The sequence below is a fragment of the Macrobrachium nipponense genome, chromosome 26, assembly GCF_015104395.2.
Source record: "Macrobrachium nipponense isolate FS-2020 chromosome 26, ASM1510439v2, whole genome shotgun sequence".
Classification (NCBI taxonomy): Eukaryota; Metazoa; Arthropoda; class Malacostraca; order Decapoda; family Palaemonidae; genus Macrobrachium; species Macrobrachium nipponense.
In genome coordinates this window covers 36452245-36524333 of record NC_087215.1, presented here as the reverse complement: position 1 = coordinate 36524333, position 72089 = coordinate 36452245, and positions in this window count along the sequence as shown.

Sequence of the window (72089 nt, the reverse complement as noted above, 5' to 3'; positions counted from 1 at the left end):
AACACCAAATATCTTACACATTTTGATGTTATGTTCCCAGGAAAAATTTAAGCCTAAAAATAGGATGAATAATTGTATTCTGTGAATCCCTCTTTCTCTCTTAATATCAAGATTGTCGGTGTCCTATAAAAAAAAACCTATAAAGAAATTAATTAGTAACATCTTTTGTTTCATATCAAACGAGCCTTTCCGACAAGTAAACATTTGATTAGAAACAAATATGAATATTTTTACTGTGGAGTTACATTCTGTAATCCCATTTTAATTTTACCCTTCACCACATATTACACTTGTGGTATTTCATCAATCTTTTTCTCGAGTATGTTTTCGTCATTACTCCTACTTCAGTCTCTTATTAGGTAGACGCGCGCACACGCGCACACACACACACACACACACACACCACACACATATATATATATATATATATATATATATATATATTATATATATATATATATATATACTCAAATTAAATTGAAAACCTTTTCAAGGTGAGAGGGTAAGTGGGCCGCCAAATAACATTTTTCCGTTAGCACAGCAGAACCTTTCCCCTGAGCAGTGAAGAGGAGGCGAAAGACGAATGATTATCATCAGTGCCCTGACAATGCCCAGGGTACCGGGGAGAGATCACTTCCCACGGTCAGTTCTCACTCAACCCGACGATCATTAGATATTTGTCCGAAATCACCTGTCCCGGCGAATCGTCCGACCGATAATCATATCAGTGTCTTTTTCTTGCGTTTTTTATTCCTTATCGTTTCCTTCTATCGCAGGATCTCTTATCTTTCATCTAAAAGACCTCGAGCAGAAAAATACCCCGAAATCGCTCCTATCAGACTCAAGATCTCGATACAATCATTCAGGCACCCGAATTTTGTCTTTTTATTGCTGCACTTAAACGTGTTGCTGTAGCTGCAAAGGGCAGACTATAGTAACCTTGAGGGCAGTGTTCTAGACATTACTATCATTATTAATAATGCCAAAAGAAATAAAAGGAATCAAAAGAATATGCGACAAAAAGCACGGAAAAATGGCTATGACGAACGTTACAAACATTCTTGTGAATGATAAAACTAGCATAAAAAACTTTATCATGTGATTACTAAATGTAAGGGTCACAATATTTGTTATTCCCATGCAAACCTGGAGTAGCTGCTCAGAATTTCGAAGCTTAGCCGGAAAAACCGCAGGTACGGAGTACTCGGTTTTCAACTTCCCTTATGACCTCGGCCTGTCACTTTGGAGACCGAGGTTTCTTCTCAGTGTTCTGTGGAACAAGTGCTCATGGGTTCATTATATATGTGTGTATACTTGCAGCATACATATACTACAAGTTAGATAGGATCCTTAATATATATTGTATTTTTAGCTCCAAATAACAAATATGAATAAATAAATAAGCAAGGCATATATATATATATATATATATATATATATATATATATATATATATATATATATATATATATATATATATATATATTTCTTCAAGAGCCAGAGAGATTTGATGAAACGCATCATTACCAACCGTTTTCATATATTTGCAATACACCTTCATGGTACATACAGCACAGTGTGACAGAGGCTAAGGGATACCACACAGTAAATATGAATATATAAATGAAAATGTAAAAAAAATGGGAATAAGAAATAGCCAAGCAACATAGCATACACTAACAATCCGAAGCAGAAAATTTGCACATACATGAAAATTGGTCCTAAAACAAAATAGCTGAAAGAGTAATCGCCCTTCATAATCCACTTATCCAGTTTGTACTGACCCTTCATGATACTAAAAATACATTCCAACTTTAATTTTATTATACTCCCTATAATATTTCTTTTAACAATACTTTACCTAACATCTCTCTGCAAATTTTCCAATCAACAGACCGGTTGCATATACAAACATGTATTATATTTATAAATAATATACATATATAGTATATATATAATATATATTATATATATAATATATATATATAAATATACAGGATATATATATATGTATATATTAAACTAACAAGCTACCTAATAACTTTCCACACAATAATGTCACATATGGGGTATGGGGAATCACACAAAACAAATAACAGATCCCAATTACCATGAAGGTTTTATCCTTTCTTCGTTAGGAACAAAGATTGCGTACCTAATTACTATAAACAAGACTTTCACATATCGTCTATCTCTCTATAATACTTATCTTATATATCTTAACCGTATACCCCCGGATGTAAAAATAAAAATAAATGGGCAGAGAAATAAAAAAATGTAGCCGAGCGCTTTCGTCCTTTGATGAGACATTGTGCCTCGACAATGCATTATTAAAAAACGAAAGCGCTCGGCTAAGAATTTCTGCCTATCATTTTTCCTGTGGTATTAGTTTATATGATGAAGTCACGTGCATCTACTGTGATTTTTATGCATATAAATAATATATTAATATATATATATATATTATATAATATATATAGATATATATATATATATATATATATATTATGATATATATATAAATATATATACATATATGTTTCATATATCGATCTATCTATCTATCTATATATATATATATATATGTATATATAGATATATTATATATATAATATATATATACGTATCTATATATATATATATATATATATAGTATATATATATATATATAGATATATATAGATATATATAGATATCTATCTATACATCTATCTATCTATCTTTATAGTATATAGATTATATACTATATATGAGTATATATATATATATATATATGATATAATATATATATATATATATATACGTATATCTATATACATTAGGACTTCGCCGGGTATATTAATATTTGCGTTAGATTTCGTAATTTTACATTAAAACACCAATTAACAATGTTACAACTGTAATTTTACCATATACATAAGGGCGAACATTGAAGGAATTTGAAAGGACTCTGGTCTCGTTATTTGCAGATCCTCAGTGGCCTCATTTGAAGTAAGTTCTGTACTGTCTTCCCAGTAGTTCTCTAACACAAAAGCAATTCAGGTACGCCATTCATCCCTCCTATCATGTCATGTGATCGAAGGTCCTATGTTTACCATTGTTTTTTCCACGTAAGAGAATTGGAAGTTGATGTAGTACAAGTGAGGAGGCTGAGCAACACAAAGGATGAACATAAAAGGCGATGGGGCGAATTAGCTACACATAACTATACAACTATGTGAGGATCCCAGTTTGTTTTCCATCAGTGACATGCCAAACACTACTCTGAGATTCAGGGCCTCTGTAACACGGTTTTTTCGCAATAACTTTTTATCTATGCATTTCATAAATATAACGCTTATTCAGAATACACATTATATCCACACATAAATTTTTACTGTATTCTGCATTACGTAGGTTGAATAAATTTGGTACTTATATTGTAAAAGTGACTTTTTTTGAAGACAGGCCAACTGACTCAGAGAAAAGGTTTCGAACGCACTCGTTACGTAACTTATGACAGCATTTCTTCCCTCTTTCTCGATGGCTATACGTAACGAAGGCTAGACCTCTAGCAACAATGACAAAAATTTAAATACAAGCAAAGCAGTACACCTTTCTGAACTCTGAAACCTCTCCACTGATAATTGTCATAATACAACATAAACTAACAAAATATGTTAATAAATACAAAAACACTTCGATTATTAGTCTAACTCCCAAAATAAATTTCCTAAGAAATTACAGTCTACTTTATAGGTCACAATCAGATTGACAAGATGTAGGGAACAGTTGGTAATTTTCAAAAACATAGTACAAGCTTGATTTGATAACTGCTATATCCAATGTCGAGCAATTTTCACATATTGGCTATCTACCTATTTACTGAAAAAAAAGGTAGCCGGTACCATATTTTGGCTTTAAACCTTCACCAATAATTATCGTCAGAATGATGACTTCATGAGGCTCCACCCACTTTGGCCTCGTTATAATTCAGGATAACACTGAAGGTTATCATGGGCATTGTTGTATTAGAAAATTTAACTTCTGGCTATAAAAACTCATTTCTCGAGTAGTTGTAAGAAGTGCTAAATGATCCTCAAGGATCCCAGCAGTTGGCCTAAACGTTTAATTCCTGTATATTACTGCTATTACTACTGTTGCGGCACTACTGCTACAGTAGTATTACTACGCTAGCACAGATACCCCACCCACTTCTATGTATCGTTCCGCCATTCATAAAGTCTTTGTTATGTTTTTTCACTGTGCAATAAGCCATGGCCTCCTCAGAAATTACGTTGAACATTAGATGATAGGTTATTTCATTAAGTCGTAAGACAAATGCAGTTTTGCAACCATGGGGACAATTCCAAATCCTGTTAGCCATTCTTGACTGCTATGGGTTTCAGAACCGATGGAATAAGGTGAATGAATTTCTGTCTGGTGGATGGGAGAGGCAACATTTCGACAAAAGTCGTTTACCTTGCCTACGTAATAAATGTTTTTCGACTCTTGGCTCGTAATCATTGGCAATGGCGTCGCCTAGATAATTTTTACTCTATAAAAATTAAAACTATCGGGTTTAGGTTATTGAAAATGCTGACAAAATTTGTGTAGTTGTAAAATATATGTATGTCAACTTTCAGCTACACCCGATGCTTTGATAAGGAGCAAAATCCAAAAACCATGTTACAGAGGCCCTGAATCTCATAGTAATTCATTCAACCTTTGACAGTGAAGTCACAAACCCCTATGACTTCTCAACGCATCAACTAGCCAAATACAGGATAACAAAACTTCTGGAACTGCCTGATGTGACTGTCTGTCTCCACTTGAGGGTTTGAGAGTTTCTGCCTCAGAAGTGCAGTACAGACCTTCGGTCGAGTGTTTAGTATAAATGATACAACATCCTGTTACATCCTCCTGTATAAAGTGGCCACATGATTTTACAATCTGATTACGTCTTGAAGATGACCTTATAGACAGGACCTATTATGTTTAATTCTCACCTCTGAAAGAGCTCCTCAGAGAATGGTAGCCAAGGAATGGCTATGTATGACAAAATTAGTGCATTAAAAGTTCTTGGACGAATTTTAATTGATTTAAATTTACCGCATTTTAACTGCAATGATTGTCAAGCTATACTATATTATTTCTTTAAATACGGAATTTTGCTCAAACATAGGAGCTTCACATTTGCTATTTAAAAGGGTGCCTCAATGTGCTAAAAGTGGTTTGTGCACCTGGGACTGATGCAGCTGCTTTGCCTGACCATTAACTGTGCACTGGAAAATGTGTCAATTTATGGGGGTAACTGCTCCATCAGCAGCAACAAGAGTCACTATCACACTCTAAATATATTATTCAATTCAAAGCACAAATGCAGGCACAGATGCTTTTGGAGCGATTGATTTCATCAAGACACTTGTTGAGGGCCTCAGTCACTCAAAGAGGATAAAGATATATCCTACATAAACCTGTAAAAAGATATAAAGATATATTCTACATGAGATTGAAAGCCTTTAACTCCAAAAGACAGGATCAGAGCATTTGCACATCACAATGCCGTTCCTAGAACGAAGTAAGGCAGTCGGTTTCCGAATTTTCCCGAATTGTTTGAGCACATATCCTAGACTATCATAAAAATTGTGTAATTTAAGTTTATGCCTTGATAAGATAGGTCATCATCCAGATCCAATACTGGAGAGAGTTTATGATTTCAATTAATTTTCCCTAATATAAGAGATAGGGTAGCTGATGATAACATTCCCACATCATCAACTACCATAATTCAGGAGAGGAAGGCTCCCTTTGGAGTAGGCATATTTTGTCCAGTCCAAATTGACGATCCCCTTGATTTTTATAACAAATGGGCTGCTCAGGTGAACAAGTGACAATAAAAATAAACAATGCACCCTTGAATTGAAATATTTCCAGGCCCTCAAAATACACTAAGATGAACCATGCAAACTTTTTATAGTTACAATCCTATTCACAGATACCTATGCTAGTCTTTGGAGATGTTGAACACTACTGCTTATTGGCCAGTTTCAATTTACAAAAATGTATCACACATGTAGGACAAGCTGGGTCCAGTATAAAACTAGTCATTAAGTGATAAGCTTATCTTGTCTTCACAGCTGCTGCCATTGAAGACAATGCAAATAAGAATCATTAAATAATGGTTGGCGAGGCAATCTGTTTATCTGTAACTCCTCAAACAAATGGAAAGCAAGTATAGCAAAGCTTCTAGCATAAGTTACAGTCTACCGATATCTGGCAGGCCCGCGCTGGTTTCCATTCAGAACGGGGATGCCCATGCGGTTTTTATTTTCCTTCTTTAATCACATAATGTTTAAAAGCTCCATCCCTTTTTGTCCACACAAGAGTGCCAATCTGGGCCAATATTTATCATGTGCATGGTGCACTACCTAGACATATTATTGTTCTCAAGGGAATGGACTCTAAGGAGGTCCACTTGGGCATAGCCCAAAGATTAGGATACATGCATTGCTGCTGTATTCTTTATGGTATGGATGAGATCTGTGAAGGGACTTGGGATCTAAAACATTTCTCAGCATGCACACATAACTGACCACTGAAGGCTAATTCGTGTCTGCTTAATTGCACACATATGTGACGAAGTGGTAAGGCCTGAGTGTATTCTTAGGGCATATTCTTATCTTCAAATGTAATGAAAGCCATCTAGTCATCCTCCATGCAGTGTAGTCATTAACTGCTGGAAAAAATTACACAGACAGATGGATGTTCTCTCCAACCCTCTGTCTGGAAGACAAGGTTCTTGTCATTTGCTATTATCTATCAAAATAAATATGGTGATAGGGAGTCATAAGACTATGTTCCTCTACAAGGGAGTTCATGGGGGACCTAAGTTTAAACTAAGTAGGCTGCCAACACAATGGATGCTTATGTAGTGGCATTTTTCTGTTCCCAAGCAGAACTGGTAGCCGTTTATGCTGGTGCCATGGCCATAGGTGTTGAGAATCATCATAATCATGTTGCCTCATGCCCTTAGGGCAGGATAAGGAATGATGTCCCTTACAGAGGCACCAGAAACAAAGCAACAACTGAAGGATCTGGTTTTCCTCGATCCTTTTGAATGCCATATGTTGGCATGCCTAACCCCAATGGGTCCATAGCATAATAAACTTTGTGGGGGCACTTTGAGCTGGTATCTTCCATCTGTAGAATCCATTTTGTAGCAGGCTTATGTAATACAGGCTGCAAAACATTTACATGCAATACTAGGTAAGCATTCTCTTGCCTTCTTGTAGGACATTCATAAAGTAAAGTAGAAGTCACGTACCCTTGTTTCAGGCAGATTACAAGTATGGGAACTCTTGCTTGCAGTAAAAGAGAGATCTACAGAATATGGAGGTAAAACCAAGTGCCAAATAAACAAAGAGGGAGACATGTACCCACCCGAACAAATGGTGGCAAGCACTTCAACGAGGAGAGGATATTTCACATAAAATGATTAAAGAGAAAATATTTAATTTCATGCATGCTTATGAAGGCATCAAAAAGAAAGGAAGAAGAGAAGACCTGAAACATTCATGTGAATGGGTCAGCATAACAGAAAGAGGAAAACAATTGACTTCTCATAAGCAAGGGATCTATAAGAAAATCAGTCGAATCTGGTCAAAGGCTGGTAAGAGGAGGAAAAATAACAGAATTGTGTTGAGAATTCAACTAAGAGAGAAAGTAACTTCCCTTTCTTAGTGCCAGATGAATAAAAAAAGTAAGAAGCAACCAACTCAAGTAAATGAACAAAACAAAATCAACCAAAGTTCTCAGATCAAAAAACAAATGCCTCAAACACTTGTGCTAAAGGCAAGCAAGAAACACAGAAGAGGCTCAACGCATTTCAAATGGAACAACGGTCATTTAATATTAAAAAAAATTACTTGTATATTATACCCGAAACAAAGCACACTCAAAAACACTACAACCAATTTTTCACCTCCAACAACTTATAGACAATATATATCTAGCATTACACGTAAAATAAGCTGAATCCTGACTATTCAAACCATAGAAAATTGTACGACAAAATTACTAAGAACACAATCAAAATCTTGAATCATGAAATATTCAGACTCTACTGTATAAAAAATATAAGGAATCTAACACATTTCACTGGGTTAGGCAATAAATAAACAAATTAGCAATTAATACGAAATTCGACAATTGAAAACTCATAATAACAAAAGAACGCTGACTCGACAGGGTTTACCAGCTTCACTCAGCACAATGAATAATACCTTTATTAATTTGCTCAATGGAGGAACGGGCGGCTTTGGAGGAAAAACAAGAAAGGAGAGTCTCCACAAACCAAAGACGAAGGATAACAGGGGAACGGGGACCAAAGTCTCAAACTGCAAAATCAAGAAAATATGTCACCATTCTAAATGGGAGATCAAGCTCTGAAGAATTGTTTTACAAAGCCACCATATGGATACTTCTTTGAAGAAGCACATAGAAATTATTCAGTTGTATCAAACTATCTGTCTATCCATTCATATATATATATATATATATATATATATATAATATATATATATATATATATATATATATATATATATATATATATATATATACACACACACAGTTGGAAGAATAGATTTGGAGTGGAGTAACAACAGAATCTTGAGCGACATTAAATATTAAGATTGTGCTGTTTTAGCTAGCAGAACAAAACATGATGTACAAAACTTGGTTATTAAGAATGCATCATGTATAAAGAGAGGTGGGACTCCAAATGCATCTAAAAATAACAAAATTAATGGGGAGATTATGCATAGAAGGACGAAATAACATCAGGCCGAGACAGCATTAATTAGTTCAGCCTGAATAAGATTGGAAGTGTAAACGTCTATTACGATCTGTCCTGCTAAGTGTGGGCACCCGAAGACATTTTTACCCTCTGGAGGGGATGGCACCAGAAGGTTCATCCTTTCCGTTAAAGAAGAGAGTGCTAGAACAGTGATTTTTTATTACAAATATATATATATATATATATATATATATATATATATATATATATATATATATATATATATATATATACATACATGCATACTATATATGTTACTGGCAATCGTGAAAAGCAGGTATTCAATAGAATGCCTAGGAAACATATAATATCTGAAGTTTTTATACAAGATTTGAAATATTTGTGGTGTAACATATTTTTCCTGGGGCATTATATAAAATGTCTAGGTATCATAAAGAATAACAAGTACTAATCTGGCAGTGTAAAATGGGAAGGTCTTTTTACATTGAACGTAATGAAACATCAATTAAAAATTAATATGTTTCATAATGAAATAGGAGAGTACAATAATGCATTTCAAAATAGACGGAAAAAGATACGAAATGAAGTATAGGAAATATTTACTGGGATGACAAGAGAATCACAACAACAATTAAAAATTAACATGAATTAGGAAAGTACAATAATGCGTTTGAAGATAGGAAAAAAAATCCGAACGAAGTACAGGATACTCTTACTCAAGAGAACAAGAGAATCACAGTTATGATTTACTTGTTGCGATAAGGAAGGCTGTAATGACATTTTGAATTGCACTTAATTTTCTTCTTTACAAAAAGGCATTTCATACTTTGGCACTTGGTCTTGCACATACACCTCACAAACCCTTGGCCGCTTCCGTGGACTGAGCGGCAGCAACAGATCGGAGAGGCATTTCATGGTCAGGAACATCTTCAACTCAGAGTAAGCTCTTTGGACAAACAGTGAATAGTAATCTTGCATAAAGTATGCTAAAAAAATTCCTTGAGCTGTTCCAAATTGGTAAACGCCGTCTTCTGTCACATTCATAACAACTGTCAACAGAATGGCAAGTCACTGCTTACCTTGTTCAGATCAAGGATAGGAACTCGTAGTGCCTCCAAGCATGCAGGAATTTTTGGTCAGGGTTTATTTTCATTTTTATGACCTGTACTTCCAGACTGGATTTCGTTTGTCTACTACCTTCCACAGCATTCTTAATGCTGAAGCAAATATTGTACAAAATATTAACCCCATACCCTGGTACCACTAAGAAGACTACTGCATTCTATACTCTGCCGGTTTGCCTTTTTGCATTGTATAGAATGCCTAGAAATGTATGAAATATACAGTATTCCATACTTTGACGGCCGATTTTAGGCATTGTATAAATTGCCTAGGCATTCTATAGAATGCCGGTAACTATATATATATATATATATATATATATATATATATATATATATATATATATATATATATATATATATATATATATATATTCATATATATATATTTATATATGATATATATATATATATATAGATATATATATATATATATATAATATATATATATATTATAATAAAAAAATCACGGTTCCAGCGCTCTCTCCTTTAACGAAAAGGATGAACCATCTGGTGCCATCCCCTCCAGAGGGTAAAAATGTCTCCTGGTGCCCACATGCAGCATGACAGATCGTTCTAGACGTTTACAATTTCAATTTTAGTCAGCCTGAACTAACTAATGCTGTCTCGGCCTAATGTTATTTCGTCCCTCTATGCATAATACTTAAAGTCGCTCAAGATTCTGCTGTTACTCCACTCCAAATCTATTCTCCAACTCCAATCACATTTTTCATTATAAAATCAATGACAAAGGCAAACAGTAAGATGAAATGATGCTCCCTTGTAGCACCTGTCTTATCACTGAAATTCACTCTGAAATCACCCATCGACGTCAACTTTGCATCTGCTACGTTTATGGGTAATATCTACTGGCTTGACTTGTTTAAAGGGAATGCCATAATGGCCCAGGTCATACTATAATATTGCTGTGCGCACGCTGTCATTAAAAGCGGATTTCTAAGTTACACGCACATATATGTATGAATATATAATATATTAACAGATACATAAAACCTACATATATGTATGTATATATAAATAAACAATATATATTTAAGAGTATTGGGCAGCAAGACTAAATAAAGGAAGTTGGAATGGAGATACCATAAAAGACTACAAAGTGGGACATAATGGATGCTCCATACAACCTTCAGTTACGCCTACGCTGCACTACGTGAAGTGCAGTAACGGCAATGTTACAGGTGTAATGTAATGATGTCACTGTATTTCTATCGACATTCTTATATTTAAGGGTGTAATTGAAAGTGATTGATTCTAATATATCTCAAGATATTAGTAAATTAATTCCTTTATTTCCTTTCACAAACATTAGTAACTAACTTTGTTATAACTCGATAGAGATATCAGAACTTTATGGTCCAAAATGGCAGTTTGTTACTGTTATTATGAATGGATTTATTATCGACAGACTCTATCATTGGTTTTGCTTTTGCTAAGATCATCAAGATCATCATCATTAGAAATTTTTGTTTCAAATCTCTCCGGTCAAGTTTCTTTATCAGTAGTTACCATTTGTCTATGAATAATGAAGTCTCTGCTATAACGACACAAAATTAGTGATAATGAGAACGGTGAAAGTAAGAATCCCCACCTACAAGCCCAATATCTACCCAGAATATGCATACACAACACATATACACATCTCTCCCGCTGGGAACATGGTTTTTTACGAGTCTTCTTCGGTAACAAATCAGCCGGAAGGTGACATCAACCGGAAGTTCCTTATTATCATTGCAAACATTTTTGCTGGAATAGCAACGTTTCCAGGGACCGAACTCTTGTTTTTATTTCAAATATTGGGGCAGGAGTTTGAAAAAGAAAAGAAAAATAAGCAAATGAAATTGAATTAAAACAGCATTATCTGAAATAACAAGAGCTCAAACCCAAGAACTTCGATTGTTGGGATATTATTGCTTTTGTTCTTGAGCAAGAGCCTTCATTTCTTTCTTTTTTTTTTAGCTCCTCATTTTTCAAATACACACACACACACACACACACACATATATAATATATATATATATATATATATATATATATATATATATATATATATATTGTTAAAGTAACGTCTAACCTGAGACGACGCTTATGATAATACTCTTTATAACGAGATTCAAACTTCTGCGTTTTCCAAAAATGTAAGATTCTCCTTGGTTGCAACATTTGCGATATTTCGCATTTTCCATTATTGATTCTTCCTTCGCTGTCCCATTGCAAGGCGTGAATGACGTATTTTTTGCCCCCCACCCCCCTAAAAAAAATCATATAGTATAAGCTTCATTTTTATCCATAAATTTACCAAATAAACTACTGCATTGATTTCAGAATACTGCATTCAAATTTTGAGTCGATTATGGTAAAGTATACCAGTGTGTCACAAGTATCTCATTTGCAAAATTTACATCTAAATCTGAGTGAATGAATACATTACATTTTACCATTAAATTACAAGGACTTCCTTTCAGCATGACACGCACGTTCTGACAGTGATAAGAATTTTCATTAATTTGATAAACTTTAATTCGCAGCATTCGTAAAGCCATTAAGTACTAATAAGACAAGCGCACGCAGTTCTCCACTCTCATATTTGCTGCGCAGAAGTATGCGCAATGGGTACATAATTTTCAGAATCTGACAGAAGCTGACTTTTTCTACGGTCTCTTTCCAGCAGCAGAGGCCATTGCGACATGCAAGTCAGAATATCAAGGGGGTTGGATCAACTGCCGGCTGAATTCGGAATCACCTGACAACGCCCGAACCGGTACTTCCGTGATGGTTAACTTCTGCGGGCCCCCCTCCCCCCCTTTCTAAAACTCTTCATAGGAAAACTGCCACTCTCTCACTTTGCATTGTAACATCAACACTGATGAAGAACATGTTCAAGTGTTCAAAAGTCTTTGCTTTTGTCTTTTACATAGTAATACAGTTTATATAATTGTGGAATTTTATTAGGCAAAATGAGGACAAAGCTAGTTTTCACAACACGGCCTATTGCACATACGTACAAACTTAACCCGCCAATTCATTTTGAATGACCGCAAATCCCATTATCAATATCTCAAGCCATAGCACATTGGAAATAACGACATTGGTGCCTACTTGATAACCTGGGGATGAGGGTGACTCATTATCTCAATTCAATTAATGACAAAAAATGTGTGATAAGATTCAAGATTTAATTTTCAACTTGGATCTAAATTTTAGTCGTATTTTTCCATTTTTTATATCCTCACTGTATCGCCGTGAACTTACACACACCACTTATTGTATTACTTATAAATATTTCCTGATTTTTCATTATAGCGCTTAAAAGACCACCTGGCAGAAGTGCCTGGGCCTTGGTCATCAGTTTCCCTGCTTCTATTGATCAATCTCAGTTCCTTTACTTTCCCGTAAAGGAATTTCAAAATACTATAGATACACATGACGGTAATTTTTTCATATATGTACGCATTGAGCTACATACGTCCTTTAATATCTAATTCGCTCTACCCCGGAATGAATATATTTTCATATACGTTAACCGAAGGGGAATTTTTTAGTTGATAATAATTGCATCGGCTCATGGGCGCGAACCTCTGAACCAAGAAATCAGGACGTACAATGAAGCGCTTTAACCACACGGTTACCACGACAGATAGCCGACGAAATTATTATCAACTAAAAAACTCCCCTTCGGTTAACATATATGAAAACATATTAATTCGTTTGTTGTTGTTGTTGTTGTTGTATTAAGCCAACACTTCTTGTTGGCACGGGCCGAAAAAACGGCCCGTAATTAATTCGAGGTGGAGCGAATTAGATATTAAAGGACATTTGTAGCTTAGTGCGTACACACACACACACACATATATATCTATGTGTATATATATATATATATATATATATATATATATATATATATATATATATATATATATATATATATATGATGACATTATCGTCCATCTAGTCTTTTCCTCTCTCATGATTGAAGCGCACGACATATCTCGGGTACCGACGGAATAACTTCATCATCACCCTCACCAATAATCGTCGAATTCTATTCGCTGCCAATTTTTATTGTTGCCACTTTAGTTTATTGATGTTTGCCTCTCATGCAACATCTCTTCCTTTTCTACTGCCTCTCCCAGTGCCCGACCCCTCCCCCCGCCCAACCGGCCCCGTGGGACCACTCAAATTGACTCCTTTAACCGTTCCCGCAGGGCGGCCATCGAATCATGGCGGAGAGAAAGATTCCCCCATCAGGTACGTAGCAATTTCGAACGTCAAAGCATTATTGTGGTCGTGCGTGAACTCTGACGGATCACATTCATACAGGCAGGCAGACAAACATGACACACACATGAGAGAGAGAGAGAGAGAGAGAGAGAGAGAGAGAGAGAGAGAGAGAGAGAATAAAATGTTCAGAGCATCACCTCTGGCGGGAGGTAACTGACTACCTCGCGGGTTCTCATTTCACTTCCGAATATTTAGGAACCCATCAGACCTCGCCGGACTGCGTTCCATATTCTCCAACCGATAATGCGCTTTACATTGCTTGGTAAATCTTCAGCAGTCAATAGAGCCGAGGCTCTAATTTCTGCCGTCTTCCATATGCGGTGCGATTTTTGTGGCAAAGTCAATATATGAGACCATGAGAATTTATTCCCTCCCGGTTATTTATTTGTTGGGAAAACACTTTCCCTGCCCTAAGGTCTCTGTATTCTCCGTACAGTTCAACAATGCAAATTTTTCCTCATAAACATCTCACAACGTACAGTTCATACCTAATTATGCCTGGCGAACTACAATGCTACTTCAGAGTTCCAGCAAGCTTATTAACGTCTTTTGACAGAAGAGTTTAACCTCGGGCAAATCAGACAATGCCAGTGACCACTGCTTGTGCAACACTAACAATCTAAATATCCATCGAACACCTTTTAAAACAAGTGAGAAGTAACTTACACCCAAGAGTTTACGCTTGCATTTGGACTGGGAACCTTGAAAACTAAAGTGTGTGCGCGCCCACACACAATACACACACACACACATGCATATATATACATATATATATATATATATATATATATATATATATATATATATATATATATATATACATGAATAATTATCACATCATCGTGATTCATATAAATTATTCGAACTACAAACGTCCTTTTAATATCTAATTCACTCTACCTCGGAATTGATATATTTTCATATATGTAAACCAACTAATATATGTAAATCAACTAAAAAATTCCCCTTCGGTTTACATATATGAAAATATATAAATTCCGAGGTAGAGCAAATTAGATATTAAAGGAAATTTGTAGCTCGAATAATATATATATATGCCTAGGGTTGCTCCCACCATGTAACGGATTCGCAGTTATCACGACAAGATGAAAGTTGAAACAGAAAGGCCGCAATAATGAATCGCATCTTTTTTCCTTTCTGATTTCTGAACAGTATAAGACCAACAGATATAGGAATACATAAGAATAGTTACCAACAATATCATAGCAAAGTGCTATCACAACATACAAACCTTTATATTCCCAAATACAGCATAGTAGGCGGACTTGAAAGGGAATCTATTATTATAAGGTTTGAAAACAATAAGCAAAAATTATGTAGGGGGGAGGAGGAGGACTATACGAGTGATGTCAGTCATATCATGAATAGAGAAAGTCTGCGATTAAATCTCCTGTAATACTCCGTAATCAAAAATATGCTCATGAAGATCTTCGGGTATAGCAATGGTCTTAATTACGCCTCGGGGCGATGCGAACAAGCAACGTAAAAAGAAAGATAAAAAGAACAGTAGCAACCCAATTACTAGCACGGGTCGCGAATCGTTTACTTCGGCTCATAAAACATGTTCTCCCTGACTGCTGGAGATAATAAAAGTTATGCAACGTCGTTACCAAGGAAGACACGTTTTCCCCTCTTTGCAAAAGGGTTTTTCCTCTCTCTCTCTCTCTCTCTCTCTCTCTCTCTCTCTCTCTCTCTCTCTCTCTCTCTGGGAATGATGATCAAATAAAAGGTTTCCAAACTTATAGATCAGATAGAAAAAATAGGAATCAAGGGGGAACCGCAATATATGGGAAAGACAAAAAACAAGGAAAAATATATGAGAAATATAGTAACTCAGAATGTGAACTAATAGCGGTAGAATTTGAATCTGAAAAATTGATGAACATAGTAATATATAGACCTCCTAATACTAAAGAGTTTGACTTAATAATTGAAAAAAATTGGATGATATATGTAGAAATCACAAGGACTGGACTATTCTCCTATCTGGAGACTTCAACTTTCCTTTCGTAGAATGGAAAGAACGAATAGGAGATTGTGGTTGTACTTATACATATAAAAAAGAGAGTAATAGTAGTGCAGAAGATAAGAGGCAATTTGAAAAGCTATTAGATATGCTACTAGAATACAACATTCAACAAATAAATCACCTGCCAACAAGAAAGGAAAATACTTTAGACCTAGTATTTGTGAACGAGATGAATTATGTTAAAGAAATAATAGTTTATAATGCGAGTATTTCAGACCATAATGTCATAGAATTAACAGTTCATTCCAAATCAAGTGAAAATAGAGATAAGCAAGAAATGAAAAAGTGGGAAGGATATGGAAAATACAACTTCTACAGTAAAATATAAAAATGGTCAGAAATTAATGAAGAATTAAACAAAGATTGGGATAACATTTTCGTAAGTGATGACATAAGGGTAAATACGGAGATATTATATAAAATATTGGAGAAAATAGTGGAAAAATATATACCGAAGAAGAAAAGTAAACATCATTCATGCATACCAAGAGACAGAAGGATCTTGTTCCAGAAAATCAGAAAGTGGAAAAAAGGTCTTGCAAAAAAAAGAAAAACAATGCATGGAAAGTTATAGAACTAAAAAGTAAGATAAAAAGAAATGCAGAACAAAAGATTATACAATCAAAAGAAAATGAAAAACGGGACTTGGAAGAAAAAAACCCTATTAAATATCAAGCAAACCCCAAACTATTATACTCATATGCGAAGAAGATGAATAAAAGAAGAATAGAAATAGGCCCTCTGAGAATTGAAGGGAGATTAACGAATGAAAAAAGGGAAATTTTGCAACATACTGGCAGAACGATATAAGAGAGAATTCACCCCTAGAATAGATAATGAAGATAATGATATAGAAGTAAGGGAAGAAAATAGTGAATATTTAGCTGACATAGAAATTAATGAAGCTGATATTGTGCAGGCAATTAATGAAATTAAAAATGGAGCTGCTGCAGGGCCGGATGGAGTCCCTGCTATTTTGTTAAAGAAAGTAGTTCATTCTATCGCAAAGCCACTTGCAATATTATTAAGACAAGTGTAGATACAGGCAAGATTTTATGATGAGCACAAATTAGCAGATATCACCCCTACTTTCAAAAGTGGATCAAGACTAGAGGCAAGTAATTATAGGCCTGTGCAGTCTAACATCACATATTATGAAAGTGTATGAAAGGGTAATGAAGAAAAAATATTATGAAACATTTAATAAAAAAATAATTTGTTTAATATAGGACAACACGGTTTTCGTACCCGAAAAAGTACACAAACCCAACTGTTAGTCCACCGTGAGAACATATTCAAAAATATGAAAAAGCGGAAATGAAACAGATGTGGTTTATCTAGACTTTGCAAAAGCTTTTGACAAAGTAGACCATAATATAGTTAGCAAAGAAAATTAGAAAACACAATATCGTAGATAAAGTAGGAAGATGGTTAAAAGAATTTTTACACAACAGAAAACAGATAGTTATTGCAAACGATGAGAAATCGGATGAAACCAAGGTAATATCCGGTGTGCCACAAGGTACGGTGCTAGCTGCAATATTGTTTGTTATTATGATTGAAGACATAGACAGTAATGTTAAGGATTCGGTAGTGAGTAGTTTCGCTGATGACACAAGAATAAGTAGAGAAATTACTTGTGATGAAGATAGGAACGCTCTACAAAGAGACCTTAACAAAGTATATGATTGGGCAGAGGTAAATAGGATGGTATTTAACTCTGATAAATTTGAATCAATAAATTATGGAGACAGAGAAGGAAAGCTATATGCATATAGGGGACCTAATAATGAGACAATCACAAATAAGGAAGCAGTTAAAGACCTTGGTGTGATGATGAATAGGAACATGTTATGCAATGATCAAATAGTAATTCTGTTGGCAAAATGTAAAGCAAAACAAAAATGGGAAATGTTGTTACGGCACTTCAAAACAGAAAAGCTGAACACATGATTATGCTTTATAAAACATATGTTCGTAGTCCCACTTGAATATTGCAATATGATATGGTACCCACACTATCAAAAGGATATTGCACAAATAGAGAGTGTACAAAGGTCCTTTACAGCTAGAATAGAAGAAGTTAAGGACCTAGACTACTGGGAAAGACTACAATCCTTAAAATTATATAGTCTAGAAAGGAGAAGAGAACGCTACATGATAATTCAGGCATGGAAACAGATAGAACGGAATAACAGAAATATCATGGAACTAAAAATATCAGAAAGAGCAAGCAGAGGTAGATTAATAGTGCCCAAAACTATACCAGGAAAAATAAGGAAAGCACACAGGACATTAATCCACTACGCACCAGCATCGATAATGCAGCGTCTATTCAATGCGTTGCCAGCTCATCTGAGGAATATATCAGGAGTGAGCGTAGATGTGTTTAAGATAAGCTCGACAAATATCTAAACTGCATCCCAGACCATCCAAGATTGGAAGATGCAAAATATACCGGAAGATGTACTAAGCAACTCTCTGGTAGACATTAGAGGCGCCTCACACTGAGGGACCTGGGGCAACCCGAACGAACTGTAAGGTCTGTAAGGTAAGGTCTCTCTCTCTCTCTCTCTCTCTCTCATCCATGTCTGGCGACCTCAATCCTCATCTGTCATGAAAACTCAAGCACACCGAGAAAACCTTTTAAGAAAGCGAATAGAGAATAAAATCGTTTATCGATGCTGCCGTTCGCAAGCAACAGCATCTTCAATTACAAATAATTGACTAAAACACTTAACCCATGATTTATAGCAACACGAATAAGCTGACAAGCTCAGACGATAAGAAGCTATCCCGCGAGCCTTCCAGGAAGGACAGCTTAATAATATACACACTCAGGGATTAGCTTCGATTTTTTTTTACTACTATTCGATGTAGACGTTTGCGTGTGCATTTTATGCATAATAATTAATGATTAACATAAATTTATACGTGTATCACTTGACACAAGGAGCTTTATTATGCGAAATAGAAAACTTAGGATTACCCTGACTGGTAAAAGGCATTAATTCATTAAAAGAGGACAAACTGTCATGAAATTTTATAAAAATCATCATCTTGACAAAGGTACACTGAACCTGCGAGATAACGCAATGCATTTAGGTGACTGAATTAAATAATAATTATAACAATAACGTTGTTGTGGGGGTGGGGGGTGGAGTTAGGAAAGCCTAAAATGGTCTGAAAAAGGTGTTTCACGTTGAGTTAAAGATACAGGAATTTGAGGATAGGATATTTATGACTTATTTATAGAAATGACGATGCAAAAAATAAATAATGTACATGTTAAACAGTACAGAAAAATTATTTCTAACAAAATATAGCATATTTATCTTATTTTCGTTGGTGTAACAATGGGCTATCTGGCCGTAGAATTTAGCACGTTTTAATCTATCTGATATAATGAATTTAGAGGCTATATTTCCGTTCAATTATTTTGTGTTTCAACTGAGAATATATGAACGTGTTTAATTTGTGTCCTTTTTATTTGATCTTTGTTGTCATTATGTGTAGTACTAATCATGAGTATAAATTACGAAGACCACTTCACGTTAAGTTAGGAATATAATGTTTGCAACTTATGCATCAGGGGAAACTCTTACACGCACCCCTAGTAAGCTGGAGGTCGGATCACGCCTTGTTCAGTTATATGGAAGGTCCGAAGAGATTCATGTATGAACTCATTATTATAATCATCGTCATCACCTGCAACTCCAGGCGACGGAAAGAACCTCGGCGAAATTCCTTCATTTTCATGTCTTTCCTCTACTTTCACTTTCACAAATCTCCTCTCATATAAGGTCCCCCTTCTCGCAGCTTTCACCACAATAAGCTTTCCAGCTCCTCTGGTGCTCTTGGCAACCCAGTTGACACTATAAAGTACTATTATCTGTCCTTGGAGTAATTGAACCCCACCCCCAACAAAGGAATAAACAGATGTATACACATTAACTTAATTACTGAGAATTAATGAGGTACATTAGTGTAGAGCTTATACTTATTCCAAATACAAATATAAATGTAAGTATGTATATAATATATATATATATATATATATATATATATATATGCACATATATATATATATATATATATATATATATATATATATACACACACAATATATATATATATATATATATATATATATATATATATATATATATATATATATATGCTATATATACATATACACACACACATATATATATATATATATATATATATATATATATATATAATATATATACACATATATATATATTATACACATATATATATATACACACACATACATTTATATATATATATATATATAATATATATATATATATATATATATATATGAACCAATCAGAAAATAATTTGCCTCCCAAAGACATCATCTCTGCTGGTATTATTGATTACCCGTTCCGTAATAACTGTATAAGAAAAGACTTGAAATGCATCATGCGACACTCAAATTTTACAAAAATAAAGTCAGAGATAGGTACAGGAAATTCTACACGCACAATATTCCACTTTTATTACTGTAACAGTTAGATATCTCTAACCTAACTAAAAGTAATTTCTTTTGAGTCAGTTTCAAATTTATCAAGACATAACTTTTTACTGCTTATGCAAAAATTCTTTTACCATATGCTCAAATGTTCAATAAAAGGTGTTCGCAAGGAAGCATAAAATTACAACAGGGCGTAGGGGTATTCACATAGCTATCAAGTAACTCTCAGTGCAGTGTACGCGCTCAATATCATAAGCTTGTTAATGGCAGTCATAAAGAATATATAATATCAGGATCACCTGCTAATTACTTACCCGACGTCCCACTGAATTTATCTTTACCACGAATACAAGAAAAACTTCTCTACAAATATTTCAAGTGTATGTTACCCTTACCCGCCGATGTCAAATGAAGTTGTAAGTATCCAATGTTTCATTAAAATAAGACAAATATTGAATCTATTATACAATTTCAAAAAAATGTTTGAGCTATCGATTCCGTTAAAACTAGCACAAAACTTCGAAATACACAGCTTGTCCGAATACAGTATATTGTGGCATACGTGCATTATTAGCACTAATGAGTCTAGTAATGTGGTCATATGCCAGGGTATGACAATTCAATGAGGGGAGGCAAGGATGACACAGGAAAGCGAACAGCCAAAACGGTTTTTTGAAAAATGCACCCATGAAAATAATGGCGACCACTTAAACTCATAAAAACATTAAAAATACATCACAGTAGGTCAATGGAGAAAACAGCTTCAGATATCTCATACTCGAGTTAGGTCAAACGGTTTGAATTAGTCTTTACTTGAACACCAATTCGAGTGATGTGACCACGGCAGCAGCCAGCTCAAGAAAAAATTAAGTATGTGGTAATTTCACATATGCTCTATACCCTGCACATTGTATCTCTTTGTAGCTATGATAATCTGCCTGGACAATGATGCGAATGGTTGACTAACGGTGAACTCAAAGGTCACTAACGGCAAAAAAAAAAAAAAAAATAAAATAAAATAAATAAATAAAAAAAACACACGCACATATATATGTATATATATACAATATTATATATACATATATATTTAGTGAATAATGTAGCTTCCCGTACAAGGGGTTTATCCACAGGGCAGCAATGAAAGTAGGAACATGGTGGTAACAGTTCCGTAGTTTTTTTTTTTTGCCACTCCATTTAGAGGAAATGGCTATTCATACTCTAAATATACATACATACATACATCATACATACATACTACTACATACATACATACATACTACCTACATACATATATATATACATATACATACATATATATATATATATAATATATATATATATATACACACAGACACACGCGACCGGAATCCACTTATCACTAATACTAGATATACATTCATCTGTAATAGTCACAATGACTTCTTAACTTCTCGATTTCTTTACAAATTTGGAGACGATTGTTACTACAACGCGTGCCTAAACACTGTAAATGAATTGAGAGATATAAGAGATCATGTGGGTTAAAACTATATATATATATATATATATATATATATATATATATATATATATATATATCATACACACACACACATATATATGTATATATTATATATATAATATATATATATATATATATATATATATATATAACAATGACAATGCAACAAGAAATCGATTTTTTCAAGTCCCAACTCCCAAATTAAATCCCAAATGCAACTCGGTTAATTTCTATAGACGCAGCCTTAAATATCCTTGGCATTCTCAATATATCAACTGTACACCCTAATATTTAGGTGTCATTTGTCTTCTACAGAACATTGCCCTCCGGCACTCTATTGATTGGTACTGCAACTCCACTGATTGCTCTTCACTTCATAACCATCGGTAACTATAAACTCGGTAACTGTGTGGATGGATTTTTGCGCCCAATGATCTTCTGTGTTGAAGAACCACAGACATTTTTCGCATAAAATAATCGGTAAGTTTTGCAAATCTCACGAGACGTGACCACGATCATACGGTTGGCAATTCCACAATGATTCATTCACAAACAAGCATTCAGTACTTCTCCTCCTTTTATTGTACTCCTGTGCTCTCTCTGTCTCTGTCTCTGTCTCTCTCTCTTTATATATATATATATATATATAATATATATATATATATATATATATATATATTTTCTATATATAGATATATATACATATATTTATAGCTATATATACATATATATTTTATATATATACATATTTATATATATATAACATATATATAGGTATATATCGAGCTACAAATGTCCTTTAATATCTAATTCACTCTACCTCGGAATTAATATATTTTTCATATATGTTTAACCTAAGGGGAATTCAATTATCGTCTAGAAAATTCCCCTTCGGTTAAACATATATGAAAATATATTAACAACGAGGTAGAGTGAATTAGATATTAAAAGACATTTGTAGCTCGATATATGTATATGAATCACGGTAATGTGATATGACTTATATAATATATATATATATATATATATATATATATATATATATATATATATATATATATATGTATGTAGTATATATGAGTGTGTATATATATCATATGTGTGTATGTCTGTTTAAGTGCCTGTAATAGTGCACTGTAATATAAGCACTCATGCACCGCACTGGACACAGGTGGCTAATATGCATAATTGCGAAATACTTGAAAAAGCTCGAATGGGAGGGAACCTAGTAGAGAACTGCCAAATAAGGCAGTAACAAGGTTTTCTTCCCTTCGATCCCTTTTCATGATTTTCTGTTTTCCTTCCTCGCGTTATCAACCTTTCCAAACTGCTGCATCTTTATCTAATATTCCTTTTTCTCTCTCTCTCTCTCTTCTTTCGAACAGAAGTTGAAGCGATACCTAAAAATCATTTCGGGTGCTGGCGACGTTCACTTTCCTCGCCATAATTCAAGCAATTTCTACCTAATTGAGCAATTATTCTCTCATAAAATCACATTAGAGAGCACTAAAGGTCCCGACGTAACAGAGCCATCTTTTGGTCGCAAAAATAAACTTCAGCAGCGTTCAAGAGCGTTCAAGGAATGTCTGGAATATGCGATGGTGAGATGACACGGGAGACGACGAAGTCGTTCTTTATAAAAATATTATTCTACTTCATACGAAGTGCTATATCGTTTCTCTCGTACTTCCAAAAAAACGAAAAACGTTAATGGTATCTTCACTTCAACATGAAAAATCAGCGATTGAGAAACACTTGGAGACATCGGTTACATCTCCGGGAGGAAGCTCTTTTCGGGAGGGTTTTCGCTTCCTTTGATGTCACCTGAACAAGCCCCTTAGACGCCGTAAATCTAATGGGAGGACCACGAAGGGACTTTTACAGTGTTTACATATTCCTTGTATGCCAAAAGAAGTTGTACTCGAGTATTAGTGGGCATTTTACGGTTATCTTGACTATGGACTTCACAATTATAAAGCAGTAAGATAAAATACAGTCTTCAAGGTAAGAATGGCTGAAAGTTTGGCATATGCACGAGGCGAAGAAAAATCTCCAGTCATTGCGTATTGATGAAGGTCTGTCTCTTTTCACGTTGCACGCACCAACTATTCTGTCTTGGGCAAATTTGAATGCTTTACATGTTATGAACTTGGGGAAGTTTCAAAATATACAGCAGATGGAGTTTCTATTTCTCAAAACTTTGACCTTTAATTTAACATTCCACATTGCACAGGTAAATGACACAACTTGTACTAAGTACCTTAGTAAAACTATCCGACCAAAAACATTAACATACATAAGCAATATCTAAAACCCGTTATTCCCAATATATCTAAGTCTATTTTTTTCTCGATTATATTGTGATAACCAAACTGACTTTCCTTTATTTTATTTCAACTGCAGCTAATGCTTTCTAGGATTCTGAACCGCTAATCAAAACAGGTATTAAGGGTATGGCTGGTTCAAGTTATACCAGATTTGCGTCAGTATGCGTACATTAATTATGTATCTCAATAAAATAATGTTTAATATATATATATTTATATATATATATATATATAAAAATATATATATATAAACATTTATATATATATATATATATATAATATTGTCTTATCTCAAAATAATTTGTGTGTGCATAAATTCATATTTTATCTTCAATAAAATATACAAACTGTTTCACAGTCATCGCATCATCTTCAAACTTATGACAACCAAAGAGCCTTCATGTAAAAAGATTTATTTGGTAAGAATTCACGACTTTCGAGTCAAGCTAACTAATATGACTACCTCTAAGTTGAACCAGCTTAATATTATCACCAGCTTCTCTACTTTCCTATTTGCATCAACAGTTGTTCCTTCACAACTGTCTAGCGCTGAGGTAACCAAACAGATAGACTCTGCAAAAAAAAAAAAAAAAAAAAAAAAACCGACATCCCAACTCTTAGATGTATTTGGTCGGGTCTCCGTGCCATAAGACCATTCAAGATTTCTCACGAAGTTTCAACTGAGATGACTTGTCATCATGGGAATGCAATCCTGCTTATTATAAAGTATGCACATGAACTGTTCAACTTCTTTCATCCTTCCTTGATCATCATCTAAAAATAAACCGTTATTACAAGCGACAGTTTCAAAACATTGAACGACATCTCTCTCGAAATATTTCATCAATTTCATGGCAGTCCTTTGGATCATTGCTCTGTATTTTCATTTTGCTAATCCTCATGTGGCTAATATCAAAATGTTTCTCTTTCATCCGTCAATCTGTTAACCTTATCATGCATCTCTATAACTCTTTATGCCACCACCACCATCTGCAGTTATATGTAGAATCCTTGTCACCTGCCTTTCATCCATACCTTCAGTAACTTCCAAAGTTCCATACACAATTCACTCAATAACTTAGGCAAAGGGAGCAGGTGACAAAAAAAAAAAAAAAAAAAAAAAAAAAAAAAAAACTCAGGTTTTTTGTCACCTAACCTACCATTTAAGAACTCACTAAATCCACCATTATACGAGTAGGAACTTAATTATTCTCTGCAGGCCATGAAAATGCAAACTATTCATAATTAAACATAATTACGTAAGATCTTCAAAATAGCAGTTTTTATCTATGTGCGAATAGCCAACCCTATCACTTCTGTGTCAATCTCATGTGGCATAGGTTCGAATGCTGGCCAGAGCAGATGCGTTAATCATATATATTTCCGATAGGGTCTATGTCATCCCATGTTAAGAGTGAGGTCGATATTGTGTGGTCTTTTGGCTTAATACGCAAAAGTACAAAAATGTCACGCGTGAATTAGTGACAAAACGATAATGCCGTTGTCATGAATTAAGCACTCAACAATAAGCTTTCGAATTCAACTTTTATTTATCTTGATAAGTTTGTCAAGTCTCTGCAAACACCAATTCAAACGGCTATGTTCAAGTCCTGAACAGGGCATATGTATGTAAGTATGTCTGTAATTCCCTTTGGTTTATTATCTTCCAGGATACCTACACACCCTACACACACACACACACACACACACACACACCAATAATTTGGAGAAAATCTTTTAATGCTTATTCTAAAAGAAAACAAGGCATAATGCGTGATCCGACCTCCAGTTTACTCGGGACGTGTGCAAGATTCTCCCCTCATGCATAAGTTGTAAACATTATATTCCTGACTTTTAAAGCAAATTAAAACGTGCTTAAATCTATGGCCAAGAAGAGCCTTGTTTCACCGACGAAAATTAAAATCAATACGCTATATTTTATGACAAAAGATTTTTCAGTACTGTTTAACTTGCACATTATTTATTTGTCACATTTTCATTCTAATAAATAAATCACAAATATCCATTCATAAAACTCCTGTATCTTTAACTCGACGTGAAACACCTTTTTCAGACCTTTTTAGGCTCTTCAATAGACCTTTCCTACTCCCCTAACAACACCAACAACAACAGCAAAGAAGTTTGTAGGAAGTAAACGATAAACAGTATAACTGGCCAGACGTTTATGAACTACTACCCCAGTTCTAGTATCAGTGGAAACCGATTACAACTTACAACAGGCAAGACGAGGTATTTATACAAAATTTGGGAGGACATTTGCGTCAGAAAGTCATGATAAAGGAAGAGAGATTCAATAGCAATGAGAAGCCAGGTAGAATATATTGATGGCTGGGCAGAAATGGTGCTCCACGTAGTGTCAGCACTATCCCAACACAGGGGGGAAGGAAGAAGGCCACTGGCATCTCAATGGTCCTTCGGGAGGGGTCGGTAGTTATATGGGTATGTAACTGCTGGCAATAAGAACAGGTTAACTAACGTATTTGGAGGTTACCTGATGGATTTTCTTCATTAACAAATTATGCCTCGAGGATGGACATGGATTCTCCACTCTAATAAATAATGGATTCTCCACTCTAATAAATAATGCCTAAAGGATGGAGAGACCTCAAAGGTTTATTTTCTGTTCTATTATTATCTAGGCCCCGGCTTCTAGCTGTTCATTTGAGAGCCAAAAGCTGTGCTTGTTCCAGTAATACTACTTAATGGCACCATTCTGTGAGCCTGACGTCTGTCTCCTCAACATAAACGTTTGAGTCATCTCCATATACGAAACACTAGACCTACACTTTTGCATTGATAAGTGTATTTATATAGTAATATTGGATTTCTGGAACTTGGCTGACATCATTCTGAAGAAGATCCCATGTCTTTATTAATCTGACATACACAATAATTTTTTTCATATTCATCTCAGCGCCAGCCGGATGGACGTTGATTATTATAATTGCTTTGAAGTCTCGTTCACCTCTACGGGCCCCTGTCACCTGGTTTCCATCATTATTGCCGGTTTTCTTTCCATTCCCCTGGATGTATACCAATAGTTGATAATTATCTTTCTGGTAACCCATTCTATGGACGATACGTTTATCAGCACGTTGCTTGGAAGTTCTGTCGAGTTCTTTGTGGGTAGCTACTCTGGTGCGCTAGATCCTGTGTGGTACTTTCCTGGACCTACATTGTTAACACCGGCAGGAGCTTTGGAAAATGGCTTTTAGTCTGGACAATTTGGACTTGCTTCTGTAAACTATTATTCGCCTTTTATTTTCAGAGATTTCCTGGCATCAGTACTGGAAGGTTTTTTCCATATAACATGAACACATGTGCTGTTTTACTGGTACAGTTACCAAAGGCAGAGTGAATTCAATATTGAGGTGTATTGGAGGCTTAATATTTTTTAGTATACAGAAGAAATGTGTGAGTTAATGACAAAATTATCTTAAAACAGCCACATGTTACAAACCTTCAGAACCTGAATTCGACATATGTGAAAAATAGTCGAAATCAAGTCCATGTTGCTTCTTCATCAAACTCAAATGGCATAGGTTGGAACTTGGCTGGGGCAAATGCACTTTCCCATATAATACCCTTTGGGAGCCAATTAAAGCCAAGATAATTTGAATTTGGTATTACGGGGTATTTGTAATTTGATTTTCAAGAGTACAAAAAATAACTCGTGTGAACTATACACAAAACTATACACAAAACTATTACACATGACACATATAGATATATATCTACATATAATAGTGTTTTGGAAAAGCAATTAGTCTGTGTAGCTAGTATATGCTTAAATAAGCTGGTGAGATATTGGAGATAAGCGGAAGTGGTAAAAAGGTTCATGTAAATAAAAAGGGTGGACAGGAATGTTTTGAATGTTTAAACATGCGTAACGAATGGGCGACAATACGTTGCGAAAAAGTGGATATAATTGGAAGGTTTAGGAGGGAGAAAGGAAGGCCCCGTGAGCACTAGAAATATAAAGTGGTAAATTACTCCGAAGGAAGGGACTTTATACCTAGGAAGTACAACAGTGTGCAAGATAAAGGTGAATGGAACAGTGCATGTAAAGCAGTTCAAGGAAAGACTAATGAACTTTGCGTTGTTGCATGTGGCAACTAATGTGGTGGAAGTTTTTGCAAAGGGCGTTTATCTACGATTCAGCGGTATGATTATAACCACGGTCGTTGCAGATTTTTTCTCAGAAGCCACCTTCTAATCACTGAAATGAATTAGATTAAAAAAACTGTATACTAAATATACAGATCGTGGACGACGTTATAAGATCCTACAAAAAACACATAGAAAATGCCAAAGATTTTGATTTGCTCAAACTATCCACCGTGTTGTCTCCACCCAGCCCACAACCTGCGTATTTTATTATCCTACAAAAAATGCCTGAAAGGTAAATCAACCAGCCCCACCAAACTAGGCCAACCACTAGAAGAGACTGGCACCGCAAATCCATGAACCATTCGCCATCCAGCGCAGTGTCTCCGACCAGAAGACTAACGTCCCCGGCAGCTGAGGGTCTGTCCAACCAGGCAGTCCGCCGCTTCCAGACCGAGTCTTCGGGAGGATGCGACCGCGGACGCTCCCTACGGATCTGACCACACGACCATCTTCCGCGTCGGCGGCGGCATGAGCAGGCGCCTCCGAAAAGGTCGTGGTCAAGAGGCTTTATTAAGAAATAAGGATTATGGCACACCAAAAACATCGATAGAGGTCGCCTGCGAAACGTGATATAAATATATGACATGGTGATCCCCACCAATCGAACGAACTCCGATACAAAGAACCCTTTGACTGAAGTGGACCTCATCCAATCGCAAACCCCTACTGTGGATTTGCAAATTACTCTGCTGGTAAAATCCTTACTGACGTTGAAGATATAATTATTGCCTTCCTGAAAGCAATGTCACTAGTATTGACTAAAATTTACACACATCAAAAATCAATTCTTTTCTATTGTTATTTGCGCTCAGGAAAAATCTACTCGGTTTCAGTAGAACAGCATATTTTACCTGTGAAGTAAAATAGCAATAATAAATAATACGGCTTGAAGAAGTCGCCTGATGGCGATACATTTAATTGGTTTTACTGCAGTAAAATAGAAAACGTGGTTTGCTTTGTATTATATTGCTACTATGGGAAGGAGGGGCGAAAGAGTAGCAAAGGTGGTGCTTGAGAACTCTCGTTCCCAAAGATCAGACATGACATATTATATCTACTATAATCAGAAAGGGCTGCCTCCGAAACTGTTGAAATCATTCAAGGTCAAAGGCGGAATAAACAAGAAACTATTCAATACATAATGAAAATGATGATGTTGAGAGGAGGAGGAGGAGAGGAGAGAGAGGAGGGAGAGAGAGAGAGAGAGAGAGAGAGAGAGAGAGAGAGAGAGAGAGAGAGAGAGAGAGAGAGTATTATAACCCCATTGTCATCGGTTCGATCAACTGACTGCGTACGAAATTGGTTACCTGTAACCAGGACGCACAAGGAAACATGATTCGCCCTTGCTATTCTATGATAAGATCTGCACCTTGAAAGCGAACTCCCCAACAGACAATTAAAACACTAGCAAAAACTAAAGGAATAACATAATAAATGAGCATGACTAGTACATTGAAAAAGAAAAAAAGCTGGGCGAATATCAGATCAGAAGACAACATACAGGCAAAACTACAATAAAAATTAAAAAAAATGAAAAAAACTACAGTAAAAAAGACGGCAACCAAAGAGCAAACCGAAAGGCTAAAGTTCAACAGATAATAACTACAGGCAGACGTGTTCTTATGACTAGGTAACGTGTTACCTGCAGTTTATAGTAAACTAAATGACTTAATATAATGGGGAACAAATAACCCGAGCTGAAAGAACGGGGGAGTGGTGCATATACCATATAAAGTAAACGGGAACTTGAGTTCTAACCTTCACGCACAAACACGTATGTATATATATATATATATATATATATATATATATATATATATATATATATATATATATATATATATGAATATAGTATCGACAAAATGTTTTGGATATAGCTTCACTGCTGTTATTCCTTTGTTTCTGTCCGTGTAGCAATAAAGACGGTACGAGATTTTTTTAATCTTTCTTTCCCTTGCAATATCAATTGACTTCACTTCCAATCTTAATCAGTCATTTTCTTAGCCTATTTTTCAGTGTTTCACTAAATTCATGTCAGGTGAACCTGTACTTTACGTTGTGGCTAAGCAATTATCTTTTCCTCGATTTCATGTCCTGTTATCGTGTTTTGCATATTATGTCTACATTACTATTGTTTTCCTTAGATTTATGTTGACTTCCGCCTCTCTAAACATATATTGCACTTATTGAAAAGGCTTTGTATTCCTGTGGAGATTTGTTGATCAAAACAGCATCACTGCACATTCCAAAATCTATCTAGCTTCTATCATTACTCCAAGGTAAGCATCATTTTCGACCTCCAACCACTTTTCACTATAAAATTCATCAAAAGTGTAAACGGCAAAGGTGAAATGACAACCCCTTGTAGCACCCCACTTTTCACTGCAAACTCACTTGAAGAGACCCCGTCAACATTAACTTTGCATCCTTCTCTGCAGATTCTATCTGCTCTTCATGAATAAATAGACAATTCATATACTTTCCATCCCTCTTCTAATTTATCTGCATTGTGATTCATCAGCAGCTAAGATATCCAGTCCATATTTCATTATTTAATCATATATCGATAAGAGAGATAGATAGGTATATGTTTATAATACAGAAGGTAGATATATACAGATATATATAATGCAAGAAGGGAATAACGTTTCTACAAGTTATTCCATCCATGCATGAGAACGATGATGAAAATGGAAAAATCGACGAGGGATGAAGATGAAAAACAGGCGCTGAAACCAGTAAAAACAGAACACCCGACTTTGTCACCAGATGACTTCCAGAAATGTGCAATAATATAATTACTTTGCATTCAAGCGGCACTATTTCCATTAAAATATAAGTAAAAAAAAAGTCATAATACATTATTACTCTACAGGTAATTTAAACTCAACTGAATAACCCACGTAATAGTGGTATTAGATGAAATTATATAAATGGAGCTTAAGTAAGGAGACATATTTCTGTAAGTTTTTTATGAATGACTTTAACCGCAATCGCAAACATGTTAACTGTAGCAGAAAGATGTTTGAAATGTAACAGCTGCTTTTTCAACCCTATGAAAATATTATATGACTAATATTGATAATTGTTTTTATCATTATGTTTCCATGAGCTCAAATACTGGTGGGAGGAAATGTCTTGGTCTCAGCCTTCGTAAGGATCCTACTTCCATGATTTTTTAAGTTTGAAATGAGCGCCACAAATAAAGACAGTTTACTCTTGCACTTTTCAGCTTACTTCATTCGCGTCTATGTTACGTAGCCACGACATTACACGCTAACAGTCAAGTCGGATACCGTCGTCGAATACAGATGGTCCAAAAGCAGCAAAGGGGCCAATCCGAAGCTCGGGCGCAAACGTTTATCTTCTGCATTTCCATATTTTGTTCATTCTGTTTCAGAAGCATCTGTGGGGTGTATGAGCTACGACTCTCTGGCCCATACTTGTAGGGAAACATTTTCAATTCCTGGAGAGAATTCGCGTCACTTATTAACAACTAATAATATTCATAAGTTACCTGTGGAAGGCGCATGTTGAATGACACCCAAGTCCCCAAAAAGACCAGTCATTACAATATTCGATTTAGTTTATGTTGACTTAACCGCAAATTTTGCTGTTCCCAAGCTGTAGGACCCATTTTTAGCCGATACTTTTCGGTCGCTCAACTGCTGTTCTCCCTTTTACATGATTCTTCAATGTCTGCTTTATTGACCGGCTACGTTTCTTCAAGGTCTAAAAGATATCTGTCTCCGTCGTGGGACGGCCTGGCGCCTCTATTATTATTTTGGAAAATATAATTGTTGGTTTCACGAATACTCATTATCAATCATTACCTATGCGTGTGTGGCTGTCTAAAGTTTCGTCTTGCTACGACTTTTCATGAATTTGTATATTGTTTTTTTTTCTAAACGTTTTTTCTCTAGTCATCTGATGCACGACACGAACGCTTTATTTACTTGATATAACGCCACAGCGATTGTGCAATTATAAAGTTATTCTACATATTTCTAATTCTTCTCAAGACTTTGACCTGATTACCCTGAAATGCGCAAAGACAAAGCATCGCAACTTGAAACGCAATAATACGATGGAGGGAAAAAAGAAGTTCTAATGTATCTCTTTGGTTACTGCACTTCCTGCAGCATATAAAAAAGACAAAATTGCTCTCCAGAACAGCAAAACCTCTGAATAGAATGGTTTCAAATGTCTTGGCAATATCATTCGTGTGGAGGTCTTGAGAATCAGGATTATGCTATTTCCAGCTAATACTTTAAATATTTATCACAACATTGCATAAATTAAATAATAAATAAATAAAATAAAATAAACAGAAATCTGCCGAAACGAGAGCAAATTTTTCTTTTAAAAATCTTCCCACTTCTCTGACGAGATGCAAGACTGGAGTGATTAAAATTCATCATTCGTTAATTTTAACATTTAATGAAACTAACTTCAAATTTGTACGAAAAGTTGTCTCTCAATTCGTTATTTTACTTGGTTCGGGGAATTTTTTGGATAAATATTTTTCATTAGGACAGAAACTAAATCCATTGGTTCAATTCTACTCCATTTTACATTTTCAACAGAAAGTGTCATATAAGTTTATTTTGCCCACATACAATTAAAGTATGTGATTTCAAACCGGAGACAATACATTTATTTCTTCATTATAATAAGGGACGAAAATAAGCTAAAAGAAATCATAATCTTCCATATCTCATCATATGAAAGAAAAAAAAAACAGAAAAATTAGTTTCCAATCCCAATCTTTACGATGAAATGCACAATTCAGTTCTTGGAAACAAGCTGGGAAAAATAAACCATCATACTTTATCTGCACACACAAATATAATTTTGAATGATAAATTTCCCTTCATAGGGAATCTCTCAACATTTGCGAGAGAGAGAGAGAGAGAGAGAGAGAGAGAGAGAGAGAGAGAGAGAGAGAATATCTGTTAAGATCGTCGGTACGATAAAACTCTTATTATACAAGGCAATGCATTGGCAATGTCACTGCAGGGTACCATAGATACGTTATGATAGATTGAAATCCTTTTAGTTTTCTGTAAATGAAAACTACCGAGATAACTTTGTATGTCCGGCCGCTCTTTTTCCCGTCCGCCCTCAGGTCTTAAAAACTACTGAGGCTAGAGGGTTGCAAATTGATATATTGATCATCCACCCCGCAATCATCAATCATAGCAAATTGTAGCCCTCTAGTCTCAGTTGTTTTTATTTTATTTAAGGTTAAAGTTAGTCATGATCGTGAGTCTACCAACGATATAGGACAGGCCATCACCGGACCGCGATTAAAGTTTCATGGCCGCGGCTCATACAGCATTGTACCGATACCATCGAAAGATAGTTCTATTTTCGGTGGCCTTCATTATACGCTGTACAGAAAGTTGCATTTTTTTTTTTCAATTATTACAATGGATTTTTTACGCTCAATTAAAAACCTTTTTTTTTTTAATCCAAATATAAATTACGTAGGCTGGCATACAACACCCATCCAGTGAGTGTTTTGCGCCGCCAGAACTTAAGTCTCCACAGGTATAATGGTTGTCATTTACGTCTACTGCAACTACGATGGAGTAGGTGTAAGTCCAAGTGGGGGAAGGCAGTCTGCATTACTCTGAAGTCACTTTGAGCGTCAGTCATACGGAATGGGGGTTGTATACGCGCATCTATGCGGAAATAATTTGAGCTTTTGTCAATAGCAGTTTAACATTTATTTGTACTAAATGATGTTACCCAAAGCAGAGATGTAGCAGAAAAATTGTGTAGAGAGAGGTGAATGACTTTGTAAGTGGAAAATGAAACTCCTGTTGTTTGCAGATGCTACTATTTTGAAATGTGAAATGATATAGAAATTGATATGTCAAGTGAAGTATCTGGCAAGTTTCTGCAGGCTGAAGAGATGAGGGCAAAAATGAATAAAATCTAGTCACAATAAAAGACGACACCAGAAAATAGTATGATAAACGTTACTGTGAATGATGGATGAATGAATCAAGCAGACTATAATAATTATTATTTTGTAATAAACATAATTTCCCAGACTAACAACATGAAAAAAGGGCGATTCGTAGAGAGGTGAGAAAAGGAAGGCAGCACAAACTGTGCAGAAGTGATGGATTGGATCGTGTTCGACAGAGACAACGCTTAAAATATGTCAAGGTATTGCTGAGCCATTCACTGCAGCGTAATTCATTAAATGAACAAGAAGAAAGAAAAGACATTGTCAAATGACATTAATTTAAGATATAGTACACATGGCCGCAAAAGAAAAATGGATGGATCATTGCCGGTGATACGCCAATGTAGTCCCATCAAGAGAGAGAAAACTATAATGAAAAGGAATTTTAGCAGACGAAAAAGACCTTCGAACGGCTGATATTGATATTTAGCAAATTTGCTAAAGCGAAACGGTCTTCAAAGGAAGATATCGTGATAGTTCAGGAAAGAAATGAATTCCACTAAATATAGAAAAGCGGGGCTGGTGTGCTGTGAAGGGGTTTCTCCAAAGATATCAGAATATAAGGAAATTCTTTCTCTCTCTCTCTCCACAAGGACCTCTTGCTTCTACAGTTGCAGAGGGTAAATGTTGCGGTAGCTGTCTTGTTCCGCTCGGAAAACATCCCTTACAAAAGGCAAATGCCTTTTGTTGAAAGCGAAGCAAAGCAAAATCAATTACAAAAGACTGCATCACTAGGAAAATAAAGCGACACCCTTCTACAAAAGAAGATGCTTTAAAAACTTTCCTGTTATAAAGGTCACTATTTAAAAGAAATAAGTAAAAAACGAATCATAATGAATTATGATTCAAATGTATTTGAAACGAATAAACAGGATCGCTGTCAAACAAACAACAGCCCCAAAATCTACACAAACAAATCGAGAAAAAGAGAAACATGAAAGCCACATACGTGTTAGCTGGGGAGAGGGGGTTGGGAGCTGGGAGGGGGTGTCTTTTGGATGGTCTCATTGTCTCGGATGGGAAGAGGGGAAGGGGATGGGGAGAGGGAAGGGAGGGAACAAGGGGGATAAGAAGGGGGAGGCTATGGTGGACACACAACAAACTCATAGAAGGACTTGGTATTAAGAGAAGGTTCAGAAAAACGACTCTCGATCAATCATCGCATTGAAACGGCGCTGCCTACCTGTGATGATGCTAATTGCGAATCAGTATGTTAGCTATGTTTCCCTTTGAAGTTCCTTGGGCCCATTTCCTCTTTGTATCTTCGATTCTTCAACGGACATGGCCATAATTAAATTGGTCCACCCTCCCCAGTCTTCCCCCACAGGCCCAGAGACCCCCGCCTCCCTACCCCTCACCCACCATCTGGGTGGAACCCTCCCCAGACCAGACGCCGCCACCCGGCGATCCCCCCGGTGCTCTTCCGCAGATTAGAGCAACGATTTGTGAAAAAACGTCCAATCACACATGTTAATTGCTCTGGTTTTCTGTTCACGATGAGAGTCATCCAACTAGAAATTTTACAGTCTACCATTATTGCGTTTCCGTTGTTTGCTGCGCTGTTTGTTGAGGGAGCAGTTCTTACACACAGCTGCACAAGACACGGTGACTGATTGAGTGATTGCATTTCAGCCATTATTGTCGGTGACAATGCACAAGACAAATCAAAAGCAATCTCTGAGGAAACTGTCTGGCGTTGAAATATATAATAAAGATACATTTCCTTGAATTTATTCGTAAAAAGATACTATTTCAAGGTAGTCAGTTTATTAAACGTTGAAGCAAAACATAAGCAAAATGAAATAAGTCCAAAGTTGTTGTAGCGTTTATCAGTCATATCATTACCAGCTGTACTTTCTGGAAAGGTCATCCATCATAAACATTAGAATGAGTGAATATCTGGATTGCCCAAGTTATTTCACAAAATAGTAGTCGATATCCATCAATAACTATTTATGAAGTGATGATCAACATTCCGGGGGTAACAATAATTAAGACAATACCATTATGAAATCATATGATACTGAAATTAAATCTTGGTAAATCAAATGGCAAAATATATAAAAATTCCCCAACAGCTGCTGCAGACAGAAAGTCTCTCGCGACAGTCTTCCCTGTTTGCACAATACAGTTGTGTAGGACAAACCGTAATGCATGGAGTAATGGTAGAACTCGACTATTCAACGAGAGATGCTTGAAGTGGCTACCTCAGCTATGTCTGTGGATTCGTTACTGATGGGATCATCATGACATTTGAATAGTGGTGACATTTCCAAGTCACGAATATCGTTCAATTTCTCTACCATGATCTTGGCACTGGAAGTTATGGAATTGTACGAAAAATAAAATCCACATTTCACCTAAACTTCAATACCGAATAAAACTTTCGCTTTCTATGTCATCCAGACCCACTTCAATTCTAAATAAAGGTTCCTTGGCCTATAATAGTCCACCCCTCAACGAAATCTCACTGAAATCCACAAAGAACTTTTAGATATGTCTTGTGAATAGACAGGGAGCTAAATCATGCCAACAGGAAAAAATCATTAATCCAAACCCATCTCAAAACCTTATCAAGGGTTTCTTGGCCAAGAGCCTACCCTTCCACAAGATTTCATTTGTATCCATCGTTTGCATTTTTATATATTTAATTAATTTTATATATTTAATGAACATATTAAAAACAAATACAACCCTAGTCTCAGATCCACATGAAAATTTTACCGATTTTTTCTTTTCCCATTTTCCATTTTGAGCTATTTTGAGGATACAAAGACATGACAGGCAAACAAACAAATACAAAGTAAGGGCATAGTAATCTACAACTGAGGTTGTGGATAATAAAAACTTGACAAGTAACTAATAATTAATATTCATTGACTAACATTATGAGGGACTATAACATCAAATACATTGATAGACATTTTACAGTATTATCTAAAGTCAAGAGGATCAAAATACAAAGAAATATACGGACAAAATTCAGTGGGCTAATTTCTAATGAAAGGCCAAATCCCAGCCTTAAACTCCTTTGACCGCACAACAGGAGCAAACTGTTCGTTTGAATTCCAAACATTCCATAAGTTAAAGAACCTCTCCATGTTCAGTTTATTTATTTATTTTTATTTTTTTACTAAAATGAGCGACACTTAAGTCTTCCGTCTAAACATTTATCAAGTGTACAGAACAAAGTAAAATCAGGATCCTGTCCCACTTGATTAAAAGTTGACTGTAGAAAATCAAGATCGATGTGTACAACTTGAGTACAGTAGATCTACTGTACAGAGATCCATGATGTATACGAAATCAAATCACTTTCTGCACACACCCAGCCTGAATAACCTATCCAAGGTTCCACGCGTTTTATGTTTGTTCCACTTTAGCCCGGAATACCACGATCTGTCAACTACTTGAAAACTACGTTAATAACAAACATCTCCCACACTAGCCCCTTTAAATGCACAAATCTGGAGATGCGTTTCCTTCAAATGAACCTTTTGCCATAGCCACATCCATTTTGAAAACTTTCCACAGAAACTAAGTCAAGCATTCCTCATCTACATGAAACCAAGATCCATGAATCCTATTTGAGTAGCTCTTACATATACAAAGCCAAATGTATTTCGGCTAACATGACACGCCTTAACTGAACAAAAAAAAAAAAAAATCAAATTGCTGGACTTTTGTTTTCCCCTAACATAGCATCTCCGTATGAGATAGTAATGCAGTCATGATTTTTCTTGTAAAGAATAATAAAAGGATAAATTTTCGGCTTAAAATTTTCGGAGCATCCTACAGTAGAGATGAATTCTTCTGTTGCTCTTTCACAGAAAATACAATAACAATGTTACCCTCTGAGCAGATTAAAATATATTACAAGCAATCTAAAGTATATTGCAACAAGCAACGTCTCGCACAAAAAATAAAACAATTTATCACCTTAAAGGTGAAAGCATTATGTAAGTTCGGAAATATTTCAGCAGCAAAAGTAAAAGAAACCATTTACGTTAGCCTCTGGAAAAAATTTGTAGCACTCCCACAAACGAACGTACACACACAAATACAATTATATATATATATATATATATATATATATTATATATATATATATATATATATATATGTATATATATATATATATACATATATATATTTCTGACTCACATCAGGATAGATCCCAGGTCTTTCAAATGAAAGACCAGACTGCTGCCCACCAGGCCACACATGTCATAAAAAAAAGTTGGAACTTAAGTACCACTCTACCTTAGGCACAGTGGTACCTAAGGTACAGTGGTATTTAACTAAGTTCCAGCTTCAATTGAGAGACCTGGGTTCGATCCTGATGTTAGTCAGAAATTTTATTTTTGTGCTATACGTGACAGTGTGTTGATTATTTCTATATAATATAGTATAGTTATTATATATAGTATTTAATAATATATATATTATATTATATAATGTATATATATATATAAATACAATAATATTTGGACATAATTTGGCTTGCTGCCTTTTGCTTTTATTTATATTGTTTACTTCCTGACGTAAATCAGCTGTCTCTGACTATGTGCGTACCCTATCAAATACCGGTACAAGACGACGCGATTAAATCTACTGCAAGAGTCAGAATGATATATTCACACGATTCTGTACCTAGCGCTTTCGTGTATTTAATATAGTACACTTATTCGGGGTAAATCACAGAGTGAAAAACAACAGAAGGACGCTTCCCTTCATAACCCAAATATCCAGTTTGTTTAAACTCTTGCTGACATTCAATACTAAGTCTGATGTAAAGTTTTATTATACTGGATTATATGTATCTCTTGCAAATATCTGTACAAAACAGAACTTTCTGCAATGTCTTCAGTCAGTAGAATTATTATAATAGTTCATTTGCAGAAAAAGAGCATTGGACATATTTCAAACATAGATACAGTATTTGAGTTGATTAATTCTGGCAGCCAGTATTTGATATATTAGTTAGTCTTTTTACACGGAATTTCATAATGTAACCAACATTATCAAATCCACAGTTCTTTACAGGGAAAGCTATCAATAAATGGTAAAACGAAATATACGTACATTATCTGGGTCAAAAACCTGTACTTTCTCAATTGCATAAAAAACTTTAGTGCTTTTTAATACTACATCAACAAAAAATTTTGAGGCACACTTAACCAAAATTGACCTCTATTGGAAGAGTACTCCATGATACCCACTGATTACTACTGCCTTGTGAATTATTCTGATTTTAATAAAGAGGATCAACCTCAGGAAGTTTGTGAACTCCTTGGAGGGGGAAATTTTCATTAAATGGCAGATAAGCATCTCTCTTTGGAGGTAAATAACTTCCAAATATCAAGTTAGTCTGCTTACTGGGACGAGCTACCAAGGAGGTAGTAAGTAGTACATCCTTGATATTTGTGTCCTGAGAAGCACCCTCGTTTGTGATACAGATAAAATATACCCGAAGACTGAGAAGCACCTAGCAGCAGAAAATGCCACATATCTGAAAGATGAACAACCATCTTACATCCATTATGGGATATCAGAAAAGGAAACTGACAGTATTCATGCCATTCCATGTGAGCAGAGTCACTGAATGGGAGAGTGATAACAACAAAAAATACGATACTAAGTGTTTGGGGTTTCAGGAGAAGAAATGCATAATAGTTTACTACTTTAATGAGAGAAACTTGGAGCTTTTGACATTTATGGAAACAAAGGGGGAACAAAGGGGAAGAACATGGTTTGCATTGTGTGCAGAGATGGGAAGGACACACACAGTGATTGTGTCCAGGGTAGATACAGGTCAGAGTTAGGGGAAGGAGAACATCCATAGTGTCAAGACTATGTGGATAGATAAGAATACAAGTTTGTAATTTCAAGGATTATATGGCTAGGAAAGAGTATAGCACAAAGAAAAGTTAAAATGGTGATTGAATATGATCCAAAAATATGAAAAAATCAAAGAGTTAAAAGAGGGGTTTTGGGAGAGACTAAACCTGCGCCTGGATAAGTTTGGTGAATATAAAAGGCGATCTAATTGCAGAGAGCGATACGGCGTAGCTATTAAGCATAGAGCTCAGGAGGTAAATGAAAATGGAAATGGGCCTGCGGAGGGGGTTTGAATTTTGTCTTAAATACACGGTTTTCAGCTAAGAATGATCATGTGTATATATATATATATATAATATATATATATATATATATATATATATATATATATATATATATATATATATATACACACACACACACTTGGGAAAAGATGATATGGTTGGCAAAAATGTCATTAGATTAAGTGTTTAAAGAAAGTAGATGGAAGAGCAAGCTAATGGACGAAATGAGGAGAATTAAAGTGGTTGGAATTGTATCTGTTATCATTTGGTTGAAGCTAAAGACAAAATACACAAAGTTTAAGATGGAGATGAAGGGGTGAAAATGCGGTTGTAAATCGAAGTAAGACAAATGTGTTCTATGACAATGAAGTTACAGGAGCATAATAAGATAAACTGATAAACAGTTGGTTACCGCAAAAGACATGGAAATGGAGGTAGTGTATGAAAAAGATAAATTTTACGATAAAATATGAAGGTCATCAAAGATTGTGGTGGGAATAGGAGGATAAGACAAGTGAAGTTAAGCGGAGGAATGAAGAAATGAGGCCTTGTGAATAAATGAAAAATGTCCAAGGTGCAACTGCATGACAGAAATGATCATATGAACATTCACAATGACTACCCAAATTATTGTATTCGTTAATAATCACCATCTTGGATCTCACTGAGAAACAAATGAAGATCACTTTCCATCCACAGTGGGATTAGAACACTCGCATGCTAGTCAGACTGAGGCTATCGTCTAGTCCTTATGCTACATAAATACTGCAGACTAAGTAACTTCAATATAAGAAATCTGACAAACAGAAAAAAAGCCAAAAAAATATATTCAGAACATTCCACTTCGTCAGTAACTTTTTTGGCCACTTTCCAATGACAAAAAAAAGAAAAAAAAAAGCTGCATGAGCACTGACCCAAATGAAAAGAACTCTGCAAATAAAAAAGAAGATATGGTCGCAACAAATGAGGAGACGAAGAAATATCTAAAAAAGACATATCAAACTAACAGGCGAAATCAGCTCTGGTAGCAACCCCAATCATCACCGGGTGAAGGACAGGTCAGACGTGATGAAGAGTTTCGGAGAGGAGAAAAATGTCATCCTCGTCAAAATCACTTTTAAACTTAGTTCTCTTCCCCCGACAAAAAGAAACAAAAAAATCGAAATCAATCCGATGAAAATAAATCCTATGAGAGTCCAGCGACTTTCTCATTTAATTTCATTCAGGACAAAAGCCCAAAATAGTAAAGACCGGATGTGATTGCACACGCAATATCAGAGATAAATTGAGAGAGTTATGCCGGTATATATTAGGATGATATACATATGATAAGACTTATTCTTTTATGAGGATATGTATACTGGCACGACTGCCCAAATAAAGCGGGAAAAATGGGGATGACAATTCCACATTCTGAAAGTTAATATTGAAAAATGACCGTTAAATAACTCGGGGATTTTGGGGTTTACATACATGAGCACGATATCTATGTGCAACACTTCGAATTAGTGGAAGCGTACAGCAATAATCTTGAGACAAACACCAATATTAATACCTATATATTAATCCAAGTTTGGAAATCGAATGAGAAATTCGAGTAAATTCAAGTCAGAGGTGAGAGCTACGCCATTACTCGGGGAGAAATCCTGATTTAATTTGATTCAGGAAAAATTGGCGCACAGAGATTTTTGTCACATATTAACAATTTCAACAGTGATTTGATGGACTCAATGCCGATAAAAAACAAAAAAGGCACAGAGTGTGTGTTAGTAGGTCATTCTGGCTTCCTAAAGGGACGACGTCAAAACTACTTACGAACTATTTACAGTAGACTGATATCAGTTACTTGGCAAGGAAATAAAACAGAAAGCCCTGAGAGAGAGAGAGAGAGAGAGAGAGAGAGAGAGAGAGAGAGAGAGAGAGAGAGAGAGAGAGAGAGCACAATTACCACAAAAGTCTACCCTTACGTAATCAAACGTACAATGCATGCAATTATGGCCGTCAATCACTGAACATGATATAGCTCTGATGAATACACCGTTTCATTTGCATACTCCTCAATGTGCAAAACCATGATGAAGTCGACGCGAGGTCCGACCAATGGCCACACTTGTGGGCTTACCCCTTCTGCGATAATCAACTTCCCTGGCCCATAGTAATTTAATTACACAAACGTTTAAAAAATATTTCGAAAAATCCTCAAAATAAAAAATTATCTTTAGTAATCCAAATACTGATGGCCTTTTATATCAATAACATTTTTCTTATATACCTCCCTCTAAGAATACGAGAAACGAAAGAACTCATAGACAAAATCAATCCACATGCGAACAGGGTGACTTTGTGTCGATAATCACAGCGAGTTATTTGTAACCGCTCAAGTGGAAGATATCATGAACACGATTTGAAATATAAAGACCAGAATTTGTTCCCTGGGAAATTCCTAAAAATGGGTTTAAATTACGACGCCAGATAACTTTAAATTAATAAATTGATCATTTAATTAATCTATGCTCGAACTCCACGGCACTCCTTACTCTAAAAAAAAGAAAATAAAAAATTAACCTATTTCTCCAGACACGCGGTGTAACAACAACATCTACTTGAAACCTATTTGTCATAACATTTTTAAGACTTCAGTAAAGCACATTTATTTTCAGGGCTCTATTTTTTTCTTTGTAGGTCCGTGATATATTCATCATCAGAAATCATTTAAGAACGACCGAATCGTACATCTACAAAGAACTAGAAAGGACTCGTACAAATCTTAACCAACAACAGTTATCAAGACAGCTTAGTAAAAGGGTGCATTAAAAAACAAAGTTAACATGCAGCATGAGTATACACACTAATACTTATAATAACTAACGATAAACTGTAACAATTTATAATCAGTAAATGATTCAGTAAGGCCTTGAAACACAAACAAAAGACGTTGAATATAACAATAACTAGAGAGCTTTCGTCTATTCGTCTAATGACCACAGATGACCAACTTGTAAGACAAACATAGAATATCAATTACTCTGTTCAATATGAAACTAGAAATTCCTTAACCTTAACTTTGTGAAAGACCCAGAGACCAACGCTAACTTAATTCGTGATGGCTTCCATGATTTATTATAATAATATTTTCAAGATTCCATTTTTCTTTAGAAAAATCATATATTAACGTACAAATTCGTTGTGATCATACGCAACCTATAACATTTTATTAAATGGTCAATGAAACTAGATTCACTGATCCCACCTCCTTGATAATCAGATTACAAACTGCATTTTCAGTTGCAAGTTAGTGGCACTGCTGTCTGTCCCAGTTACAAAATAAATAAATTCACTTGTATTTATGGATTCAAAATTTCCTTCTCTGAACGGCAACTAATGAAGGAGACAGACCTCAGAAGAGGAGAAAGGGCTTCTAATCATAGAGACATTAATGGTGAAACAAGGACACACACACACACATTATATATATATATATATATCTAATAAAAGGAGCCCATAAAAACACCAAAATGTAGAGAGAAAAGTACTATATTTCAGAGACTGCTGTCTCTCTCTTCAGGTATATGAATGAGAAAAGTTTACAGAAAAGGTGGTATTTATACCAAGAGATTCGTCCACAAGTAAGCCAATTTAGGTCACCCCCGCTGATAATCTTCCTTTAATCTTCTTAAGCGTTGGTTGAATGAACACTGCGTCGACGATATCTGATATCCAATTCCCTTTTGAGATGTTCATTACCTGCTTCTCTTTTATTAAGGCCGATTCCATCATTTGACTCTTGTACCGGCAGTTGCTGCTATAAATTACACGTGACATATTCCAGTTTATTCTATGGTTATGTTCATTTATATGGTTGAAAATAGCCGAGTTCTGTTGTCCATACCTAACTGACCGTTTGTGTTGTATTAATCTCTGGGGAAGTGATTTACTGTAAATCCGATGTAAGATTGGTCACAGTCCTGGCATGGGATCTCATATACCCCAGAGTCTTTGGGAGATGTCTTTTGTTGGACGTTAATCAGGGATTTGGCTAAGGTATTTGGGTAGGTAAATGCAAAAGGGTTGGATTTCCCAAGGGTGTGAGTTACTCTCTTAATCGCCTCCAGGTGGGGAATTTTTATTTTATTGTTGGGTGTGTCTCTGGTCTTGTCTTTAGGGGGTCGGTAGAAAATTACGTTTGCTTTTGAATTGCTTTCTCAATTATATGGTCAGGATACTTTAAAGATGAAAGTTGCTTGCGAATTAGTTCAAATTCTTTTTCCAGGAAATCTGGGGAACAAATTCGTAAGGCTCTTAAGAATAGGTTGCTAGCTACACCTATCTTGATAGTATTGTCATGATAGCTAAAGTAGTGAATATATGAAAGTGAGAACGTGGTTTTCTGTATATGGTAAATTTGTATTCTGTCGTGTCTCTGATTATTAAAACATCAAGAAAAGGAATTTTGTTGTCTGTTTCCCATTCAACTTTAAATTTGATGCTGGGCACTAATGCGTTTAATTTTGAGAGGAATTCATTAAAATTACCCCACTTATTATCCCAAAATGTTAGTAGGTCATCCACGTATCTCATCCACAGCATGTTTTTGGTTTTTATTGCATTTATTACTGTAGTTTCAAAGTATTCCATGTACAGATTGGCTAAAATAGGACTTAAAGGACTACCCCCATACTACACCCGAAATTTTTGCTTGTAGAATGATTCCCCGAATGAAAATACGTTATTAGAGGCACATAATTCAACTAACTTTATTATTTTGTCAAGTGCCAAAGGGAAATGATCTGAATAGGGTGATAATTTTTCCCTTAAAAACTGAAGAACGTCCTGTACTGGTACTTTTGTGAATAGGGAGTCTACGTCAAGGCTTAAAAGTTTTTATGTTGTGAAGTGGTATATGTGCTTCTCTGAATTTGTGACAAAGTCTTCCGAATGTTTGATGTGACTGGGAGAAAAAGTGCCTAAAAAGGAGGGAAAGGAGGCCAAGCTAACCATTTAGAAATTTTGTAATTGAAAGCTCCGGAGCGCCATGAAAGCGATGGGTCTGAATGGAAGATTGTCTTTGTGAGTTTTGGGAAGACCTTAAGAAGATTAAAGGAAGATTATCAGCGGGGGTGACCTAAATTGGCTTACTTGTGGACGAATCTCTTGGTATAAATACCACCTTTTCTGTAAACTTTTCTCATTCATTATACCTGAAGAGAGAGACGGCAGTCTCTGAAATATAGTACTTTTCTCTCTACTTTGGTGTTTTTATGGGCTCCTTTTATTAGATGGAATTCTGTTGTTACAGAACATTTTTACCAGTCATATATATATATATATATATATATATATATATATATATATATATATATATATATAATATATATATATATATATACATATATATACATATATATATATATATACATATATATATATATATATATATATATATATATATATATACATATATATAAATATATATATGTATGTATATATATATATATATATATATATATACATATATATAATATATATATATATATATATATATATATATATATATATATTAAATAAATATATGTATATATATAGATATATATATATATATATATATATATATATAATATATTATATATATATATATATCATATGCATACGTGTATGTGTGTGTGTACAGTTTAGCCAAAGCAAAAGCAGACACATTGCCGCATTCCTAATGAGGCTTAAATTTCAAGTGTCCATTTTTAATTGCGAAACCTTCGCCACTTGAGAGCCATAGCCTTGATTATTGAAAAGGACGAACGATTAGATCCGGCGACATGCGCACGCTCCGCTACGCCAATTAAACCCGTGACCTTAAATGAATCCGGGGAGGCTATGAATGAATAATATTAGCCTACCCTCAGCGGCTGACACACTCAGGAGGGGGAATTAACCAATCATGAAAACGACATTTTGCCTCACAGAAAACAACCCTTGGACGGATCACTGAATTTTTTTTTTTTTTTTTTTCCCTTTTCCACGTGAGAATGACCCGACAACTGTCTCTCCTGGATATTTCATTTTCACGAACGCTGAGATTTGGTTTGTGTATATGTGTGTATATGTATGTATATATATATATATGATATATATATATATATATATATATATATATATATATATATATATATATATGTATATATATATAGATGTATAATATATATATATATATATATATATATATATATATATATTTATGTGTGTGTGTGCGTGGTCAATAAATAAGTGCGATGAAGGCGACCCCTAATGAGCCTTCGCTCTTGTAATACAAATAACTACTACATCAGACAGATAGAAAAGCAATGGGATCTACCAGAGTCCGATTAGTTAGCCTGTATGTCAACTGGTTTATGAAATTTAAGGTGTCAAGACAAGTACTGGGGACTTTCGGCCATTTGGCTCTTTGAAAAGAAGAGAAAAGAAGGAGTTGCAGTGGATGGACAGCGTGATCACAGATGAAGCAAAAGGATCTAAAAGTGGAATTGCAAGTAAACATCCCCAGCTACACCAGAAAGTAACATTTAGAGGCGTTGAACAGCAGAATAAACAAATGACATGGGAATGAAAGTTGAATTTTAAAAGGCTAAAATGAGCATGGAGCTGTGGGCAGAAGGGACCCTACAAGCACCCTTTAATAATGCCTACATCATGCTAGGTGCCATGACAGCATTACCCTTCCACTGGGCTAGCCTGTATATGAATGACTGCAATAAAATTCCAATTTTTGAACATTCCAAATTTGCTTTTATAAAAGACACACAACGATGATATATGCATTAATATCACAAATGAAAAAGAATTCCAGAATATTATATCTGTTTTCTAACCACGTTCCCGTCTAGTTTTCTTCCAAGCCCTTTACAGAGAGAAGAAAGTGACTTCCGAAAAATCTGTTGGTGCATGGCAAACCCACAAATTTTGGAAGGTGCCTGAACGCTCTAGGTCTAGGAGAATGCAACCAGCTCAACCTAAATTCAAAGATTATTCAGCTCAATGAAAAACTAGTAAGCCATCCACAAAGGACTGGATAAGTTATAGCGACTCTTAGCCAATAATGGATACTGACGCGACAAGAGAGAAGAGAGCATCCAAACAAGAAAAAAAAAAAAATATTCAAATCATCATTCATCAAGAGGACCAACGAAAAATTGTCTAAAAATTCTGCAAAGCATACGAAACGCCCTTCAGAGAAGCTTTACAATAACGATTTCCAAAAGGATTATGGCTTGTGACCCCAACAAAAGAGTAGAAGAGAACAAAATATACAATTTCGGCCAAAGCCAACTGCTGGGACCTATGAGGTCATTCAGCGCTGAAAGGAAAATTGAGAGTAAAAAGTTACAAAGGTTACAGGAGGACAACTTGCAGTTGCACAATGAAACAATTGTGTTAGAAGAGGGTGAAAAGTAAGATGGAAGAAAGAATACAAAAGGAGGTACAGTCAAAGGAATGAAAGGGGTTGCAGCTAGGGGCCGAAGAAACTTACGTAATGCCTACAGTACACCGCGAGTGAGGTGCACTGACGGCACTACCCCTCTACGGGATACAAAAGAGTAATAATGAAAATCCTCAGTCACCCTCAAAAACTGGCGTCTCATTACTTATAAAAAAGACCATTTCTTCTCACAGGGATTGAACACACGACTAGAATAAGTTAACTTGTTTGAAAGCTGGTAGTGAGAGAAGTTTATTACCTCATCTGGGGCAATAGTGGGTGTATGGTATGGTGCTCCTAATCTGAAAAGTTTATTTCCAAGTGTTAATTTCACATTCTAGACAAAATTGGAGATATTCTTGTTCAAAAAATGCAAACGATTATTGAAATCTAAAAATGAAACAACATAATTGACAAATAGTCCTAACTCTAAACGACTTCATTCAGCTTGTTCCATTTCTTTCGTCTTTGTGGAGGAGCACTTTACGCCTTCAGGCAATGGGAGAACACTGTGGAAAGGTTGGGAAACCTGCAACAAAACGTTTTCTTTTTAAAGAGCTGTGCTCTGTATAGCGTGACCCCAAAATTCCTTCGTTTCAAACTGTACAACCGGAGTTAAGAAAACCACCAATTCTATAGAGAATGACAGTAGGAATTACTCTGGAAAAATAATCACAAAGGAGAAGCAAATAGAACAAACTAACCGAAGTCGTTTGACTGTTGAGAATGTTGTATAATTTTTAATGTCTCCAATTTTGTCAAGATTGTGAAATCAACACATGCAAATAAACTTTTCAGATTGGGATCATTATACCATATATATGTACCTACTAACGACCCAGATTAGGTAATAAAAATATTCACAAACAAAGAAAAGGCTCTTCTGGTCTACATCTTATAACACATCCTGAATTTTCTACTTAAGTTGATATATTTAGTAAGGAACAGTACATTTCTAAAACTTACTCTGTAGATCACATTACCAAAACTAGAGAAAGACATCTGCAAAATCACTGCTGAAAATAATGATGGGAGGCCTAACATTTGACTGGTTGTGTGCAGCCATCTTCATTGCCTTCAAATAGTTCAAATAGTGACTCTGTGTCTGGGTCTACACCTGACATTCACAGTGATTACTGGAGCAGTAGTGGAGTTGGGCTATTATGTTTCTGACTTGGTGAAAGTCCCAGCTCATTCTATCACTGATGCTACTAGATCTGACCGTAATTTGTCCAAGAAACAAATAGAGGCAGAGCTGAAGGACGATTTCTTTAAGTATTACCAAGCTCATTTTTAAATGTAATGGTTTCAGAGAAGTATCTTTCATCACACAATCTAATATCGCCATACTGAGTGCCCTGATCCTCTTTTCAAAAGGCTTACTTGATGAGGTCAACTCCCTGATCTCTGTTCTTAATACCATGGTCACTTCCAGTCTTTCATCCACGTTGCTTTCCCCACTTTTGACAAAACTATGGAAATGCTAATCACCGATGGTGGCTGTAACCTGCCCTCTCAGGTGGACTCATCAGTCTGAGTTCTGACGAATAACTTCAGATTAAAGGCGTTTCAGTCAGAAGGAATTTCTGAAGACTTAGGTTTGAATACAATGGCAAACTCTTCTTTTCTGACATCCCTTCAAAAGTAGTATGGGAGGTTGATGTGTTAAGGGGAAGGACGTCGACTTTCCCTTCACACCAGGTCGCTAACCTATGAGATAATCTTGCTTTGAAAAGATATAACTATGTTCGTAACCTTTTTTCCAGACAGGTTTACCAAGAAAATGGTCTCATGTGAAATAGTTCAGTCAATAGTACATCCTTACCCTTTCAAAGGGTAATATCTAGGCAGCAATGGACTCCTTTAGGAACCACGAACTGACCTATATGGTTCCCTTGGGCCCTACAAAGGACATAGGTAGAAGCCAGTCTTCTATCAAAGTCAGACTAGATCCTGGCAGACTTCCTCCTTTGGAAGGGGAAAGTATTTTTTTTTCCAGTACTTTCGAACCCATTCCCAACTACCTCAGTCAGGAAGTGCGGGATGGGATAGAGGCGAAGAGGTCACCGAGATTTGCATTTCTCATTTCCTATTGCTGTGAGATGGGGGATACTTGTCACACCACAATGAAACATGGCAAAGAAAGGGGCGGAACCTTAGGCAACCCACTTTCTTCAGTAGAGCTAAAAGCTTTCCTTATCAGGGATGGTTGCCCTCCTCTATCTCTCAGACCATCCCCATTTCTGTTTTCCTCTAGGAGTTGAAATCTTCTGCTCTCTCAATGAAGGTGCAAACCACTTAGCATGGAAATCCCATGTTCCATGTTGGCTGCTAGCAGAGAGGGGCAGATCTGAAGGATGTGCCCTTTTAGGTACCATGTATCCAGACTCTTGGAAGTTTCCAGCAACTGTTCCATAAGTGTTCAGGAAAATGTTCCTCACTTTGTAAAGCTGGCAGTTTCCTTACACTTTACATATTGTAATATTTCAGATGTGTGGCGGCAAATAATAAGTGCAGATAAGCCAGTTCTTGTCAAAACTTTGGGATATACCATGCATAAAATTGCATGAATAACAAGCAAGAAATAATCCTATTGATATAATATGAGGGGTAAAATAATCTCATATATTTCCTTTACATCAGATTTTACTTACTAACAGACTATAGAGCTCAAATTACCCTCAAGCTAGAAAATCCCAGAAAAAAGTCCACAACAAATTACCGCCACTGTCTTCTACCAAAGTCTTCCATGTTTCCATTAAACATAGTTCTTCCTCATTTTACCGAGCGACATACAGTAGAGGCAAATATGAAAATGTCGCACCTCTTTCAGTGTAGAAAAAATCAGCATACCCCTGATAATGCGATATTATTTACCATTTCGATTTACTCTAAATAACAGTTCGGCATACGCTAACGTCACAGCTGAAAGTATCTGCACTGAGGCCATGTTCCGCGGTCAGATGGAAAATGTCAATAAGATTCATGCACTCGCCGCGGACGACTTTTCATGGGGATAAATATAAAGCTATGACAGATAGTGACTTGAAAATAATTATACCAAAAGCGAAGGAAATGAGAATAAAACCGTTTAGTAATGACTATTATTTAGTACGGAAATATTAAGATATTGTATGATTGAGAATTTTTATATAATGTGGTCACATTATGAACTACATCCGCCATTGTACCCTAAATTAATTCATGCACGTTGACAGTGTGGACTTAAAACATCGAAATCTTACCGAGCAGTGTTATCAATAATAACAAGGCGTTTTTATCATGACTAGCAGTGAGAGAGTGAAAAAGAAACGAACCTAAAAGACTAAGTTCCCAACTACTTTTCTTTTACAAAGTACGGAAGAGGTGCGGATTACGGTCCGGTATTTATAGGGTACGAAAAAATAACCGTGGGTACAGTACGCTAATTACAGTACATTATATCTGACAGGATGAGTGCTGGCCTTGCCAAATCCACAGTGGACTTCGAAAGAGACTAATATGTCGGCGATGACTAATGAATAAGTGAAATCTGGCTTAGAAAAAAAAATCGTTTATATGTATGTATATATATATATAGATATATATATATATATATATATATAGTATATATATATATATATATATATTATATAGATATATTATATATATATATATATATACACACGCATACATACATGCCTAAATAAATACATACATTATATATATACACATACATACATAATGTATTTTTGTGAATGTGTATTCAATCACATATATAACAGGTAGATGCCAATCCCCAACCCCTACAACAAGAAGTAAAAAAAATAAATTCTCAGAGTTCACAATCTTTAGTAATCATCAACATAAAAATACTGATCATGCATCATCGGTAACAATTTGATCCATTACTTCATGTATAACGTATCAAATAAAAAAAATAAATAAACAAGAACACCAAACCTACATTAACCTTGGTTCAGGAGAGATTCGCAAGATCATTAAAAATTCACCCCAAGATGCCACCTCAATACGCAAGCAACTTCACGTCTGTACTGATAGTTTCACTTTGTCTTGCTTGTCTCACAATCTTATAGACAATCTCATAAATGAGATTTTACCTGCATCTCCTTCAGGCACTCTTCACGGAGGAAAAAACTCCTCATGTCTGAAAAAGCTGGTGTCTGATATCTTCTAGTACTTAAGAAGTGATTAACGTAAACAGGGAGGGGGGAGGGGGAGGGGGAGAGGGAAACATCTGATTAATCTGTTTGTTTGCGTATAATGATACTCTATTAAGTGCTCTATAATACTTACAATACATAATGATGTAGAGAGAGAGAGAGAGAGAGAGAGAGAGAGAGAGAGTTACTAGGCTTTGATTCTGCTTGAAGGAGGTATGCTTCAACTCATTCACCTGCTAAATTTAATGAGATTCGTTGAACATGCAAGTTTCACCTTGGTGCTTTCTGCTAAATATTTTTAATATGTCTCTCCACGCCATCTCTACTGACGCCCCCCACCGAACACACAGCCCACAGACCTCCATCCCTACCCCAACATCACTTGCTTGCAACATGACATCTATTTAGAAGCCGTGGCAATGCAGGAACTCCTCATGCTCAGGAAAACGAATGTAATCATCATGTAATGTTTAATTGATTGGCGGCGCAGCGCACGACCACAAGTACTTCTCCAAATAACAAGGAGAAGAAGAGCTCGAAAGAAAGCATCCTCTTGTCTAACGACCCAAGACAAGGAGTTTTAGTCTCAGCCGGAGAAAAAGAAGAGCGAGAGAATAAAATAATAAAAAGGAAGGAAAAAAAGCAATTAAGAGAATGTCATAGAAAGAACCTCCTCATCAAGTGCACCTGGTGTGTGCACTGTGTGAAACGCCACGTAGCGTCGCATCCTTGAGAGACGCAAGAGTAATCCCTCATTATAAATTCCTTTTCAGTCTCGAGGGCTCCTGAATACACGTTACTTGCAATATTTCCAGAAGGGGTAAAGAAAAACCTTCTTCGGGAAGAAAAGAAGGAGGAAAAAAGATCCCGGGTAATATTTCTATCATTCTTTATTCAATTTCTTATTCATTATATCAGATATCTCTCACGCTCCGCTGAGCTCTGCCTATTACCAACAAAATTGATTACGAAGTAAAATCTCCATCCATTCTCAATCCCCTCAAAATTCTCAGCGTCGATTCACTCATAACAGCGTCGACCTCAATAAAAACGTCCACGATCAAACTGGATTTCAAAAAGGATAACTTGCATGTGGTTCTTTTCCTCATTTTCCGATAGGATTTCTCTTGTGCATCACCGCATCTCTCCTCACTCCCCAACAGGACAACAGTGGGTGAGGGAAAAAATATCTATACTATATACATATATATATCATATATATAGCTATTAGATTATATAAGATATATATATATAGATATGTATATATATATATATAAAAATATATATATATATATATATATATATATATATGTGTGTGTGTGTGTGTGTGTATGTGTGTGTGTGTGTGTGTGTGTGCATTAAACAGACACAGGGCGTGGCTACAAAAAGATAAATGCACAAGCTAGTGCCACATTCATCCTTTAACTCCTGCATCATGGATGCACCCATGTGCATTAAACTTCCATAAAATTAGTCGCTTAACAAACACAGCCTATATTCAATCATTTTTTTCCCACGACCCAACTATCTAATGATACTCCGATCCCTCTTTTCACCAAGGCTAACCGTTTTACATTAAGTGGTTCGCCATATTTCTCAGCCCATCAATGAACCACGAAATCTGTTCATCTCAACATTACATTCTTTTTGCTTTCATTATTATTTAGCTTTCACGCATGTTTCAAGATTCTTTAATACTCATTGATAAGCTTTCCACAGAAAATCTAAACACTGCAGTTTGGAAGTATTATGAAGAAACTTTCTATCCATGCCACGATTCACACGGGGTTGGAGGGGCCATTAGTCCAGTGGTAATCATCTACGTTAACCCAAAGGATTTAGCTGTGAACTTTTCTATACGGCCATTTGGGATGGTCGTGGGTAATCCAACCTATCTATGGGGTTCTTTGTAAAGAAATGGAATTACTAACATTTTGTTGTTAGAGTTGGATGTGACGTGGAACTCCTCTAATCTTAATAAATCAGTTGATTCCTCGAGATCATAATTACTGGAGAAGATTGCAAACTTACAATCATAAATTCATAACGTTAATGAACTATCAGCCATATAGAAGTGTTTAAATTTAAAGGTTGATTTAACTACAGTATACCACAGGGTATCAATGACTATTAGCCCAGAACATGAAGATGAATTGTAAAATTGGAAAAAGTAACACAATTTTCGTACATAAAGGTAACTAGTACCAAAAATAATCCAGTGAGTAACTTTCATCAAGTAAATCTGTTCACAATAATGCCTGGTGTTCCTGAAAATAGGGTTGTTGACTAGTTATTCTGGTTCTTAGTACTTGGGGGGGGGGGGGGGGGGTGGGGGGGGGGGGTGTTCTGTCATTATAGGACATCTCTGGTGAGTAGCATACTGAACTTATGTCGTCATCACAAGGGGATCACCTGATAGGACGTCTCCTGATATAACGTCTCCTCTGTTGGAAATGTACATTCCTTTGGCAGCACGAGGACATCCCTTCTGTCTACAGTGCAATTCCTTTCACAGTGCACAAGTTGACAGTTGGGTATTTAGAACGTATCTGCATAACTGGCCTTAAAAACATGCCTGTTACCGATGCAGATGACGCTACTCTTGTTACACACATCTCACCTCATGAAAGTAGGCTAGTTTCTAAATGACAATAAACCGTAACAAACTTCAAAGTATGACTGCAGTAACTCTTAACTTCATGTAAAATCTTTAAAAATCGCGGGTCTCATTCTTGAATGCCAATACACTTTCGAGGAATATGTCCAGTCTGCCTCTTTTCAACTGTTTAAAAACGGGCCTAACGAGGTCATCAAAGAATTTGGGATCTGTCTACCTAGAGGATATGTTTGTATTTTTTTATCCAACCATGCTTTGAATGCTGTTCTTGTTTGTTCTTCAGCAGCAGATAGGGATCTTAAAACTGTTGGGCAAAAGCCTGAATTACATTAACTTTCTTACTGCCTATCTTGCTGGAATTGTCGTTCAACTACTCAGTGTGCATACTGCTTGAAAATCTTCATAACTCTGACCATTCTTTGCATTGAGATCTTCCCAGATTATACCATTCGTCACGTATTACTGGTATGCAATTAATTCTGACAGTCTTGCCTTTCCTTTATGAGGTTCAATGCCACATAGCTATAAGTTCTTGGAAACATTGGAACTTTTATCAGTTTTAACTTGGTGCAATTTATAATTTTGATTTTACTTGGTATTCATCTTTTTTTATGTCCTCTTTATAATTTATTCTTTAGTGGCCAATTCCTTCGTGCTAGGCTGCTTTTTAGTTTATTTCTCTATGTAACTTATATAAATAGCTGAACTATATGTGCAGTATTTCCCAAAACTAAAACACTAAGTACATTTACCTATCTTGAATAAATAAGAATAGGAGTATTTAAGAAGACGTTCTAAATTCCATGATTAAACCAGACCATAACTGTTACTATTTTTCATGACAAATGTCAAAAGGTGTGGTAACTTAAATTCCCAAAATGGAAATAGTTTTAATTCTACTGACTGGAAACTAATTCTCGTTAGGGAACGAGATCGAGAGGCCTAAATTGTAAAGAAGGAATACCGCATGAAAAAATGGTGAAGAACAAATTCATTTCAGGAGAGAGAGAGAGAGAGAGAGAGAGAGACGAGAGAGAGAGAGAGAGAAACTTTCCTTCAAAGAAGACCAAGAAAGAGAATTGTTCCTGCGTCCTTGCCACGCACCACTGCTGGGGGGGCCCAACCACAAGGGACGCCCTCTGGGTCTAACTTTGTAATTCCCTGGGAAGGCTCTCGCCACCTCCCCTACTCAGGAGGGGTGAAATTTTAATTGGAGCTAATTGGGTGAGATAATAGCAGGATTTGGCTATTAATTAAGCTTTTTAAGTGAGAGTTAATAGGTGCCTCGACGGGACGCCTCTCCATTTGTCGCCCCTATCTTCCCCCAACCCCCTTTCGGCACAACTCTAAGACGACGACCAATCCATTCAGTCCTTCTGATCTGGAGGGAAGAGGAAATTCGCTCCTTTTTCTCTTCCGAGTTTCCTGATGATGTTTCTGAAAAGAGTTTTAAGTGGTAAGGATTTCCTGATTTCTGAGGGATTGATTCTTCACGGCATGTTGGTCGGAATAAGGGAAATATAAATATGTATGGTTGGACTAAGATGTGTTTTCTTTGTGCGTTCGTATTTGCCCTTTTTCGTCTGATTCTTTCCTTTCTTGACTGCCTAATCTTCATCTCTTCTACAAAGACATTTCTTATCTTTTCATCGTGTTTAAAATTATTTTAGTCACTTTTTATACCTTTTTACCTTTCTCGTAATCTTTCCTTCCCTTTCACTCATCATTTCATGCTGACATGAAAATGAAAATTTGCCTCTGTGGTATCCATAAAGTAGTATAATCCAACAACGGCTCTAAAGGGTTAGGTGTTTTTAATCTATGAATAAGAACTATCCTTGACAACTTTTAAATTAGAAAGATGATTACAGCAAAGGATCTGGAATAACACGAAGAAAACAGACACACACGTAGCTACTCCTCCAAAGAAAATAATGAGGTATGGCCACATATCTCCATTATCCATGAGAGCCCACTGTCTGAGATAATGGCAGTTAAAAGATTAATCCCACATGACATTGCGATTCATGATATAAGCTAATTAATTAATTAGCGTAACTCTCACGGGATACCTTAGATGGGCTGATATTAGGTGATTAAACGAAGGACTCGGTTGTACAAGTCAACTCTGGAATTGTGTTGGAGTTTTTTAACCAAAATTATCAAGAACACTGAAATTAAAAAAAAAATTTTAAAAAATCACTGTCAGCGCTTTACATAGATTACTGTTGCATTGTCTTGTCACACCATTCATGATGTTTGTTTGTATGGCGTTTTACGTTGCATGGAACCAGTGGCTATTCAGCAAAGGGACCGACGGCTTTACGTGACTTCCGAACCACGTCGAGTGAACTTCCATCACCAGAAATACACATCTCTTTACCTGCCACCTCGGTGGCCGCGAGTTCGGTTCTCGACCATTCCATTGAGAGGTTGGGATGTGTATTTCTGGTGATGGAAGTTCACTTTCGACGTGGTTCGGAAGTCACCCCTTTGCTGAATAACCACTGGTTCCATGCAACGTAAAAACACCATACAAACAAACATCATGAATGATGTGACAAGACAATGCAACAGTATTCTATGTAAAGTGCTGACAGTGTTTTTCTTTCTTTATTTATTTCTTCTTCTATTTGTTTTTTTTAATGTGTGTTCTTGATAATTTTGTAAAAAAAAAAAAAAACTCAACACAATTCCAGAGTTGGCTTGTATAACCGAGTCCTACGAACATCCTTTCTTGACTGATTGCCGTCAGACCTATGTGAATACAGCCGTTTCATACGCCTTGTCATCTCTGTGCAACTGCTAGCATCATATCTTAGCAGTAAACTACATCAAATATAAATGGTGAATGTCACATGAAAGGTATAACGAAGATTTCATTCTTGCTGTAATACTTAATACTTGCTTTTCGTGAATGCTATATCAACAAGCTGCACGTTGTTTAATGTTTGAAAATATATGATGCCATCCCTAATGTTCCTTATCAACTGCCAAACATCAGTTACAGCTACTGTCAGATTCATACTTCAGCTCCTGATTCGTCACTTAACCCCTGTACGGAAACTTCTCGTTCTGTTCGCCTACACAGCTCCACAGAAACACAGCTAAAATCCCCAAACACTGTATTGAGGTCCTTCCTTTCCAACGTCTCTCCCATTCTAACACTTCTGAATTATGTACTCTTTTCAACAAATTATTGTCCTCCAATCTTTCCAAGCTAAAACTATCTCGAAATACTCTCACCGACCCTAACCTTCTTACCGCTTCTACATACTATGTAAACACTTTACCTCAACAGCTTCAAAATTTTGTCATTTAGATTCAAACTGGCACACTTAAATTCCATCAAAAGAAACGGGATCAGTAATCCACCCACTAGAACTACAAAATCTCTTCAAAATCTTTTGTAATACACTTTGACACTCCCTTTGCCTATTATGCGGATCACATTCCATTTCATTTCACTACCGTCAGCTATATTTATTTAGGATATATAATATATAGTATAATATATATATAGATATATATATATCATATATCATATATACACACACACACAATATATATAATATATATATATATATATATAGTCATACACACACATATATATATATTATATATTATTATATATTATATACATATATATTTGCATATATAATGTACTGGCCATGGTGAAAGCCAGGTAATGAAGTGGAAGATCTTTTGCCTTTATTTTATGGCAACTACTTGTTTAAGTGACTTAATGAAAAGGTAAAAGGTTATTCACTCTATTAGTTCCCTTTTGTTTATATATAATATTATATCTATATATATGCACATACATATATACATACACAAAACACACACACACACAAAATGAACATATAAAGAAAATGATAAATGAAATATGGGCCAATGTTTAGGGAAAAGAGGTAAAATACGTAGGAGAACAGTAGCAAAATGAAATACAAACAAAGTGGTTTAATAAAGAAATGGAAGACTTAGTGAAGCAAAAGGGTAGATTATTCGAGATGCAACTGGATGAGAGAAAAGACATTGCATAGTTAACCAAGAGGTGGATAGAGTAGACAAGAAGAGAGAAAGAGAAAGAGAGAGAGAGGAAAAAAAGAAAGCGATTAATAAAAATAGAGAAGTGAAGTAAATACAGGAGGAAAGATTTATGAACAAATGGAAGTCAAAATAAAGATGTAAATGAGCTTAATGCTTTCCGCGTCAATGGAGTAAGTATATTGCAAATTTTTCTCTTGAATGTGCAAGAATCCATCAAGAGTAGAAAAGGTTAGTTCAATGTGCAAAATGATTGTTGAAAAAAGGAAAGACACCAGAAGCTTACGGGGATATACGCGAGATGAGGTACAGTGGTGATAGTGTGACTGAGTGGTTGCCAAGTGCCCTTACGGTATATCAGTACGAGAAAGATTCAGATGGAATCAGTGAGAGCAGAAAGTTTTCCACAGCTTTTCAACCTTCATACAGTTATCCACTGTATAAAGGTTGTGACAGAGGCAACTGTAAGGTTTATAGAGGTATAACATTACTTAGTATACCCCGAGAGGTAAGATTTAGACCGATAATGACAAATGTAAGTCAATGAATGAATGTCTACAATGTTTGTTTAGCCAACTCTCTTCTATGAAAATTGTGTGAATTCAAAATGCAGAAAAAGGTTAAACCTCCTCAGAAACTGTATCTGTTACAATAAACTTTTGCAAAGATGAACTTCATGCTAATAAAATGCTTAACTCTACACATGCATGCATTGACAAGCAGGAGGTTACTCAAGAGAGAACAGGGAACAATGCAGATAAAGATTTACATAGTTTTGAAAAAGCTTCAATCTTCTCCATGATTAAATTCCCACCGGTTCATAATCTAAAAATCTGGTCGATGCCATAACAAATAAAAGAAAATAACTTCACAAAATCAACAGTTCAAACAGGAAATGCAGCTGCAACGGTATCTACTAAAGCAAACATATATGAAGGTGGATTTCTAGAAAATCAGATGCTTAGCTCCACACCTGCAGGTGTTGTCATACAAAAGGTTGCTGTAGATCTAGAGAATCCAAAGAACAGTGTGTTGTAATTCGTGCAGATGAAGAAGAATAAGAAAATTCTCTAAACTTCAATCTCCTCCTTGTTGAGAACTTGTACCACTAGAGCAAATTAGTTACTGCTGCCTTGTTTCCAAGACTTGACAAAACATCTTCAAAGGAAAAAGAAAAAGTTCATCCCAACAGTTTCTATTATGATTTCCTAAAAAATGGGAAGCTTTTCGAATTAAGTGATGATAAGGAACATCGCATTACCCTCTCCTTTTCTACCAAAACATTCTCACACAAGTGACCATAACTACACTTTGCAACCGTTAGTTCAGAAACAAATTTAGGGAGGTGTTAGAGATGCAGAAGGATGTAAAAGTTTCACCATATAAAAAAAAAAAATGTCACAATGGACTTACTATACAATCTGAACTGGAGATCCTGCCACGGAAGTTTGAAGTTCATACCAACGATCACTGTCCCACCTGGTAGGAACGATTATGTTCTATAGATCAGCTGTCAATGCTTTTGTTTTAACTTAACAGCCTATGATACAGCTCTGAAGGATACTTTCAAAAGATATGCAAATATTAATTTTACAGTCCTACCTTGCACACCATGCCCTTTATTTTAATTCTTAGTATTATAGTGTGCATGAAGTTGAGTAAATGTAAGTCCCCTTTTCCATTCATATTGGCCAAAAATACACTGTATTGTACGAGATTTATTTCTATATTCTTTATTCTGTTTTCCAAGAATAGGTGCAGAATTCCTTTAACCGAGGTAAATTAGAACGAACCAAACAATTCAAGTCTGCAACAGTGGAACCATCGATGATGAGGCATAAACCAACATGACGAAATGAAAATGTTGACAACTGATCCACAGAACATATAGTTTCAAGCAGGGTGGGACAGTAAGCGTTAGTGTGAACGTCAACTTCCAAAAGGATGTTATAGATAAAGTGCCACCATCATACCAAACTGTCTAAGGGGGACTTTCTCCTTCGGATATAATGTGAAGTGCTTCTCCTCTTTCTCTTCTTCCATTATACTACACCCCCTGCCATTCTCTCTAAAGACTAGTGTGATCCTATGGCCTTGGGAGTTTATACTATACCCCAAACGGGGGTGCGGCTAACTATGACACTTTTGACAAGTCATTTGCAAATATGGAGATACTTGAAATTTCTGCTTGCTGACTGGCTTATTAAAAAAATGCTCACCAGACCAAGCTCGCCTGGAAGCTTCTAGACCATCTGAGGTGAAATCTTCCATCAGCAGGTGTACCACTTACCAAAATTCTATACTAGAGACCGCCTAGGCATACAGAGATGACATACAAAAACGATGGGTGACTATGGTGACACCATCTGACATCCACACAAAATACACTAAATATTAAGAAAATTTTCGATTTAATTAGTACTCCTCCTTAACCACAAAAGTCACTACTCACAACAGTTACTCAAGACAGATCAGAGAAGTGTGTTGTTGCTGTTGCATGCAGATGATGAAGATTTAGAGTATTCTGAAAAAAATTCAGTTTCATTGCTGTAGAGAAGTTGCACTGACTGACTGGAGAAATTAAGCTCCCACTGCCTTGTATTGTAAAAACTTGGGAAATGTGCGATCTTAAAAGTTATTCCATGAAACGACAGTCCATACAGAACATATTACAACAGTACCTAAAATGATAAACTTCTGTGAAGATAAACTTCAAGAAAATAAGCTCCTTGGCTTAATACCTGAACATTGTCATTCAGGGGATTACTCTAGAAAGACGAGAAAACAGTGTTGTTGCAGTCACATGCAGACCACTAGATTTAGGTTATTTAGAAAAACTTCAATACTGCACTGTACTACTGGAGCAAATTAATTTCTGCAAACTAATTTCTTGATCTGTAGGAAATGCGCAGTCAAACAAAAAATCATCAACGCAGCAAAAGGTAACAGAGAAATTGCTGAGGTAAAAGTGTTATATAATATTCCCTCAAACCAGGGAGGCTTTTCGACTTGAATGATGACAAGGAATGTCATGTATATCTCCCTTTAGCAGATATAAGTTGTTCTCACCCCAAAAGAAAACTTCTGATTCCTTTTCAGTTGAAAAGTTCTAACAAAACCAGACATAACTTCTGTCACAATGGAAAATTACTGGATTTAAGCATGTTATGTGCCTGTTGGTTCAAAAAGATTTTAGGTGGTTTTGGGTGTGGAAGGGTGAAGAGAGGAATGAGCCCTTCATAGTTTCACCATCAGGAGGAAGACTTATAACAATCAACTTGTTCCATAATCTGAGCAAGGCATCCTGTCATTCCATCCCATTGTGGAAGTACATAAAGTGGACCTCCATGTGGCTTCCTTCATAAATAAAGCTCAGTTATTGGTCCACTGCTTGATGTATGTAATCATAATGACAAATATTGATGGACACAGCTGGAAGAACTTGAATAAAATCCTGTATCTTTTATATTATGAGGCCTCCTCATGACAGCATGAAACGCATATGTATATATAAACATGCTGGACTCATCCAAGGACTGTCCAAACAGTTTTATGTGGGGTCGCTCTCTAAGTATGTTTTTTTCCTTTACCCAAACATACCCTGAATAATGTAGCATATTCTTTACACGTGACACGAGGAGGACAAATGTAAACATTTAGTACCACACATTCCTCCATCGTTATATTCTGGGTAGAGGAGACTTGAGCTGTGACATACAGCTTTTTTACTAGAAAGCCCATCGAAAATCAAATCTTTGTTCTCCAATATTTTATAGGGTCAAACCCTGTGTACTAAGGCATATCACTGTTTTAGATGTGAATTCCCTTGTGTAAGAGTATACCCAAGCAAGTTTCCTGTCATCTTCTCCCGTCACCTTCTCTTCCTCTTATTTATCATATAGTGTGTTGGCCAGCCCCATCTTTCTCTGTTCTTGACCTATATTGCAAATCATAAACTACTATACTTCATTCATTCACCAGGGTACACTTGGCCATGTCAGGTGTACCTGCTTCTGGTATGATTTTTTTTTTATTTATGCGGAAAAAAGGCCAAACTAAGAGCTGTGGCTCAGAGAATTTATGGTTTATCTGAGAATGAATGTAACATTTAAAACCAATCTGGAATATAGATGGTTGGGCACTCTCAAATCTGCACTTTCTGCTGGATCCTCAGCAGTTCCACCTTTGCTTCAACCAGATGGCTCAGTCACCCACTATGAAAAGGAAAAGACAACCCTTTAGTCTGATGTGTGACAATAAACATGGCAATGGCAAACTTAGTATACCTCATACCAGTTTCTCTTCTGTTAAACTGACTACTTTAGGTTTCTGTTCTTAGTCAGCGTTTTAAACAAACTTGATGTTTTTGGAGCTGTTAACACAAAGGGACTGTTTTCACCTTGTTTTTGTGAAAACTGCTGATCACTTACCTCCAAACTCCAAAGTTAGCGCCTACTTTTCACAATTCAGCTAAAACGGATTCGTTGAAGAATTCCTAATTCTACTCTATTTTATGAATATGTTTTAATCTTGCTGATGACCGCCCAATTTTTGCAACTCCCATACTGTCTTGGATTTTCAAATATTGATTATACGTCTGCATATTCAAGCTGAAAGTAAACATCTGTTCAGTAGTTTGAAATATGGCTTTCGTAGGGGCGTGGGTGCTCTTCTTTGAATTCCAGCATCGCACAGAGACCACGATTGTTCTTGACTTGCAGAATGATTTTGACAGTGTTATTCATGTTGACTTTGTTTTCAATCTTCGACTGATGGAAACTGGAGAACCATTTCTTGCGTTATTATAGAATTTTTAACTAGGAGACAGTAAAGAACATAATCCCTGGTGAACCCCACGGTAATGCAATTGGCTATTATTTTCATTATATTTATATATATATATATATATATATATAATATACACATATATACATATATATATATATATATATATATATATATATATATATATATATATATATATATATATGTATGTGTGTTGTTGTGAAAAAAACGCGTATTGTTAATAACGATACTACTTTTTGCATTGATCCCGTCCCCTGATAGACCCGTTGTTACTAAACCACTTGACAGACACACAGTTGAAACCTGAGCATGGTGCAAATTACGGGGGATAGAATCAAACACTAACAAAACTCCAAAGCATACTTAATGGCAGCTCTAGGATAGACTTATTACATTCCCCACCCAGATTTTTTCATTAGCAGTGTTTCTGTTAAGTATATGCAACACATTTATGATTTTACGTGTCATGCCTGGCCGCAATTTTGAGTAACATATCCCTTCCATCTTTTCTTCAATTGCACAAAAAATTTGATGTAATGTCAAAGTTTTTTCAGGATTTTTGGAGTCTTGTCGATCCTGCGAAAATGATCTAATATTTTATATTTCATAATTCTGATTATTCATTGCATCCAGAACTTCCCAGACTATGGCATCTACAAAGTAATACTTCATGCAGTCAATTGTAAATATAGCCTCTCCTGGTATGAGGTTCAATGCCATACAGTTTCCGATTTGTATTCCTTTTGTGAGAGCATAGTGGAATAATCTCCTTAAATCCTTCGAGCTGAATCTTTGAAACCTCAGATCTTCACTTGGTACGAATGCTCGTTGCTGAGCAGGCTGACAGATCATTCGCTTTATAGTCTGTTTGTTATATTTCTTATTTCTCTGACCTTACTTTTCCTTTATCATTTATCTTTCATGGCTTACTCTTTACTTCTGTAGTGGATGCTTTTCCATATCCTTTATGAAAAACCCAAAAGGCAAAATCTCCATGACGACAAATCATTGCATATCCATCATTATCCGCCCTAAATAAACGAAAATCCATCCATCCGTTCCCAAGATATTAGGTAACACAAGACGTCCCCATATACAAAGAGCGCCGCCTCCTCCTCCCAAACTCATCAGGAGAGGTAGAAGATCAGTGAAGGTGAAGAGATACTGCGACCCTACATCACTTGAAAACCTGGAATGCTTATCGAGAATTCGGCGGTCAGTTAATGTAAAAGGTGTTTTCTTTAGTCCTTTAATTAGTATGATTACACTAATGCTCCTTAGTTAGCTTTTGTTTATCAATATGGGTTAACGTTGCACTGCCTAGGCACTCTGCTATTTGTTGCAACAAGCAACAAAATTTTTCGGCAGAGTATACAAACAAAATACAATTCTCGTATAAAGAAAAATTTCAAGTTATTCATAAAAAAAACTGCCGTATATGAGGAGAGTTTTCAACAATACCTTACAAGCATTTCTAGGGCCGAGAAGAGGGGCTAACAAGATAGAATAGAATAGAATTTAGAATGTATTTAGAATTTTGGTCAGAGGCTAGGCGCTGGGACCTATGAGTTCATTCAGCGATGAAAGGGGAATTAATAGTAGGGAGGTTTGAAAGGTGTAACAAGAGGAAGACCTCGCAGTTGCACTATGAAGCAATTGTTACAGAGGGTGGAAAGTCAAATGGGAGAAAGAGAATATGAACGAAATGAGAGGTTGCAACTAGGGGCCTAAGGGACGCTGGCAAAAAAAGATGGTGATTTTTGTAAGGTTTTGAAATCAGTGTAAGTGAAAAAAAACTTAAACCGAAAGTCTGAGGCTGGAGTATGAGCAGTCCATCCTCAGTAATTGACAAATCGAAAGGAATTATATCAACAAGTCAGAGTAAATCACAATACGGCATACAAGTGTTGTCTGAATACTATAAATAAAAGCTACTCTCCATAAAAACAGGTGTGTATGAACTTCTCGGGCTATAGACAAGTAGCACAACATCAAGTAACTTTAAAACAAAATCTATTTTATAAATTAGAGCGTCTAAGTATCAATCTCCAACTGGCTTTAACGAATGTTCAAACTATCACAATAGAAGAGAAACATTTATCAAAATGGTACATAACAAAATGTCCGACAAGAACACGTGGCGAGTTACCGGAATAATTGATAACAGTCAGCCGCTGACACCTTCCATATGGCGCCAGGAAAATATATTTCCTTAAACAGCTCTGAACTATCCAGCCATGGTCCAACACTCCCACATTGCATACTCCCGTCGGTAACAGACCGAAATCTTCAAATCTGAGAATTTAATTGCCCTAACCTTTCGGTGAGAGCCACCAAATGTCCATTCACTCAATACGGTTACTTTTGCAATGGTAACAATGGGTGAGCTCATAGTTAAGTCTGCGTGGGAGACTCAGCTCAGGATACTGGCACAGTTCTACTGCTATGTTTAATGGCGTAATTAGTCCTCTCCGGTCTTCCATATCCCCCAACAACCCTCAGCCACTACTCGATTTCCAATATGCCTCTCACCAGATCCTGAGAGAGAGAGAGAGAGACAGAGAGAGAGAGAGAGAGAGTTAAGTTCACTTTCATTATGCGTGAGACGCATGACATTTCAGAAGACGGAAAATGTTCCTGATTAGTAGCTGTCCAACGAGAGAGAGACAGAGAGCGAGAGAGAGAGAATTGTCAGTAATGTTATGAAGATAGGATGAAAGAGAACTGATATATGTGACAGTAATATCAAAATCAAAACAACGGCTTTCATTAGAAAATAAAAATACAGAAAATACGACGGGAGAAAAAATGTGCCACACATCGGAGTCTCAGTGGTTAGTTTGCTTCTGTTTTGTTTCAAAAGTTTAACACTTGTATATTCATATTCAACATTTAAGTTTTAAGTCATATTACACAAAGATATATAAATGTATATATACTATATATATATTTTTTTTCTGCATGTGTAAAGATTATGTATATATTCTATATATATATATATATATATATATATATATATATATATATATATATATATGCATACTACTGAGACATACAACGAACTGCATAATCTTTACAGCGACTAAATCTAACGCCAGCGTGGAAACCTAAAGTGAGCTGGGTCTTGACAAACCGACCTCTTCAAATAAGTTAAACAAACCTAGAAATTTTGGAAACCCTGATTTTGTTTGCACCTGTCAGTTACAGCGCCCTTCCGACGAGAAAATACAGTTCATAACTTGACTGATAGTGAAATTCGATGTCCATGAGTCCCGTTTGCTTGGTTGGTGGAGAGCCAGTCTTATGTATATGAAAATTAGCCTATGGCTGGAGGAACTTATTTTTAGTATTAAATTTACAACAGTTTGGCTTATCGAAGGCTCCAACGTAGTACAAAGGCAGAAGGTGCTATTAGGAAAAGTTTGCAGCTTTATACAGACCAGTTTGCTGTCTTTTGAAATATCACATCTTTATGCAAAGACCTGTTTTAAAGTCATTATATATAAGATGGAAGGCGCGTAGTTCTATGGCTAACAGATTCTCTCTTTCTCTCTCTCTCTCGTCTCTCTCTCTCTCTCTCTTTCTCTCTGCATCTATGTTTCTATATATAATATATTTTTTATATATATGATATATATATAATTATTATATATATATATATAGACACACACATATATATATATATATATATAATATAAATAAATATTATATATATATATATATATATATGTATATATAGATATATATATATCTATATATATATATACTATATATATATATATATGTGTGTGTGTACAAGTTTGCATGCGGGTATATATGTACAGCATATTCAAGACCACTGAAAAGATACTTTATCACCTGCACATATATCAGGACACAAATTACTGGCTCACTGAACACGCAAAGTAATGGGAGAATTGTAAGACGAAGCTCGTAAATAACTTTTGAACAAAGACCACGATGTATTACGAGGCATTTGTGAAATTTCAAATGCGAGGAGAAATGATGCTGGGGCAGGCTCGCCATTTTTTGTGAATTAGATTCTTCAATAACAGACACTATTCCTCGAGACTTCGACAACGATTTAGTGAAAAAACATACCTAATCTGTAAACCATAAGTTGGAATAGTTACCATAAGTTGGAATACATATGGAATCCCTGGGACCTATGGGGTCATTTAGCTCTGAAAGGGAGATTGATGGTAGAAGAAGGCTTTGAAGGTGTAACAGGAGGGAAACCTCGCTGCTCCACTATGAAATAATTGTTAGGAGAGGGTTAAAAGCAAGATAGAATAAAGATAATATGAGCGGAGTTACAGTAAAAGGACTGAAAGGGGTTGTAGTTGCAAGGGGTCGAAGGGACGTTGCAAAGAACCTAAAGCAGTGCCTACAATGAACCGCAAGAGGCGCACTGACGGCAATACGCCCTTAATGAGTAGATCCTGATTTGGGCAGCAGACAACCTCCGACGGAACTCTGACTAAACGGTCGTTTCATTAACGGACATCACGAAAGGCATCACTGGTTTGACGGCCATTTCACAAACAAAACATTTCACCGATTGATTATTGGTCAAAATCACAATTTTTGGAAGTAAATTGTATTTTTTCTAGCTATACAAACCTAAGGTCCTTTACTATAGGAATTACTTCAGGCGGCCTTAAGTAATTCCTTTAGTAAAGGACCGAGGGTTTGTATATCGGGTGGGAACAACTGATATTTCACGGTATTTCAAGAAAGTAAAGGAAATTTCTTCCAGTGCAATTAACGGACTTTGCATATATTATACTACCTGACCAACCGTGCGTGACAAGTGGGTGGAAAGGAGGTGACACGTAAAAATCACTGAAAACAACAGTTCGTTTCAGCAACCTCAAAAACACTGGATTAGATACTAATATCTGTTGGTTTCAGTTATCTTTATATGTCACCCCTTCAACAGCCACACCCCCGTCTGTACTATCAAGGGTGAACTTGGACTTAAATGGCATCGGCAGGGTCACTATTCTTCCCATCGACCTCGTAAACTATGGATTAGACAAAAATATCTGTCATTTCGGTTACTTTCACATTTAACCTCCTCCTCAACCCCCTCCCAATCGGGGCTGAACTTGGACTTGAAGGGCATCGGGAGTGTCAATATTCATCCCAGCGACCTTGAAAACTATGGATTAGGCTCTAATACCTGTCGTTCTACAATTTTTAAATTTCTCCCCTTCCCACACACCCCCTTGGGGCAGTGATGTCTGAACTCCAGAGTGCACATTCCCAGATGGTAAGTAGTATGTAATATGCCAAGTTTGGTTGAAATTGATCAATGGGTTTCAAAGTGTATGTGGGACAAATACACACACACATCCATATTTTTATATATATAAGATAATATAAAGTAATGAAATAGGAAACTTTATCTTTAAGTAATTACAAATACACATACACACGCATATATATTTTTTCAAACCATCATGTAATGAAACTGGAAATATTATCTGAAAGCCATTAATTAATAAATCACTTTATAAATACGTAATATATCCTTAAAACTATTTATCAATAAATATTTCCGAGAGGAATTGTAAAATACTTTCAGACAAATTAACCAGTTTCACTAGACAAATGTTACCACAGGGATATATATACTAAAAAGAACATCCAGAACAAGTCTCTCTTCGATTGATGAAGACCAATGAAGACCAATCTCCGGATTAATTATTTTCGGCACAAGAACGAATTGCAACTGCAAGGAAGACTCGACTACAGAACATTCTATTTCCCGGAGCTAACGTGTCGGTAGTGTCTATGGGCATCGTTCAAGAGTGTGGACTCTCCTCTTCAGTCGACATCGAAGAAAGCCACGTAATCCTGGACAACGACAGACAAGAGTCGCCACAAACAAACAGATAAACAAACAGAAGTGTTTTCCCATTAATATAATGGATTCATTAATAAAAAATAAAAAAAATTAATTATATATTTTCGCAAACTCTCTTTCTTGCACTGTAATATACTCCTTAACCTTATGAGAGATAATCTCTAATAATGGCATCACAAGTTTTCCCCTCACGAAGCGAGTATTCAATATGTATATATAATCATTTTACTTTTCAGTAATAAAATCCAATATTAGATTATGCTCATGCAAAAGAAAAAGCAGAAATAACACATTGCTAAATAAACAACTGGGAATTAGAGCAACAAAAGCATGAAAAAACAGCAAAACAGAATGACGAGCACCTGACGTACAGTGGACCAAGATGAATATTACTGACCGGGAAACCTCAGACTATGCAACAATGGAGCGGGAGGCAGGTGCAGGGGATCTCCCAAAAACAGGCTTACTGGTAAGAATACACACACAGCAGCAATGAATGGAGATTAAGAATAGAGACCAACGCAATAACAAAGAATAGGAATCAACGGAACAACAAGGATGAACTAAAAGCAACAGAACAGTCAGTGGACAAAAGCGAATTGAACGCACCATAACAACGAAAGAGATTTACAGAAAACTACCAAAAATATAAAGGACGAGCAAATAAAGCAGGCACGGAAACATAAAATTTGTAGTTTCTTGAACTAGCTTTTCATCCTTTCATTCATTAAAACGAATTTCATTTCCCGTGAGACATAGGAAGAAAAGAAATAAAATATTTTAGTTTTTCCAAATACAAGATTTACCAACTTCGTAATGTATCTAAAAGGAAGAAGTGAAATAAAACATTTCAGTTTTTCCAAATACAAGATTTACCAACTTTGTAATGTATCTGGAACTAGCCAGGAAGGATGGCTCGGGAAAACAAAACTTTAAATCATGTTCAGGAAATTAATATCAATAAAAGTCTTTTTATCTATTTATGTTGTGAAACTTTTGAGTGAAAAATTGAGGAGGCTTCAATTACACACATTTCTGTAATGTAGTCTACCAGTAACAAGGAAAAATTTAAAGTTCAAAAAGATTTTAGAAAAAATAGAAAGCATATAAAATGATTTCATATGTCATACTGAAATGAGATCATTATGACCCTAAGAGTACATGCTAGTGTTAAAAAAAATTCAAATGTAAAAGGGAAAAACGGAATCAGAAGATGAGAACGTATGGGTATTTTTCTGCTTGTGGCCAACTGTTCGAATACATATTGAAACACGAAAGCACAATGACAAGCCTAAACACCATGTGATAAACAGAACTGTCCTGCGAACAAATATAAACATCCAGCCATCATACAGACTTACAAAGATCACGGTTCCGCCACAAAAGCTTATGGCGCGTTTGATGTCGATAAAAATACAGAATTATCAGTTACCGAGGTCATAGAAGGCAAAGGAATTCTAAAACAAACAGGCAGTCCCATCCAAAGCGCATTCACTTCTCTTCCTTGATGAATCAGAATGGAATAAGAGAGAGAAAGAGAGAGGGAGAGAGAACTGCAACAATAGCCTTCCATTTTTTTAAAACAAATTCCTGCTTTGATCTATTGTTTAATGACACAGAGATGTGTCCAATTATTATTTGCGCACCATTCTCTATTGATAAAACGTTTGAATGAATTACATAAACAAAAGGCGGATAAAATGTGAAGAGAGTCATATGGTGACTTCCTTTCATTACGAAGAAAACATTTTGAAATCAGTCTTTGGCAAAGAAAGGTAGGAAGAAAGAGGCTCCAACAGAAACGCGCGAACAATGGAGGCAAGAAAAACAGAGGCCATCAGAAACGTGAAGAGATCCTTCTGTACTACTGCAATATCAATAGTCTAATTAAGTTTCCTTTTTTCGATCTTGAATGATTCGTGTAAAGCAATCGAACACTAATCATAGAAAGCGAAGGCATCATCAAAGACTAAAGGAGCTGGCTGAATGGAACCCAAGCACGACGAATCGAAACAGTAAAGAAAGACTTGGAAACAGGAGGTATTAGAAACTGAACTGGAAAGTAAGGAATGAAGTAAATCGTGAATTTGACGATTATGTGTTGCCTTTGTACCTCATGCAACGACGATCACCCTTTTATAATTCAAAAGAAAAGTGAAGTATATCCTGAAAATCATGCTACAAGATATGAATTCAGATATGAGTTTCTATC